This window comes from Mesocricetus auratus, unplaced genomic scaffold, assembly GCF_017639785.1.
Source record: "Mesocricetus auratus isolate SY011 unplaced genomic scaffold, BCM_Maur_2.0 Super-Scaffold_100010, whole genome shotgun sequence".
Classification (NCBI taxonomy): domain Eukaryota; kingdom Metazoa; phylum Chordata; class Mammalia; order Rodentia; family Cricetidae; genus Mesocricetus; species Mesocricetus auratus.
The window spans coordinates 72,408,656-72,480,744 of NW_024429194.1; positions in this window are offsets into that span (position 1 = coordinate 72,408,656).

Consider the following 72,089-nt stretch of genomic DNA (forward strand, 5'->3'; position numbering starts at 1 on the left):
TGCAGCCATGGTTAAATTTCGGGGAGAAATCAATACATTCTGAGTGAGTGCATTTCCTTCTGCTACTTATCAGTGCAGAACCAAATAACTTCCTAGTTCATTCTCAAGGGCTGAATTCACCATCCTGGAGGTTATTAAAAACCGCCATGGGCACTGAAAAGCCATTCTCCCAGAAGGTCCCTGAATGTTTGTAATCATAAGGGCTGCATCGGGGAAAGTGTCTCACTTTCTGGATGAGTACCTGAGAGGAAATGGGCTCATCTGATTTATTCGTGTATGTTTGATAAAAAAAATCAATTCCATTATTCATATTTACATTACACCCACGGAAAGGGCTTAAGAACTTTTGATGGAGTAAAGAAAGCAGTCTCGGAATTGTTTGTTCTTTACCTCTGCTCGCCTGGAGCGTGGGAGCTAGCTGGTAGTGGGCTCTGTTTCTTGTTTATTAAACTTGGTTTGCTCTCATTTTGCCTCATTCTGTTCACTTGCGTGAATTTTCAGAATCTTCACTTTTCCTTTGTTCATTGTTTCCATTAAAATAGCAGTGAGATTTTAGTAGCTTGGAATTGTAGAGAATACAATGCTATCATTTGTTTAATGTAATGAAATGCATTTCTTTCCTGCAAGCATTTCTGTTTTGACATGTGCTCCTTGTGAAACGAGCTTAGTGCATCAGTGCAAACTTTAGTGAGTGGCTACAAAACAATCCCATGTGACTACCACCTAAATCAAGAAAACAAACATGGGCAGGATTTAAGCCTTCCACTGAACACCCATTCCTGACAATGTCCCATCCTTCCCCTTACTCATGTCTAAGATCTTCCCTCTCTTTGCATAAATTACTTATTTTTCTTATGCTTCTCCCCCCTATAAACCGGTATAACTATTAACTCTATAGGTTAGTCTTACATGTTATTAAAATTTAGGTTTAAGGTATGTATGAGATGCTGTCAGTCATTGTGCAGGTGCTTGGCTATGGGTCTCTGCATCTGTTTCGAGGCCAGTCAAAGCAAGGGAGGAGGGATTATATGAGCAAGGTGGGGTGGTTTCAAGATCATGGTGGGGAAATCCACATAGACAGCTGAACCAAGCTCTTGGAAACTCATGAACTCTAGACTGACAGCTGGGGAACCTTCATGACACTGAACTAGGCCCTCTGCCTGTGGGTGACAGTTGTGTAGCTTGGTCTGTTTGAGGGGTCCCTGGCAGTGGGACCAGGATCTATCCCAGGTGCATGAGTTGGCTTTTTGGAGCTCATTACCTGTGGTGGGATGCCTTGCTCAGTCTTGACTCAGGGTGGGGAGGGACTTGGTTTGGCCTCAATGTAATGTGCCAGGCTTTGTTAATGTGCTATGAGAAGCCTTACCCTTTCAGAGGAGTGGGGGAGGTGAGTTGGGGGGGGAGGCAGGGGTGAAGGGTGAGGGAGGGGAACTGTGGTTGGTATGTAAAATGAATAAAAACTTTAAAATAAAAAATAAAGTACTATTCAACAACAACAAAAGACTTACAGGTGGCAGTCATCTTCATCATGTAGACTCTGCTGTATAAAGTCACCATAGTTTGCACTATAGATGGATATTTGAACTGTTTCCAGTTTGGGGGTTATCCTGACCCATCCAGCTCTGAACCATTTTCCACATGCCTGTTGCTGTGGGGGGGCATGCCTTGCTATGAGTATACAGTGGACAGTGGCCTTGGTGGCAGGCACACAGTTTTCAGTTTATAGTCCCCAGATTGGCATTGCCAGGAGCGGGCATTTTCAGTCTTCACTTACTTTGTTCCAGTGGCTTCACATGGCTCTTCCTTTTCTCAGCCGTTTCAGGACCCTCCACATTTCAGTATGCATTTTAAACTTTCTTTGTTGACTTGTGCTGGAATTTTGCATGGTAATGAACTGAATTTAAGTCCATCCTTGCCACGAGAGAGTTTTTCTTAAACATATGTTATAAACTCCACTATACACCGTTAGTGTTGTTTAATCTCTCAACAATCACATATTAATATTAATTATTTATATACCCCAATCTTCTCCACTTGAAAGGTATGCAAGTCCCTGATTTTTAGTTTGTAAGGGTGTACAGCCACCATCACGCCTAATTTTGTGGCGTTTCCATTTTCCTTTAGGAACTCTACTCCTGTGGGAGCTGATTTCCTTTAAAGAATACAATAACAAAATGCATCATTTCTGAATACCAGCACTGCTGACTGTGTGGATCCGCAGTCCCATCCTGGGTCCTTTACTGCAGGAAGGAGAGCCTGGTTCCTGGAATGTGAGTCTGTGTGTGATTTTATTCTCCTCTTTTGCTGTGACTTTTGAAAGCTATCATTGCTTACTGTGTAATTGTCGTTTGTATCAGTCTACTTAAAACCCCCAAAGTGTCCTGTGGTTTTCATGCTCACATTGTTTCCACTGGGAAATCTTTAGTCATTCTTATCACTGTACTTCATATGCGAATGTGTCTTAACAAAATTTGAGAGCTGGGGAGATGGCCCGGTGAATAGAGTACTCTGCAAGCCTAAGGACCAGAGTTTGACTCCACCAGAGACCACGTGACTAAGGCTGGATATGGTAGCATGCATGTGTAATCCCAGAATGTCTGTGGGGAGATGAAAGGCAGAGTCCGGAGAATGCGTGGAATCTCCAAGAGCAGCCATCCTGACCTAGGCAGTGAACAAAAGACCCTGTCTCAAACAGGAAGGCAAGGAGTAGACACCAGAGGTTGTTATTTGGCTAACACACACACACACACACACACACACACACACACACACACACACACACACACACACACCATGGCATATGAGTGTCCACACTCTCTCAAATACACACCAGTATGTGTATATATATAAAATACACACACACTAAGTACACATATACATCACCTACATGCATTAAAAAGAAAAAGGGAAATCTGGAAAGTTTGGGCTGGGGGCTGGGAAGATGGCCTGGTTGTCAAAGCATTTGCAGAAGTGTGAAGATCTGAGTTTGGACTACTGGACTCTATGTGAAGCTGAACATGGCAGCACAGCCCTGCACTCTCAACTCTTCTATTGGGGGGAAAGATGGGAGTAGAGACTGGTCAATCTCTGGAAGGCAGTGTGGGGGGGTGAAGGGAAGGTGAAGGACATGACACCTGGGGGCGTCCTCTGGCCTTCCCAGGTGTTAATGTGACATGGTATGCAAATGCACACACACACACACATACACACACATACACGCATGCACGCATGCACACACACACCGCAGAAAGATTAAAAGCTGAATATGTTAGTTAAGGTGTTTTTTTTTTCTAACTGATTTTAAGCAATTTGGTTATGAGTCTTCTTGGCAAAGTTTTCTGCATGTTTCCTTATCCTACTATTTTGAATTTCTGAGACCTGTTCTCTTATGATGTTTGTCAAGTTCAGAAAGTCTCTCTCTGTCTCTGTCTCTGTTTTTCTCTCTCTCTCATTAGCATTCTCTTAGAAACTCCAATTCAATTCATAAATTAGCTGCTTGGATTTATCCCACAGCATACAGATCTTTAATAATGCTGTCTCCCTGTGTGTTTTACTTTGTTCTATATCTGCTCAAGTCAACTATCTTATTTTCTGTCTCCTCTAATTGCCATTGATCTCATTTCATGTATTTTCCTCTGACATATTTTCATCCCTATATTTCAATTTGAGCCTTTTCAACATGTTCTGTGTGAACTTTTTCTTTTCAGCACTTGGAAAAGTTATAGTAACCACTTTAGCATCAATGTCAGACATTAATCCCAACAATTCAGTCCATTTTGTGTTGACTCTCCAGTGACTCCTTCTCCTGTCATGGTTTGCAACACATACCTGGTTATTCAGCAGTCACAGCTATTAAGATCTTTACTGCATTGAGTGTCTGTTAAGAGAAGCTTTCCTTGAGAGGAGCCTTCCTGCCAGCCTGGTTCCAGAGCCGCTTCAATCCCAAATAAACACACAAGAGGCTATATTCATTATGAAGCTGTTGGCCTTGCTTGTCTCTTACTGGCTAGCTCTGCTTTAAGTAATTACCCCATAATTGTTAATCTAAGTATGTCTCTTACCGGAGAATAGTTCTGGGCTCCTACCCCCATGGCGGTTACATGTTGACTCTCTTGTGTTTCTCCTCCCAGAATCCTCCTGGACTCCTAGCCCCACCTATCTAGATTCCTATTGGCCAGCAGTAATTTATTAACATATACACAGGACTTCCCCAACATCTCCTCTTTTCTGTTTAAACAAAAAGAAAGGTCTTAACTTTAACATAGTCAAATTGTATATGACAGAACAGTTATCAAGTAAGAACACAGTTACAACATTTTGTCTATTAACATTTAGCAAGATCTAAAGAAAATATCATCCATCCCATCCTTGTGAGTCTAAAGTTCTATATGTAGCTTATCTCTTATCATAACTAAGGAAAACTATAATTATAACTATCTGTCTTCAACTCCATCAAAGACCACAGAAGGATAATATATAAACACTAGGATTGACAGAGGTATCTTACTACCTGGACAGTCACCCGAAGTTCCTCTGTAATGTTGGGGCATCCATCTTCAGCCCATAGGCCACAATGTGTCTGGAACACTTCTCAGCAAAGCAGGAAATTTCAAACTGTCCATCTGCATTGGCAGTCTGTCAGTCATTTGTCTTTGTCCTGCAGAACGTCTCCTAGACTCTTCCATGAAGCAGGAACTCTGTAAGACTGAGTTCAGCAGTCACTTTTCTGTGGGTCCTGCATGTCCAGATTATACAACAACAGTTAAACAGTCTAGGCAAGAGCAGTTTCTTGCCCAAATGGCTAATATTGCCACGTTGAAAGCAAACTCCATAACGAGTTTCTTTGATGCCCATTTTCCTCTCAGACATAATTGGTGCTGCCAGGAGCAGACATTTCTCATTGTCAAGAAAAACCCTAAACCATTTAAAATGCCATTTTCTGATGGTCTTTGAGAGGTTTGAAGACTATCTGTCTCAAATACATCTCTATATATCTAGAAAACCTAACTTACCTAACTATAAGATCTGACTCTTATAAGTAACTATCTATAGCCTGTATTCAATTATGCATTATGCTTTAAAAGATCAGTATAAGCACAATACTTAATCAAGAGGAGAAATATACATATCACAAATTTGACCTTGAATTTGTATCAATAAATGAAAAACAATACCCATACCATAATTCCCCTTTTTACCATTAAAAGGAGATTGGTTGTGATCATTAACCAATTATAAACAATCCCATTTAATTGAAAACAAAGATTTATAAACAAGATGGGAATTGGGACGTCGCTCATTCCAAACTGCTTCCTGCTGGAAGGGGGTGCTGTTTATACCATGGGGATCATGACAAAACTCAGAAACCTGTATAAGTCCATATTTTCGGGGTCTGTAAGACTGCATGCATCATCTTCGCTGTTTCGATTGTTGGAACACCTGGTCCACTGCTTCCGGGGGTCTTGGTTCGTCAAACCACAAAAGCCTGGAAGGAATCCTTAGCTTTTCATTTTCTGTAGAAACATAAATAAAAACTCCTTTTCCAAGTAACATATCCTTACACTTAAATTTTGAAGTCAAGGCATTTTTAAAAGATAGAAGTTGGATTAATTCAGCAGCATTTATAATCAAGTGTACTTTAGCAGCAGTTCCTTCCTGAGCAAGCAAAAAACTGAAAAACACAATAGCGTACAGTATCCAGACTCTCTGTGTGTTTTCCATCTTTACGTGGCTTATTTATTTATCTATTATTACTTTATTTCTTTTACTTTTATTTCTTTTTCTCTGAGACAGGGTTTCTCTTTGGAAATCCGCCTGCCTCTGCCTCTGAAGTAAATCCTACCGGCGTGCGCCACCACAGCCGGCTTTTGTATTTATTTACCACTTTGTCGTTTTATTTTCTCTCTCAATCTCACGTATATTTTTAAACACACTGTAAACCTTTAGAGGTTTTTCTTCATTTAAGTCTGACTTTACTGTAAAGCTTTATGTTTTTCTGGCCACATGTCTTATCTGTAAAACTGCGGCTGTTTTAAACTGCCGTTTCAAGATGGCGGGTGTAAGCGTGATTTCAGCTTACCGCCTCAGTCCATGCTGACCTCCAGCAAAAGCTGCCACTTCCAGCTGTACGTACACACCTTTCAATCGTTAGCAGAGTCTCTTAAAACAACCTTGTTGGGTTTTTTTTTCCTTTTTTTTTTTCTTTTTATGCCGAGTCAGGAAGACTCCAGTAAGCGAGCCGCGTGAATCTCGGCTTGTGGCTAGCAAAACAGAGCATACCTGAGAAAAATGCTGCTACCAAAATCTGTGCTTCTCTCTGTTCTTCTGTTTCTAAAATTCCTTTAAAGCTTTTGTTGTTTTGCGTGGAAATTCAATCCCACTCCTGACAACCATTTTGTTAAGAGAAGCTTTTTCCTTGAGAAGAGCCTTCCTGCCAACCTGGTTCCAGAGCCACTTCAATCCCAAATAAACACACAAGAGGCTATATTCATTATGAAGCTGTTGGCCTTGCTTGTCTCTTACTGGCTAGCTCTGCTTTAAGTAATTACCCCATAATTGTTAATCTAAGTATGTCTCTTACCAGAGAATAGTTCTGGGCTCCTACCCCCATGGCGGTTACATGTTGACTCTCTTGTGTTTCTCCTCCCAGAATCCTCCTGGACTCCTAGCCCCACCTATCTAGATTCCTATTGGCCAGCAGTAATTTATTAACATATACACAGGACTTCCCCAACAAGTGTCATGTATTTTCATATTCTTACAAAAATTCTTAACCTTTGTTCTGAGATGCAATACAAATACTGGAAGCAGTTGACCCTTTTAAGCTCTTCAGATATTCTAGATAGGGACACACCAGTATTTGGGATAGGACCGGTAGTTTCCCATGGAGTCCCCATGAGTCCCCCACCCAATTCTCTGACTGTGGTTAGGATTTCGAGCTGGTGAGAACTGAGTGCTATCATGTGAGATTCTACCATGCAATTCAAAATAGCATATTGTTTAAAATTTATGAGCTTTATATTTTCTAGAAATTTCTGTTTGATAGTTTGAGATTGTGGGTGATGGTGTGTAGATGGAAGTTTTTGTCCCACCCAGTCAGTCCTGCAGCCATTCAGTCCCAAATAAACACACAGAGGCCTTATATTAATTATAAAATGTTCAGTCAATAGCTGAGGCTTCATATTGGCTAGCTCTCTCTTAATTATTAATCCATTTTTATTAATCTATGCATCTCCACATGGTCTTGGCTTACCTGGTGATGCCCGGACCTTCGGCTTTCTTGGCAGCTACATGGCTTCTTGCTGGCGGCTCACTCTCTGTGTTCCTCTTCTGAGACTTCTAGAATCAATGTAACAAAGAGTTGGTTCTTTGAGAAAATCAACAAGACAGACAAACCTTTATCCAAACTTGCTAAACATCAGAGTATGAACATGAAAATGAACAAAATCAGAAGTGAAAAGGGAGACATAATAATGGACAGTGAGGAAATCCAGAGAATCATCAGGTCATCAGCTGTACTCCACAAAATTTGAAAATTTAAAGTAAACAGACAATTTTCTGGATAAATATCACTTACCAAAATTAAATCAAGAACAGGTAAGCAATTTAAATAGTCCTATAACACCTAAGGAAATAGCAGTAGTCATCAAAAGTCTCCCAACCAAAAAAAGCCCAGGGCCAGATGGCCTCAATGCAGAATTTTACCAGAAATTCAAAAAACAGGTTATACCAATTCTCTTCAAAGTATTCCATGCAATAGAAGCAGAAGAGTCTTTGCCAAACTCTTTCTACGAGGCTTCAATAACACTGATACCCAAGCCACACAAAGGCACAACTAAGAAAGTGAACTTTAGACCAATATCCCTCATGAACATTGATGCAAAAATACTCAATAAAATACTGGCAAATTGGATCCAAGAACACATCAGAAAACTCATCTACCATGATCAAGTAGGCCTCATTCCAGGGATGCAGGGATGGTTCAACATACGAAAATCCATCAATGTAATCCACTATATAAACAAGCTGAGAAACAAAAATCACATGGTCATCTTACTAGATGCTGAAAAAGCCTTTAACAAAATCCAACACCCTTTCATGATACAGGTCTTGGAGAGATCCGGGAATAACAGGAACATACCTAAACATCATAAAAGCTATATAAGCAAACCAAGAGCAAACATCAAACTGAATGGATAGAAACTCAAGGCTATTCCTCTAAAATCAGGAACAAGGCAAGGTTGTCCCTTCTCCCCATACCTCGTCAATATTGTACTGGAAGTTCTAGCTAGAACAATAAGACATCAAAAGCAGATCAAGGGGATACAAATTGGAAAGGAAAGGTAAAACTTTCACTATTTGCAGATGATATGATAGTTTATATAAGTGACCCAAAAACTCTACCAGGGAACTCTTACAGCTGATAAACACCTTCAGCTAAGTGGCAGGATACAAGATAATCTCAAGAAAATCAGTAGCCCTACTATATACAGATGATAAAAGGGCTGAGAAAGAAATCAGAGAAACATTACCCTTTACAATTTCCTCCAGCATCATAAAATACCTTGGGGTAATGCTAACCAAACAAGTAAAAGACCTGTATCGCAATAACTTTGAGTCTTTAAAGAAAGAAACTAGTCCGGGCATTGGTGGTGCACACCTTTAATCCCAGCACTTGGGAAGCAGAGGCAGGCGGATCTCTATAGGCTAGCCTGGTCTATAGAGCGAGTTCCAGGATAGCCTCCAAAACAATACAGAGAAACCCTGTCTCAAAAGACCAAAAAAAAAATAAAAGAAAGAAAAATAAAAAGAAAGAAATTAAAGAAGACACCAGAAAATGGAAAGATCTCCCATGCTCTTGGATAGTTAGGATCAATGTAGTAAAAATGGCAATCCCGCCAAAAACAATCTACAGACTCAATGCAATCCCCATCAAAAATCCCAGCACAATTCTTTACAGACCTTGAATGAACAATTCTCAACTTTATATGGAAAAACAAAATGCCCAGGATAGCCAAGACAGCCCCGCTCAACAAAGCCACGTCTGGAGGCATTACCATCCCTGAATTCAAACTCTATTATAGAGCTACAGTCCTGAAAACAGCTTGGATTTGGCACAAAAATAGACAGGTAGACCAATGGAATTGAAAACCCTGAGATGAATCCACAAACCTATGAACAGCTGATTTTCGGCAAAGAAGCTAAAATTATACAATGGAAAAAAGATAGCATCTTCAACAAATGGTGCTGGCATAACTGGATATTGGCATGTAGAAGACTGCAGATAGATCCATGTCTATCACCATGCACAAAACTTAAGTCTAAATGGATTAAAGACCTCAATATAAATCCAGCCCTTGTCTGATAATGAGATTGACTACTACTTTATATGCCATCTGAGAGCCTTCATCCAGTGGCTGATGAAAGCAGAGGCACTGAACCCTTGGAAATGAGTGACAGAGAGGGAGGAGTGATGAGCATTGAGGTCAAGACCATGCTGGTGAAACCCACAAAGACAGTTGACTAGACAAGGGGGAACTCTTGAACCCCAGACTGATGGCTGAGAGGCCAACAGGAGAATGATCCAGACTCCATGAATGTAGTGTTAGTGTGGAGGCCTCAGAAATCTCTGGGGCCTTGGGTAGTAGATCAGTGTTTACCATGGCGGATGAATGAACTTTGGGAGCCCATTCCAAATAGAGGGATGCTCTCTCTCAGCCTGGACACATGGGGAAGGGCCTAGGTCCTGCCCTGGATGAAATGACAGACTCTGGAGAGCCCCCCCAAGAAGGGCCTCACCCTCCCTGGGGAATGATATGGGGATTGGGTGGGGGTCTGGAGGCGTGCTGGTAGAGCGACAAGAGAGGTGGGCGAGGGAGCTGGGATTAACATGTAAAACATTCATGTTTCTAATTTAAATAAAAACATATATTGAGGAAAAAGAAACAAAAAAATTTGCTTCCTAAAATGATTTCCTGTTGGCCAATATTAAAACTATATTTTTGGCAGGGGCCCATTAGAGTGAGAAAATTTAAATTTAGATTTCAGTAAAAAAGGTTTATAAAAAAAGATAATGCTTTGATTTTTTATCTTCTCATTCCAGTAATAACCAGTTAATTGTATTTTCTAGGTCTTCCTTATTTACTATGAAGCAGCTACCTGATTGGCTTGAAATTATGCTAACTTTCTTTGTAATATTAATAACCCTGTGTCATCTGTAGTGATGGATCTTTTTTAATCCTGATGTTTTTCTTTTTCTTTTGTGTGTGTGTGCCTTTAAAAAGAATGAACCAGTCTCATTGACTTTTGCTACTTCCTTAATGTTTTAAGAATGAATATTTTGATTTCGTGATCTTCCCAGTACATGACTTTTCTTCTTTTATTTATTACTTATTTTTTATTATCTTTGTTTTTTTTTTAAATTAGAAACAAGCTTGCTTCATATGTCATTCCCAGCTCCCTTTACCTCCCCACCTTCCCCACCTTCCTCAACCCCCCAGCCCCCTACACAATCCCCACTCTACTCCCCAGGGAGGGTGAGACCCTCCATGGGGGATCTCCAAAGTCTGTCATATAATCCAGGGCAGGGCCTAGCCTCTTCCCCAGGTGTCCAGGCTGGGAGAGCATCCCTTCATGTGGAATGGGCTCCTAAAGTTCATTCATCCGAAATGGTAAACACTGATCTACTACCTGAGGCCCAATAGATTCCTAGGCCTCCTCACTGACACCCATATTCAGGGGGTCTTGATCAGTCCTATGCTGACCTCTCAGCCATCAGTCTGGGGTCCATGAACTCCCCCTTGTTCAGGTCTGCTGTTTCTGTGGGTTTCACCAGCCTGGGCTTGAACCCTTTGTTCATCACTCCTCCCTCTCTGTCACTGGTTTCCAGGAGTTCAGTGTTTAGCTGTGGGTGTCTGCCTCTGCTTCCATCAACCACTGGATGAAGGCTCTCGGATGGCATATAAAGTAGTCGTCAATCTCATTATCAGACAAGGGCATTTAAAGTAGTCTTTCCACTATTGCTTAGTTTGCCAGCTGGTGTCATCTTTGTAGATCTCTGGAAATCTCACTAGTGCCCAGATTTCTCCTCAAACCTATAATGACTCCCTCTATTATGGTATCTCTCATCCTGCTCTCCTCTGTTGTTTCCCTGACTCAACCTTCCTGCTCCCCCATGTCTTCCTCTCTCCTCTTCTACCCCACTCTCATTTTCCCAGCTCCTTTTCCCCTCCCCCCCATGCTCCCAATATACTCAGGAAATCTTGCCTCGTTTCCCTTCTCTGGGGTACCATGCATATCTCTCTTAGGGTCCTCCATGTTTCTCAGACTCTCTGGCGATGGGATTGTAGGCTGGCATTCCCCTGATCCATGCCTAAAATCCATATATGTGTCAGTTTGTCTTTTTGTGTCTGGGTTTCCTCACTCAGGATGGTTTCTTCTAGTGCCATCCATTTGCCTGCGAATTTCAAGATTCCATTGTCTTTTTCCATTGAGTAGTCCTCCATTGTGTAAATGTACCACATTTTCTCTATCCATTCTTCAGTTGGGGGGCATCTAGGTTGCTTCCAGGTCTGGCTATTACATATAATGCTGCTATGAACATAGTTGAGCAGATGTCCTTGTTGTATGAATGTGCAGTTTTTGGGTATATGCCTAAGTAGAATTCCTGAATCTTGTTGTAGACTGAGTCCCATTTTCTGGAGGAATCCCCATACTGATTTCCAAAGTGGCTGTATGAGTTAACACTCCCAAGAGCAGTGGAGGAGTGTTCCCCTTTCTCCACATCCTCTCCAGCATAAACTGTCATTGGTGTGTTTTTTATTTTAGTTATTCTGACAGGAGTAAGATTGTATCTCAGAATTGTTTTGATTAGCATTTCCCTGATGGCTAAAGATGTTGAGTACTTTTTCAAGTGTCTCTGAGTCATTTTAGGTTCCTCTATTGAGGATTCTCTTTTTAGGTCAGTCCCCCACTTTTTAATTGGATCCTTTGATATTTTGGAGACTTGCTTCTTGAGTTCTTTTTAAATTTTCAAATGTGGGATTAGTGAATATCTTTTCCCATTCTGTGGACTGCCTTTTTGTCTTGTTGATATTGTCCTTTGTCTTACAGAAGCTTCTCAGTTGCAGGAGTTTTCATTTATTAATTGTTGATCTCAGTGTCTGTGCTACTGGTGTTATGTTCAGGAAGCTGTCTCCTATACCAGTTTTTTTCTAGGGTACCAACCACTTTCTCTTCTAAGAGGTTCAGTGTGGCTGAATTTATGTTGAGATCTTTGATCCATTTAGACTTAGGTTTTGTGCATGGCGATAGACACGGATCTATCTGCAGTCTTCTATGTGCCAGCATCCAGTTATGCCAGCACCATTTGTTGAAGATGCTTTCTTTTTTCCATTGTATAGTTTTAGCATCTTTGTAAAAAAACAAGTATTTGTAGGTGTGTAGGTTTATATCAGGGTTTTCAATTTGATTCCATTTGTCTACCTGTATATTTTTGTGTCAATGCCAAGCTGTTTTCAGGACAGTAGCTCTATAATAGAGCTTGAAAGTTAGGGATGGTGATGCCCCTGGAAGTTCCTTTATTGTACAGGTTTTTATTTATTTATTTTTTTGCTATCCTGTGTCTTTTGTTTTTCTATATGAAGTTGATTATTGTTCTTTCAAGGTCTGTGAAGAATTGTGCTGGTATTTTGATGGAGATTGCATTGAATCTGCAGATTGCTTTTGGTAAGATTGCCATTTTTACTATGTTGATCCTACCTATCTTAGAGCATGGGAGATCTTTCCATTTTCTGGTATCTTCTTAATTTCTTTCTTTAAAGACTCAAAGTTCTTGCTATACAGGTCTTTTACTTGTTTGGTTAGTGTTACCCCAAGATATTTTATGTTTTGTGTTGCTATTGTAAAGGGTGATGTTTGTCTGATTTCTTTCTCTGTCCGTTTATCATCTGTATATAGTAGGGCTACTGATTTTCTTTTAGTTAATCTTGTATCTTGACACTTTGCTGAAGGTGTTTATCAGCTGTAAGAGTTCCCTGGTAGAGTTTTTTGGGCCACTTATGTAAACTATCATATCATTTGCAAATAGTGAAAATTTGTCTTCCTTTTCAATTTGTGTCCCCTTGATCTCCTTTTGTTGTCTTATTTCTCTAGCTAGAATTTTAAGTACAATACTGAAGAGAGATGGAGATAGTGGACATCACCTTGTGTTTCTCTGCATTTAGTTTGATGTTGGCAGTCAGTTTACTTTATATTGCTTTTGTTATGTTTAGGTATGTTCCTGATATTCCTGATTTCTCCAAGACCTTTATTGTGAAGGGGGGCTGGATTTTGTTAAAGGCCTTTTTAGCATCTAGTGAGATGATCATGTAATTCTTTTTCAGGTTGTTTATATGGTAGACTACATGGATAGATTTTAGTATGTTGAACCATCCCTGCATCTCTGGGACGAAGCCTACTTGATCATGGTGAATGATTTTTTTTCTGATGTGTTCTTGGATTCGATTTCCTAGTATATTATTGAGTATTTTTCCATCAATGTTAATGAGTGATATTGGTCTGTAGTTCTCTTTCTTAGTTGTGTCTTTGTGTGACATGGGTATCAAAGTAATTGTAACCTCGTAAAAAGAGTTTGGAAATGAACCTTCTATTTCTATTGTGTGGAACACCTTTAGGAGTATTGGTGTTATCTCTTCTTTGAATTTCTGGTAGAATTCTGCACTGAAGCCATCTGGGCCTCAGCTTTTTTTTGATTGGGAGACTTTTTATGACTGCATCTATTTCATTAGTGGGTTATAGGTCTATTTAAATTGCTTATATGTTCTTAATTTAATTTTGGTGATATCTATCCATTTCTTTTAGATTATCAAATTTTGTGGAGTACAGGTTTTCATAGTATGACCCGAAGATTCTCTGGATTTCCTCAGTGTCTGTTATGTCCCCCTTTTCATTCCTGATTTTGTTGATTTGTGTGTTCTCTCTCTGCCTTTTAGTTAATTTGGATAGATGTTTGTCTATCTTGTTGATTTTCTCAAAGAACCAACTCTTTGTTACATTGATTCTTTGTATTGTTTCCTTTGTTTCTACTTTATTGATTTTAGCCCTCATTTTGATTATTTCCTGGCGCCTACTGGGTTAGTTTGCTTCTTTTTTTCTAGAGCTTTCAGTTGTGCTGTTAATTCTCTATTGTAACTATTCTCCAGTTTCTTCATGTGAGCACTTAGTGCTATGAACTTTCCTCTTAGTACTGCTTTAAAGTGATCCATAAATTTGGGTATGTTTTGCCTTCATTTTCATTGAATTCTAGAAAGTCTTTAATTTCTTTCCTTATTTATTGCTTGACCCAGGAATGGTACACTTGTGTGTTGTTCAATTTCCATGGGTTTATAGTGTTTCTGCAATTTGTGTTGTTGTTGAATTCTATCTTTAAGGCATAGTGGTCTGATAAGACACAGGGGGTTATTCCATTTTTTTTGTACCTATTGAAGTTTGCTACTTTGCCGAGTATGTGGTAGATTTTAGAGAAGGTTCTATGTGATGCTGAGAAGAAGGTATATTCTTTTGTGTTTGGATGGAGTGTTCTATAGATGTCTGTTAAACCCATTTGGGTCATCACTTCTTTTAGTTCCTTGTTTTATTTGTTAGTTTTCTGTCTGGTGGTCCTGTCTAGTGGTCAGAGTGGGGTGTTGAAGTTTCCCATTATAACTGTGTGAGGTCTTATGTGTGATTTGAGTTTTAGTAATGTTTCTTTTACGAATGTGGGCGCCTTTGTATTTGGGGCATAGATATTCAGAATTGAGACTTCATCTTGATGGATTAATTTTAGTTTGAAGTCTATTTTGTTAGATATTAGGATAGCTATACCTGCTTGCTTCTTACCTCCATTTGATTGGAAAATCTTTTCCCAACACTTAACCTTGAGGTAACATCTGTCTTTGAAATTGAGGTTTGTTTCTTGTATGCAGCAGAAGGATGGATTCTGTTTTTGAATCCATTCTGTTAGCCTGTGTCTTTTTATATTTGAGTTAAGACCATTGATAATCAGGGATATTAATGACCATCATTTGTTGATTCTTGTTTGCTTTGGATCTGTTTTTGGTGGTGGTATTGTGTGTGAGTTTTCCCCCCCTATTTCTGACTTCTGGTAAAGTAAGTTTATCTATTGCCCATGTTATTTAGAGTGTAGTTAACTTCCTTGGCTTGGAGTTTTCCTTCTAGAACTTTCTGTAGGGCTGGGTTAGTGGATATGTATTTTTTAAATCTGATTTTGCCATGGAACATCTTGTTTACTCCATCCATAGTGATTGAAAGCTTTTCTGGGTATAGTAGTCTGGGCTGGCATCCACGGCCTCAGTCTTGGTAGAATATCTATTCAGGACCTTCTGGCTTTCAGAGTTTCCATGGAGAAGTCGGGTGTAATTCTGATAGGTTTGCCTATACATGTTACTTGGTCTTTTTCCTTCACTGCTCTTAATATTCTTTGTTTATTTTGTATGTTTGGTGTTTTGACTATTATGTGTTGAGGGGACTGTTTTTGTTTTTTTGGTCCAGTATTTGGTGTTTGGTAAGCTTCTTATACTTTCATATGCATCTCATTCTTCAGGTTGTGAAAGTTTTCTTCTATGATTTTATTGAATATGTTTTCTGTACCATTGAGCTGGGCTTCTTCACCTTCTTCTATACTTATTATTCTTAGATTTGTTCTTTTCATGGTGTTTTTGTATTTCCTGGATATTTTGTGTTAAGGATTTGTTTGGATTTAAGGCTTTCTTTTGTCGATTTCCTCTAGTTTATTTTCAGCACCTGAGATTCTGTCTTCCATCTCTTGTATTCTGTTTGTTATGCTTGCATTTGTAGTTCCTGATTGTTTATTCAGCTTTTCTATTTCCAGCATTACCTCAGTGAGTATTTTTTAATTGTCTCCATTACAGTTTTCAGGTCTTGAACTGTTTGAGTTGTTTCCTTCATTCATTTTATTGTTTTTTTTCTTGGCTCTCCTTGCTTTCTTTAAGAGATTTCTTGCATTTTTTGGTTTGTTTTTCTTCCATTTCTTTAAGAGAGTTTTTCATATCCTTTTTGAGGGCCTCTATCATTTTCATGAGGTTGTTTTGAAGATCATTCTTTTCTGTTTCACCTGTGTTGGGATGTTCAGGTCTTGCTGGTATAGAGTCTCTAGATTCTGGTGGTGTCATACTGGTTCTTCTGTTACTGGCTGTGTTTTTATATTGCCATCTTCTCATCCCTTCTTTCAGCAGGAGCTTGTGGGGTCCCTTCTTCTCCTGGTGGGTTTGGGTCTAAGGATTTCTTCCAGTGCATTTAATCAGGTCCAATACTCTGATGTGTCTCAAGATGGGTGCAGGTGTGTCAGAGACACTCTCAAGCACAGGGCAGAGACTGGAGAGGATTGAAGAGTCAAGCTCAGGGAGGGTGCCAGAGGGGTCTGAAGACTTAGGCACAGGGCAGGGGCCAGAGGGGACTGAAGACTGTTGTGTGGCCAGACTCAGGGTGATCCTTTCTGGCAGGGCAGGTCCACTCTTGGTACAGGGCATGCCCTGGGAGATGGAAGCAGGGGGATGCCAGGAGTTGGAGTCCAGAGCAGAGTACCCACTTACCTCAGGCACAGGGCAGGGTCCAGAGGGGACTGAAGACTGAGGTGTGGCCAGCAGCTTTTTATTTTAAATAATACTTATACTCTTTTATTTTTTCCCTCTGTATATTCTTGAGAAATATACATGTATATCTATTTATTTATCATCTATCTTATCTATCTATCTATCTATCTATCTATCTATCTATCTATCTATCACCTACCGTGTGTTTTATTTTGTTTTAAAAAACCATAGGTCTCTGGGTGTCCTGGAGCTTACTAGGTTGACCACGCTTGCCTCAGACTTCAGAGAGATCCTCCTGCCTCTGCCTCTTAAGTGCTGGAATTAATGGTGTGTGCCACTACTCGGGGCAACATATCCTTTTAAAAATACTTAGTTTTGTTCTTTTAATTGTGTGTGTATATGTGTGTTCATGTGTGTGTGCACACTTGTGTGTGCAGGTACCTGTGGAAACTAGAAGAGTCTGTTAGATCTCTGGAACTAGAGTTCCAGGCAGGTGGGAACTATCTTATTTGGGTGCTAGAAACTGAACTGTGGCCCTCTTAATTACTGAGCCATCTCTCCAGGCCCATAGATACATCCTATAAATTAGTTAGACATTTTTAAGCATTAGAATCTTATGTGAATCTTGGGTTAGTTAATTTATGTTTCAGATGGTTGTAACAATAAGTATCTTTGGGTTACACTGTAGCATCTTAAGTGATGTGTTTGTCTATCCCATTGGCTCACCTTATCTGCATCCCCCTTTTTCTTTCCTTGTCTTCTTTTAAACGCATATTCTCCCTCTAGTTCGGAAGCTACATATTTTCTAATGCTTTTGGCATTGTCCATTACAGCCTAGAAACTCTGATTATAGAAGGATGCTGCTAAATCAGGAGGCAGCCTCACCTCCGACAATTCAGGTCACTGGGACTTGACTTTCCTCTCTCCTGTACTCAAGATTTTTGCTTATGCAGTCAACACCCTCTTAGATCTATGTATATTTACCCCCTTCCAATTTATTATCCTTTAAAAGTTTGAGACACCTGGATATCTGTGGCAAGCTGAGTCATCTATCATTTTCTTTAGGTTTTGCTGAGGAAAGCCTACCCACATCAGGTACAAAGACACCACTTCCATTTTCAGAAGCTGTGTTTTTAATCATGACCTCTATTTCATTCTCTCTTTTGTGGAGGGGAAGGAACTCTCCTTGTTTTCCACCAGATGGTCAGTACATTGTCTCACTCCTTAAATATTTAGTTTTGTTTTAATTAAAATACAGCTTTAATCCAGGTGTGATGGTGCATACCTTTAATCCCAACACTTGGGAGGCAGAGCAAGTGGATCTCTGTGAGTTGGAGGCCAGCTTGGTCTACATAGTACGTTGCAGAATAGCCGGGGCTATATAGTGTGACCCTGTCTCAAAAACAACAATAATAAAAAAAACAAGAAATAAATTACCCACCCCAAACAAACAAAGAACCTCAGTCTTGTTATATAATTCTTCCTCTTAGACTTAGGTCTCCTATCTTCTTTTCCTCAAATATGCAATAATTTATATGGAATTGCAATGTGACAAGTCATTAGCTTGCAATCTCTAATGACAGATCACTGTGATTTGATAGCAATCTGATGATTTCTGTTCCCTGGATAGTTTTGTTCCCCAGATATAAAGGAAGGAGGTGGCTTCTTTTTTTCTTCAGAATAGCCTTTCTGTATCTCATGAGTCCTTGTATGATGCTGGGATACACAGGGTAGCCTCAGACAAGCTTTCTTTGGGGGATGGGGATGGTAGGGGTGGGGGTGGTAATACCTGTTTCCCTAAATATACTTTCAACTATCTCCGCATAACTCAACTCTGTATAGTCTATACTTGAAGCATTGAGAAACTAATTTATACATATACCCTGATGAATGCTAAAATTTTAGTGTAGTCAAGGCAGGTGTGATTCACTACCAATACAGTTTCTTCTGCACCCAAAGTAAGTGGTCATGGAGTTGTTTTGCTGATCCTGGACCTGACTTGAGGACTCTGCCCCAGATGGTTCTCCAAGAGTCCCCTAAAACATCATCAGAATCATTGGGTTTACTTTCCTACCCATAGTTTCCTACCCTACCCTCTTTTCCAGGTGACTCGGGCACTGAAATAACAGAGTCAAGATGGTAGCTTTATGAGCTCTCCATGGATACCATTACAAAGTACTGATGATGGAGGATTAAAGCAGATTTTATTCTCTCACAGTCCAGAATCTGTGATTCCAAAATCATAGTGTTGGCAGGGCCACTTTCTGGAAGATCCAGGACAGAATGTCTCTTGTTCAGGCATCTGGCATCGATAGCAATCCTTGGCATTTCTTGTCTATTGTCTTGTCATTTCATCGTGTATGCCTTCCTTCCAGAGTGATCTCACCTCATATTCCCTCTCCACTAGGCTTTTCTGATCAGGTAGTTTAGGGCTCTTTAAAGACCTGATTTTAACTACATTATCTCTACTAAGACTCGTATGACCATATTCTTTAGTACTATTAATGTTAATACTTCAACACACCTCTGAGTTTGAGGTGGAGGGGAGAAAGGTTAAACAGTGACCCTCAGATAAGGTGTGTGTGAAAAGCACATTTGCACATGCATAAAGGCAATACTGTCATGGCTGATCAGCCCCCACTAAAAGCATGTAAGTAACACATGCTGGTAGGAAAGTATTGAAGACAGTCATTGTTATTTGTGTAGGATTTTTGGGCTGAGAATTACAATCTCAAATCAAACCTTTCACAGTTTTCTGTGGATTTAGTAGGATAACTCCACTTTTGTTCTCTTTCGTTCTCACTGACCTTGATTTAGAAGGATTCTGAAGCAGCCCATGCCTGATGAATTTTCCCTGGCCCCTTTTGCTACAGAAGACCTAGCAAGCAAACAAGATTTAGGTGTGTACACACTGACATATTTTTAGAACAGGTGTTTGTTTGCTTTTAGTGAGCCTGGCACATTTTTGAGCTTATAAAAGAAGAACATTGTTTGCTCCCCTGACCTTTATATATCACGAATTAGAGATCAACTGAAATTTATGAGCACAGGTTGAACATGCTTCCTGTGTGACTTCAGTTCATTTAATGAAAATAAGGCAGGAAATAAGTTCTGAGGTGAGGGACATGTTCCCTTAGTACCTTGGAAGACAGCTTTTTTTGGTCAGCCAATTAGTTGACCTGTGGTGATATATTATTTATGATTTATTAAAGCTTGCCTGAGGGTTCAGAATACAAAGCTAGCCACAAGCCATAGAGCCAGGCAGTGGTGATACCATTAATCCCAGCAGCCATTCTAGCAAGTCACAGAGTCAGGCAGTGGTGGCATACACCTTTAATCTCATGACTCAGGAGAGAGGCAGATGGATCTCTCTGAGTTCAAAGCCACCCTGGTCTACACAAGAGTGAAGAGTAACAGAGCTCATGCCTTTAATCTCAGCCCTTGGGATCACGTGCCTTTAATCCCAGCCCTAGGGAGGTGGAGACAGGAGTGATATGGCTGGGCAAAGAGAGGTATAAAAGGAGGAAGCAAAGGGTTTCATGTGGAGATTTAGTTTCCAGAGGGAGAGCAATTGTCTCTGAGGATTCATGGAACTAGCCTGAGATAGAGGTAAGAGCTAGTAGCTGGGTACTTTGCTTTCCTGATCTTTCAGCTTGAACCACGATATCTGACTCTGGGTCTTTTAGTATTCACGTTACATTGACCCATGGTTAAAGAAAGAATTTAACAGACTGAACTTTATGAGGAATTCATTTCTTATTGCTTTATGTAATAGACATAATCTGATTTTATTATTAGTTCAGAACAAATGTGCTATGTCTTGATAGGTGTGTTCATATAGGGATGGATGAGCACTGGTCTTGGGGTTGAGTATATTTGCTGCTGCTTGCAAAAATAGTTCAGATGATTAGCCAGACACCTAGTGACACTCTTCAGCTGCCTGTAGTGAAAAAGAAGTTCAGTGTTATTTCTAAGTAGAAACTCTACAAATAGAGTGGCATCTTCAGCTCATAGCATTATTCCTTCATTAAGGAAATTGTGCCAGAATAACTTCTTGGCACTATCTATGCTGCCATTTATGCATGGCAGCAGTGGCATGCTCTCACTGAGTTCTCACTAGACGCTTGCTTCCTTGGGGACTTCACATGCATTATCTTAATGAATCCTCTAAATAATACCTGACATTGGCAAAATTTATGTGATGCTGGTGTACTGATCCAGTTTGCAAATAAAACAAGAAATTTTACTGTGGTCACAGCCATAAGTGCATTGATGTGTCTTATTGTGTAGGTGGCTTGTAAATCCACGTAGAAGTTGTTTGGAAAAGACAGCAAGGATGCTGTCAAGGATGTGGAGAACAGGGAACCCTCATGTACTGTTGATGGAAATGAAAACTGCTGCAAACATTATTGAAATCAGTGTGGAAGTTCCTCACAAAAACAATAAAAACAAAAAAACCTAAACCCAGAAATAGATGAACAATCTAACTTGATTACTTCTGGGCATATACAAAATGAACTCTATTTCTTTCTACAGAGACAGTTACTCATTCACATTTATTGCTGCTGTAATCACAATACTTCCCAATGGGAAGCAACCTAGATTCCCATCAACTGATGAATGGGGATGTCCTTCTGTATATATGTTCTTCTTATTGGTTGATGAATAAAACACCAATTGGCCAGGAGTGAGGCAGGAAGCATAAGCGAGGTGACCAGACAAGGAGAATGCTGGGGAGAGGTGGCAGAGAGGAGCCACCAGAGAGATACTCCATGTAGACACAGAAGGAGTAACATGCCGGGGCATTACCAGGTAAGCCAAGAGCACACGGGAATAACTAGATTAGTAGAAATGGATTAATAATTAGAAGAGAGAAAGAGCTAGTCACTAAGAAACCCTAGCCATCGGACAATTTACAAATTAATATATATCTTTGTGTGCTTATTTGGGAATAATCGGCTGCAGGACCAGGAGGAACAGAAACTTCATCTTCAACATTACAAGTGGAAGTGTCAGTTTTCTTTTGAGGATGGTAGTTCTCATACTCTTTCCTGGATGGCCTCACACCAGAGAATACATGGACAGCACAAATTGGACTCCATAATTTATTAAAAAGGACACAAAATTGGGGAGTGATATGGAGAAAGAGGGTAGATTTTGGAGGGGCCAGGAAGAGGGGTAAACGATGAATATGACTAACATACATTATATGTATGTTTGAATTTTTCAAAGAACTAGTAAATTATATTTTAAAAACCTATTCAGTTGTAGCAAGCTATATTACAAAGAGGTTCACATGAAAATTGGTAGGATCAATCTTATGTCATTTCATATTCTTCTGAGAAAAATTAGTTTTTATTTATTATTATTGGATGGTATTGCGATTGAATCTGGGGCCTTTGTTCATCCTTGACAAGTGCTCTGCATCCCAGGCAGACCTTGAAATCATCTCTGTGCTATTTCAGCATCCCTATGCTACTAAACGGCTAGGATTACAGGCCTGTAGCTCCATGCCAGATTTTCAAATTCTTATTCCAGTTAACAAGCTCATGTTCCTTCGTTTAAAGTCAGGAGGGTAATGGCACCTCTCAAGCAATATTGTAATTTTAAAATAATAAAAAGAAATAATGTATTTTGTAGCAAAAGTTACTTTTCTATTCCTTTTCCTCAAATTCTCCCTCCCTTGGTTACATGATCATGGGGTTTTTATTTGCCCTATTTAAAATATAAACCCACTATGGAGATTTGAATGAGAGAAAAATATCCCCCATAGGTTCACATGTTGCAGTATTTGGTCCCTGGTTTTAGGTACTGCTCAGGGGAGATTATGGAACCTCTGGGAGGGGGAGTCTTGTGGGAGGAAGTAGTAACTGGAGGCGGGCTTTGAGATTTTATGGCCATACCCTACTTCCACTTCCTACTCCGTTTCTTATGCGTGGTTTGGGATATTACCTCTCAACTTTCCAATCCAACCTCTCTTCCTCCTTTGACATCATGGACTCTCACTCTGGAACTGTAACCCAGAGCAAACCCTTTCCTAAGCTGCTTCGATCCTAGCTCTTTATCACAGCAACAGAGAAGTGACTGACACTTCTAGTGCCCATAGAAAGAAAAGCTGGTGAGGTAATCCCCTTTTCTATGACGCTGTAGGAGATGGAACTATCAAAATCATTTAGGTGAACATCTTATATAAAGACACCTCCTTGTAGGAGAGACCCAGTGTGTAAGAAGACAGGTCACATGTACTAAAAGCATACACTCAGCTGTGGAGTTGTTGGCAACTGCAAGTGTCATATCTGTAGCGAGGCAGGCTCTAGTGTTGTCTCCCCTCTCTCTTTTACATTAACCTCTGTGTATTTCAGAGCCACCAGTAATTGCCTGCTCTGGCCAGTTCTTAACTATGTTAGACAAATTAATCCTGACTCTGTTACTCAAGCTTAGGACAGCCAGGACTGCAGGAAAAATGAGCCTAGCAGTCTTTGCTTTAATTTAAAAAATTTCCATTTTTTCTTTGCTAAAACAATTAAATCAACAATAGAGAAGGTTTCAAATAACTTTAGAAAAGATTAGTTTATTTTTACATTTTACGTGAATGGGTGAATTTTGCCTGAATATGTATGCTCATGTATTGTGTGCTTGCATTGCTTGTGGAGGCCAGAGGAGGGCGTCAGATCCACGGGAACTGGAGTTAGTCGCTTGTGAGCTGCTATGTAAGGTCTGGGAATCAAATCCAAGTCCTCTGGAAGAGCAGCCTGTTTTTGAATCATTGAGCTCTCTCTCCAGCCCCTGAAGCCATCATTTTTTTTATGTGTGAGACAAATAAGCCATTTCTTGCCCCACATACTTAGCTTAAGAAGTGCATTTTAGAACCTAGGCCCTTCCCGGGATGCTGTGACAGACTCTGAAAATCCCTCGTGGAAGCCCTTGCCCTCCCTGGGGAGCTGAGGGGGGATGGAGTGGGGGTGAGGGGTTGGAAGGATTGGGGGGTTGGGGAGGAGGGGAAGGAGAGGGAACTGAGAGTGACATGTGTAAAAAGTTAAATGAAAAATATGGAAAAATTAAAAAAATAGTGCATTTTAAGGGATAGTGTGGTGCAGACTGACACCTTGGTGTAGACATGTAAAAATGATAAGTGTAGAAGAATCAAAGCTTTCTTTGTTTAATGTGTCACAATTTTCAGTAAGGTTACCTTTAGTAATTAGCCTATGATGTCTCTTAAGAAGGTGTCTGCTAATGTGGTTATAGTTATGGGCGTGCCCTGGAGATTCGGGCTGTTTGAGACCCTGAGGGTCACCCTCTTCTTAGAGGCTTTCCTGAAGAGGGCCTGGCTTTCTAATTGCCAGCTAGGCTGCTCTAAGAACAACATCTCACACTCAGGAGGCCCCCTTCTCCTTTCAAGACACTTTACACATATCAATTAATTGCTCTGAATGGGAAGCTCTGCAGCTGCAGGGAGAGAAAGCTCACAGTGATTGGCCCATTATCACTTACAGCTGTTCTTCAAAGGGTAATTGCAGATCTTCATATATATTTAAAGAAGAAAGGAGCAGGAGGAAGGCCAGTGAGGGTCTTCTGGAACAAATGACTCTCATCTTCCATCCTGTTTGGAAAGCAGCAGCCACATACAACAATTATCCTCCCTGGACAGAGAGAAGGAAAGCATTACGCTAGCCCCATCTCCTAGCAAGAAGATGGCCAAGTCCCTTGGAGAAGTCAGTCTCAGTCCCACACATTCTAGTTTGGATCTGTTTAGGGTTAAAAAATTGTTATCAGCAGTGAGGTGGCTGCTGGACTTTGCTGGATGCAGCTTTATTTGATGTTTGAGCTAATGTTAAATTTGTTCTCTCTTGCTATCTGTCCCTGTCTCCCTCCCTCCCCCATCTCCCCTTCTCCTTCTCTCTTCCCCATCTCCCTCTCCTCCTTCTATCTCCCTCATATGTGAATCTCCCTGACAAATACATTGCTAATTCTATTAATTTTCTTATCAACTCCAGCAAGGTAACCAAAATTTCCAATTTAGTGATTTATTATCCAGAGTAAGCTGTGCAGAGTGCACCTTCCATTCCATGTAATTGCACCAGAGGAGAAGAGGCTTTCAGGGTGTGTGCACTCACTAACCACTTCCATTTCAGTTGAATATTGAGCAGACAAATGGAGTGTCCTTTGATCGGCTTAAGTCATTTAAAGCGATAAGGCTAGCAATTCTGCATTTGAATATATACCAATGATATAGGGGGGATTCTGACCCTGAAGATATTAAAATATGAGTATAATTACATCCCTATTTAAGACTTGCTCTCAATAAAACATCAGAGTGCAATATGTTAATCAGTGTGCAAAAGGCCAGCATTGATCACATGTGTAATGTGACCCTTATTGTCGTACCATCATGGAGACGAACAGCTTCCCTTTTTCAACCAAGACCTGGATTCTTTGTGGATTAAAGTTGCCCACGTAAGTGGTGGAGTCAGATATGGAAACATTAAAAAGAATTTAGTACCAAAGGCAGGGGCATGAATACATTCCTTTTACATCATTTCCTCCCTTCTCCTTCTCACTCTAACTTCTCTCATGTGCCCTATTGGAATCCATGACCTCTTCTATAATTATTGTCTTAATACATGCATGTATAAACTAGAGTCCAGTTAGTTTTGGCTATATGTTGGTTGATTGCTGGAACTGGATAACCTATTAGGATGCTTGTCCCTGGAGAGGATTGATCTCCCTTTCTCAGCAGCTGTTGACTGCCTGCAGCTCTTATTTAGGAGTTGGGCCTTGTGACATTTTCCCCCCATCTGTGTTAACTGGTATAATCACTGCGCAGGTGCAGGCAAACATACTGTTGAGGCAGGTGGGGATGGGAGCAGGAGAAACAGGTAGAGACAGAGAGGAGAGATAGGGCGGAGAGGAGGTGGGGGGAGTGCTGGAATTATGGGGCACATTTGAGAGACGATGGGGAAACCTAGTGAACACTTCCTAGAATCTATGATGGTGACCCTAATGAGGATCAAGAAAACACAGTACATTTGCACAACAAAGACAACATCAGATCAAACATCAAGTGAAGCCACATCCAGCCAAGTCCAGTGCCAACTACACAGAACGAAGGTTCACCTGCACAGCTTGCTTTGGTGTGCCATGGGTGCAGCTTCCCTGTCACCACTTGAGGACACATCTCCCAGCAGACGTCCTGGTCCTCTGGCTCTTGAAATCCTTCTGTCTCCTCTCCTGTGATGTCCCATGATTCATTTTTAAAGGCTCAGTGTATATGACCTTCAGTGTACCTTGAATTTTTCCCCCAGAGATAAACCTACAATTTTCTGACAATCTCACAAATAAGACTAAATTTTGCTTACAGTAAAAGCATTATTTCTCAACCTTCATGTAATCTAGTATGTTATTCAGGCATTAGAGACTACTCCTTTGGGATTCTGGTGTATACTGAAGACTAGTTGAGATATCAAAAAGCCAAATTAAAAATGGGACACATATCTAAACAGAGAATTCTTGAGAGACGAAACTCAAATGGCTGAGAAACTCTTAAAGAAATGTTCAGGATCCTTAGCCATCAGGGAAATGCAGGTCAAAATGACTGACATTCTTTCTTATACTTGTCAGTCTGGTTAAGATCAATAACACAGGTGACAGCTCATGCTGGCAAGGATGAGAAACAAGGGGAACACTTCTCCATTGCTGGTGGAGTGCAAACTTTTATAGCCACTTTGAAAATCAATATGGTGGTTCTTCAGAAAACTGGGAGTCAATCTACCTCAAGAATCAGCTACATCACTTTTAGGCATACCCAAAGGACACTCCATTCTACCACAAGGGCATTTGCTCAACCATGGTCATTGCAGCTTTATTCACAATAGCCTCAAACTGGAAGCAACCTTGATGTCCCTCAACAGAAGAATGGATGAAGAAAATGGGGTATACTTACACAATGGAGTATTGCTTAGTTGTTAAAGATGACAACATGAAATTTTCAGGCAGATGAATGGAAGTAGAAAAAAATCATCCTGAGCAGGGCAATTCAGACACAGAAAGAGAAATGTGATATATATTCACTTGTAAGTGGATATTAACTGCTATGCAAAAATGATAACCAAACTACAATCTGTAGGTCCAGAGAGGTAAGTGATGGGGGATGTCCTCCTGTATGCTGTGAATATATGTTTCTATTGTTGGTTGATGAATAAATGCTGATTGGCCAGTAGCCAGGAAAGAAGTATAGGCAGGGCTACAAGACTAGGAGAATTCTGGGAAGAGGAAGGCAGAGAGGAGCCACCAGGGAGATGTCATGTAGCTGCCAAAGGAGCAGCATGCTAGACAATTACAGGTAAGCCATAGCCTCATGGCAATGCACAGTTTAATAAAAATGGGTTAATAATTGAGAGAGAGAGCTAGCCAATAAGAAGCCTAAGCAATCAGCCAAACAGTTTATAATTAATATAAGCTTCTGTGTGTTTATTTGGGCCTAAAAGGCTGCAGGACCAGGATGAACAGAAACTCCATCTTCAAAGAAGGATCACAGAAGGGACACATGGATCTCCCTTAGAGGGGAAAATAGATTTTTATGGGCAGACTGGGGCTGGGTGGAGATGGGAGACAGAGAATCAGGTGGAGATGGAGAGGAGAGATAGGGTAGAGAGAAGATAGGGTAGAGAGAATGTGAGTGGAAAGACAGCTGGAGTTGAGGGATGTCACGCCCACCTCGACCAGCAAGGAAGACACAACACTTGGACTCTTTTCCAAGCAGTTTATTCAGGAACCTTGAAACAGTCTTCTTCTCTTTTTCAGGGAAAGCCAGCCCACAGCTTATATGGCCTAGGCATAGCCAACCCCAGCACGCCACTTGGCGACAGCAGATAGGTCCGCATACAAGGAAGCAAGCCAGATATCCAGCCTTGACCAAATAAGGAGTTGTTTATCACAGAGAGCACTCACCGTCGGGAGGGTGGTAGGCGAAAGCCCGCACCATCTTTAATGTGCGGCATGTCGCAGCTCTCTACAGAGGGACATTTGAGGGATGATATGGAAGCTTAGTGAAGTGAGAACTTTCTAAAATGTATGATGATCCTAATGTGGATTTCTAATAATGGGGGGCACAGAGTCCTCACTGTCTATCTCTTGTCACCAAACAAGTCTTCCAGTAACAGGATTGGGTTGCATTCAATTGAATTGTTGGCCAAGGGTATTCCCATGGGAACCCCCAAACAACCCAGGCTGTTGCTCTTTGCAAACTGACAGCAGGACCCTATTGCTGAGGACAACACCCACATAACTCATTGAACATGATGAAGTCAAGCTGATGCCAATGGAACCTTCACCTCTATGTTCTCGTATCTTTGGAATGGGAAGGTACTCTGTAGGCTACCAAAAGAGAAATGTAAACACCAAGCCAGCCAGAAAACCTTTGACCAACAATCTGTCCTGCCTGTAGAATATGCTAAGATAATGGTGGTTCGGAACCTGTGGGAGTAGCCAACCAATATTTGACTTGACTTAGGGCCTACTCCATGAGATACAAGCCATTCTTGATACTGCTTGGGTAACCAAGAACCAGAGACTAGGCATCACAGAGACCTAGTGTAAAACCAAACACTACTTGCCTAAAAGGAATAAAAGTATCAAGAAAATGACTTGATACTCATAGATCAGAGCCTTATTCAGTCATCATCAGGGAAGCTCCCTCTGGCAGCAGATTGGGACAGATGCAGAGATCCACAGTCAGACATTATGTGGAGAGTGAGTCTAAATATGAGGTCTCCATCCAATACCTCCCCTTAGAGCTTAGGGAACCCCCAGGAAGAGGAGGTAGGAAGAACGTAAGAACCAGAGGGTATGGAGGGCACCAGGAGAACAAGGCCCTCTGAATCAACTAAGCAAGGCACATATGAGCTCATAGAGACTGAAGCATCAAGCACAGGGCCTGCACATGTCTGGATCAGACCCCCTGCATCTGTGTTATACGTTTTAGCTTAGTATTTTTATGGGGATCCTTAGTACGAGAACACATTGAGGTTCCCTTTTCCAAGGTGGCTGTAGGCACTTAAGGTTGACTGTCTTGAAAAGCCTCTCTGCAAGTGTGTGTTATCCTTTTCCTAAACACCAAACTTACTCTCCTCCACTCTCTCCTATGATATCTGTGCTGCACTCAAAACATTTTCTCAATCAAGAAACCCATGTTTGCTTTGTGTTGATTTGTTTTGAGATCCTTCTCTGTGGTGATCCAGAACTACAGTTCCACGCCGAAAGAATTCTTCAGGTTGCTGCAGGCAGCATGGGCCTTCCAAGCTCACATCTGTTGGAAGGCGTGCATGTATTGTCAAATGGGTGCCACGCTACTCTCGGTCTTGCTCTGGTTAACTCTAAGAGCAATGCACTTGTAATCCCATGCCAAACAATGCTTATGGAGATTAAGCATCCTTCACCATGCTAGGATACCGGACGGTGAGTTAACCTTCCTGCCTGCTTTGGTTGGGAAGTGTTCAAGTTAGGTTTTAAATTCAGAGCCGGGAGATCAGACACAGTTTTCTAATCGGTGGGTTATTTTTCCTCTAGACTTTTTTTTTGAAGAAAAGATACCTTACACCCTTAAATGTTAAATATAAATCATGCCTTGAATTATACCATGCCCAAACCCTTGAATTAGTTTTTGGTACTTAAAACTTCAAAGAAAACTCCATTAAAAACGAAATCACTTTTCTCATGATATATTTCTCAGGAATGGCAATATTTTGACAATTTAGTACTTCCCTTCTGATTCCTGTCTCCCCCCACCTCCCACTTACAGTTCCTCTCAGGAACCAGTAAAAGAGCTGTCCCTGTGGAGTGCTGTCCACAGAGCCAGCGCTGTGAAACCTAGTGAGGAGTGTGCAAAATGATTTAGACATTTGTTTGGGCTTTTCATCTTTGCTCATATACACGCACCACCCAAAAATAAAACCCAGTGAAGTATGTGTCCTATAAATCTGCTCATTCTCTCTCTCCTCCAGAATATTTCAGATAGCACTTGACACTTGTAATCAGAACTGGGCTTAGGCGTTGCCTCCTCCTGAGCTAGTCATCCCACTGCCCACTTCCCCTTCCAATTTCAATGGCATAAAAGTGGCAGAGGCCAGAGGGCATTGACTGGGGGAGGGGGATAACATTGCTGTCACAAGGATGCAAAGTCTCCTTAGGGTTAGATGGACCCATCCTCCCAACTGCAGTGTGCAGACATGAGTTAAGAGAAGGACAAGTTGGGAAGGCACTTATGGAAGCTTGCAAGCCTTGTAAATTAGGTGGTGAACTCCCATCCACATAGAAATAGAAAAAGCTATGTGAGTGTGATGGTAGTGTCATAGCACAAATGTTGTTTGAGGATATATTTGCAAAGACCTTTGGAACTTGTATGCAAACACATGGGTCTTAGAACAAAATTAGGAAAACATTCAGCTTAAAGAAAGACTATTTGGGAACTCGAGAAAATGGGAAAGCCAGGCAATTATTATGGGGTAACTGTTTGTGATGCTGCTGGTGGGCCAGTCTGTCTAGTCTCCTTGGTGAATTCCTGACAAGTGAGAGACCCTTAGAATGGATGGCTCCTAAGAATTAGATCTGGTTTTCCTCTCATCTCCATGCACATGGATACACATGCATGTGTTTGTTGCTCTCATATGCACACCTGTACACAAATATGCACTCCCCAGGAGTCCAATTTTGAGAAGGTAAATAAGGAAACAATGAGCCAAAGAATAAAAAGAGGACACTGTCTGCCATTTTTGTTTATTGTCGTAGCTTCCGGGTCTTCTCTGTGCTCTATACTCTGTGCTGTTATTTGGATTTGGTGCATGGGAAAATACTCATGACAGTGGTTAGAATAATAAACTAATAACCAGTTTTTGGCTGCTGATTGGTCCAATTTCAATTAACCCATAAGATCGTCCAGGTTCAGTCTAACATGGAACCAAAATACCTACTACATGTTAACAATAAACTATTTCAGAAGTAAATCAAAATAGGCATTATTAGGCAAGCCTTGTGGAGAAGAAAGACATTCGTAAAAGCAAGTTCTGTGGGATTTCCAAGTGGCCATCCATGTGCTTTTCAAGGGTGAGTGACACCTTGAGAAGCTAACTGGGATCTAGCTAGAAGAATGCTCTCTCTCTCCTTCCAAGTTTTCATCTGTGTCTTTGGAGTCTCAAGGTGACCCTGACTTCAAAGGGCAATAGGAATTGGATCTGGTGAGAAAATGGGAGTGGAAAATATATGGGCCTTCAGGAAAAGGTCACTCCACACTGTACAGGAGCTCAACTTGTATTTTGATTAAATTCTTTTCAGTGGGACTGACTAGTTAATTGCTTCTTCAGTTTCTCCGTTCAGCAATGCTTACTGACATAGAATGCCTACTGAGGGCATAGATGCCTCAAGGTGTATATGCTTATATGGAAAATTATTAATATTAATAATAATTAGCCATAAATGGTAACCAGGGTTGGCCAGATGGCCTTCCCTTCTTTCAGAAACTTCTTTAGGTACTTAGTTATTCAAGAGGTAGAGGCAATACCATAGGCATAAGTGACATTTGAAACTAAATTACTGATCTTGGAGTGAAGTTTAAATAATTTACTCAACAAGGGCACTGTCTTTCACTTGTATCAGATTAGAAGCTTTAAATAGCATTTGTTATGTCAAGGAAAACTTTTTGTCTGTTTATAGTCATGCTGAGTTCAGGATCTTCTTGGCCCTAACTCTTAAGACCCTCGTCCATTAATCATGGGGGCTCACTGCTATCACCGGTAATTAGTCTTTTAAGTTGCATCCAGATGGAAAGTATAAATTACTAGAAGTTTCCTGCCAGGCACAAGAGTAGATGATTCATGAGCCCATGGCATTTCCCTGTGCTCTGTCCCTCGCAAGCAGATCCGAGGAACATGTGGTTCCCAAGACGAGTTTCACACAGCTGGAACAACCGTTCACTCCAACTTCCAGTGTCTGGAAAAACAGCAGGCCGAATTCCTGAATAACTGGTAGACTTATTGTTTAAATGTTTGTGTTCCACCTTCCAAATCCATGTTGAAATCCTAAACTTCAAAATGGTAAGGTGTAGGGTAGTTTGAGAGGATAGTAAGTGATGAAGGGAGAGCCTCCATTGATCTTAATTAAACAGCTATGTAATGATAGGATTAATACTTTCCTAAAGGAGGTGTGGAAGTGGGCTTGGTGGTGTTGGCCTCAGTACCAGCTCCTGGGAGACTGATGTGGAAGGGTCACTTGAGTTTGTAGTTTTGAGACCAACCTGGATAACATAGCAAGACCCCATATCAATAATGATAATAATAGCAAGACCCCTTGTCAATAACAGCAACAATAATAATAGCAATACCCCATGTCAATAACAACAACAATAATAGCAAGACCCTATGTCAGTGATGGTGATGATGATGATGATAGTGATAATAGGCAATAATAACAACTCCTTTCGTGAGTAAGGATGAACAGCAAAGTCCTCATCTGTGAAGCCTTACTGTTCACCAAACCCAGTGCTGGTTGGTCTTAGACTTTCCGGCCTCTCACACTGTGACATATGACTTCCTTTTGTTGGTTAGCCACCTAGTTTATGACATTTTGTTGCAAAAGCACAAAAACAGGCAATGTAATTAAGGTGTTGCTAGGTGTATTGAAAGCCCCACATTGGTGTTGTATGCTACAAGGGAAATTAGAATTCGCTCTCAGAGTGCTAGAGTGCTTAGTTTCCTACTGAGAGACGATTCAGAAGAAAGTCATGGACATTTTATCAGCATTTTAAAGAAGAACCCAGGGCAGGTAAGCTGTAAATCTCAGCAGCTGTCAAGAGGAGGAAGATGGAGAAGAAGAGGGAAAGCCAGGTCTTTTTGAGACAGGCATAGAAGTTCAGCAAGGAGCCTCTTGAAAAGGGGAAGCTTCAGAGAAAGGATAAAATTACTTGGCAAGAAAGCAGGGAAGGGCTTTGACCATAATGCCATAGAAAGAGACAGAAAGGAAGAAAAAGGAAAAGTTGGAACTCAAAGATAAGTAGATCTAATGGAACCTCATGCTGGATGAGCCGTACAGGAATTCCAAGAGCAGCTGTGCCCAGAGTCCTTGGCTATAACCTCGAGGGCCTCCTGATAAACTGCTTCATATTTATGTAATGCCACACTGTTCCAGTGAAGGCCAGGATTGCTGGAAGCTATCCTGTCAAGCTTTTCTACTTAGACACAAGCATGGGGAGCTGCTGGACCACTGGCCAGTACTGAAGAGGGAAGTGTGCATGTCTCGGGATATTCCAGGAGCACTCACCACAGACACCATTGGCGTTGCTGCTTCAACCTGTTGGAGGCTATCCATGCTGTGGCAGAAGTGTCCCTTCAGTGTTGGTCTATAGTTGGTGGAGCATCATTGTCAGGGCTTGAGACGAGACCGAGTTCCTGTCCTGTGAATGGGCACGCCCTCTTCCAGGCCGGCTCACCCATCTCCTTTCAGGCTCCCACCAGCTCAACTTCCAGATTCTCAGCGTTGACATAAGCACCCCAGCCTCAGGACTGTAGCCAGGAGTCATACTCAGAGCTTTCTTCACTCATATCAAGATCTGAGCCTTGCCCTGAACAGAACTGGCTGCCCCTGCCATCTGCTGCGGGTTCTTCTCCTACACATCCTGCTGCCTCCTCCCCAGCACGCTCAGCACTATGTGTCGGAAATACCAACATTGAAATGCACACAGTGGATTCCCAAATTTCTGCAAGATTCGCTCCACTTCTTCTTGTCACCAGCCATCACTCAGCAGCCACCATAATTAGTTAATTGATTTATTAATTAATATGTAATCTGCTAAGTACTGTGGTTAGAAATAGATTTCCTATAAAGTTAAATGAAGCTTCAGCTTTAGAACTTCCACTCTCTGGACCTGTTCCAGAGCCCTAGCTGAGTGTTTTTGAAAAATGTGTAAAAGTTAGCTATTATCCACACTTGGATAGAATGGACTCTTTTCTCCTGACTTCTCAGATGTGTGTTTCTTTTAGTGTTATGCAGCAGATAAAGAGATAAAGAGAAGTCATGCGGAGAATACATTTTGTTTAGGACAGATGAACTTACATGGTTTTTCAGTCATTTCTATGAGTATTTAAGACATTTGCTTCTCATCCTGGCTTATAGTGGATTTGAGTCCTGCTATGTTGGACCCTGTGTGAAGTGTCTGGACATTGTGACATGAAGGCACAGGAATAGAGCTTGTAAGATGATGTGACCTTGTTCTACAGTTTTCTCTCTCTCACACACACACACAAAAGAATGTGGGCAGAGTCAAAACAATTCAAAAAGTATAGAGAAGAACTAATCTGTAGAACATATTTGTACACCATGTGAAGGTGTATCACAGTGATTGGTATAATAAGAAGCTGAGCCACCAGTAGCCAGGCAGGCACAGGCAGGGTTCCTGGGGAAAGAAAGGAAGTGGAGGAGGAGGAATCTAGGTGTGCAGGAGATGCCAGGAGGTTCAGGGAGGAAACAGAAGGCAGAAGAGGGAAGAGAGGTAATGACACATAATAGAATGTAGTTAATATAAATGAGTTGGGAACAAGCCTAAGCTACAGGGTCAAGCTTTTATAGTTAATAAGAAGTGTCTGTCATTATTTGGGAGCTGACTAGCAGGACAGAAAAAGACTTGTTATAATACCCCATTCAATATACAAAATTGTAGACAAAGATTTTGTTTCTCATTGTTGTCTATTTTAAATGGACTGCCTTTTATAATAATTATGAACAACTTTGTGTTGTATTTTTTATGGGAATAATACAAAGTAGGATTTGTCAGGAATTTTGTGCAGCCATATGGTGTTTGTCTATAGATAATGTAGAATGTTCTTTGAAAGGCATTTGGTTGTTATTGTGTGTGTATTGCAAGGGCAAGCTGATGTCAAAGAACCTGCTGTAGTCAGTTCTCTCCTTCTACTATGTGAGTCCTGGGGACGGAACTCAGGTTGCCAGGGTTGGTAGCAATTGCCTTTGGCTTCTGAGCCCATCTCACCAGCCCCCATCTCTTAGTAATAGAAACACGTCTTGCTCTATTGCAGCAGAGGGATGACTGGATTTGAGTTTTTCTTCTGCCTGTAGAAAACATTGCAACATCATTTTTATGTGAAGAGATGATAAAGAGTGGGAAAACAGTGAGGACAGGATCTGAAAGGAACAGGGCTTCAATTAGCTAAGTGTAATATTATTATTATTTATTTATTTTTCTTGCTTTCTGATAGACACTAATTTGTACCTCAAGTGTTTTCTTTTGTAAGCAACGCCACTTTTATCTTTTGAAGCCTTTGTTTAAAGAGGGATGTGTGAACAGTGCTAGCTTCCATACCCTACCCTGGAACTTGCACCTGGACTTCATGGCTGTGGGTGCTGTACTCAAAGAAAGGCCCTGGTGATTGCCGTAAGAGGAAGTACTTTGTCTGAGGTCTGGAAATCCAGGGGTTTTCCAGATCATCTTCATGTTGTAGTGTGACTTGCCTAAATTATGGAGTTTCTTCTTAGTCTTTCACTCATTATCAGGGCGCACCGCTTCCTGGGTATTTATTGCTATGCATGGACGTCTTTGTGTTAAAACTCGCTTTGTAGAGAGGAGATTGGGTATGCAGTCAACAGTGCCCTGTGCATTGAATTCCTATGCATTGGGGCATAGTCAAGCTTAGGGGGCATCTCTGAACATCTGTGAGGATCCCAGTTTCTTTTGAGGCCCCTCTCCTTAGAGTGTACAACAGTGTAACCTAGATGGTGGGTGAGAGATATCCAGGAGGTTTTTCTGTGTAATTTGCAGAGGGCAGCAAGTGAGAACCAGAGCCCAAGGGAAAGACCGGGAGGCCATCTAGCTTTGTGGAGACTTTGCCTGGGAGATTGATTTTGATTTCAGTAACCGTTTAATGTATAACTGCTATGTGCTAGATCATATTCTAAGAGTATAGAAGAACATAAAGAATTAAAAAAAGCCCCACAAAAACAAAATAACAAAATTCAGCTTCTATGGAAAAGGCAGCTGTCTCGAGAATAAGTACAAAAGGAACTTTGTGAGAAAAGGAGAATGGAGGGAGATGGGTTGAAATAGTTCCCATGGGTATGTAGGTTCCCTGATAATGAACTTGGAGTTCCCAAGTATCACAGTGAAGCTCAATGCAGACTTTGCATTGCAGTCTTGTGTGTAACAGGGCTTGCTCTCATCTAACTATGGAGTTTTCCCTATGGAACATGGGAGAAATGTAAGGTACATTTGTACACTGTACAATGTGAGCTTTACTGTTAATTGGAGAGAAACTCTTGAGGTTTTCAAAGGAGAAAATGGCAGAATCAGGCTTGTAAATTGATATGGGTCACTAACTCCTCCGTGGCCCTAAAGGAGGGATACCAGGAGTTGAGTTAGGAGACTGGAGAATCAGAAGAGAAGAGAAGAGAAGAGAAGAGAAGAGAAGAAGTTTCAATGTTGCCCAATATCTGCCGATCTTGGAACCTGCACAGACAGAGGGTTATTGTGGAATAATCGTTTTGTACACTGTAAAGATGTGTCTTTGCTAAGGCACCTTCTTATTGGTTTAGTAAAAAGCTAAATGGTCATTAGCTAGGCAGAGGTAGGAGGTATAGGCAGGACAGCTAGACACAGAGGATGCTGGGAAGAAGAAGGGTGGAGTCACCAGGAGATGAAGAGGGAGCAAGACATGCTGGAGGGCAGATAAAGCCATGAACCATGTGGCAATATGTAGATTAATAGAAATGAGTTAATAAGTCATAAGAGCTAGTTACTAACAAGCCTAAGCTATTGGCTGAGCTTTCATAATTAGTAAGAAGTCTCTGTGTGTTTATTGGGAGCTTGTTGACGGGACAGAAATATCTGCCTACAGAGGGCAAGGGATGGAGGAACCAGGACAGACACTGCCAGGTCACCAGAGAAGTAGGATGTAAATGTTGGGAGCAACCTTTGTTATTTAGAACCTCTTGTAAATATTGTCAGTCTTTTTTAAGAATAGTCCATCCCCTCCCCAGCTTCCCAATGAATAGAATCTGGGCTCACAGGAATAGCTGATAGCAATCTACAGTTAGGTTACTTACCTCTCCTTCCTGCAATTAGGTTACTTACACCTACTAACACCTCTTATCTTCATTACTGCTGCTCAGTCTGGTCTGTGACTATCAATACCCCTGGGTACATGACCAAGAACACTCCTTGGCCCGATTATGAGGCAACAGCCCCTCCTTTATTGTCCTGCATCCCCCTATGTAGAGTGAAGCCTTTTCCTCCGCCAGCTGCTTGGGCTCTGTCACAGTTGCAGTCCCCAAATAACACACAAGACATTGTATTAATTATGAACCTGTTGTGTGTTTGTTTGGTTTCTTACTAGCTATCTCTGATTTAAGTATTTAACCCATCTAAGTATTTCTCTTACCGGAGAAAGGGGTCCGGACATCTTACTTCTCTGGCTGGCTACATCATGACTCTCTGTGCTTCTCTCTCCCAGAATCCTCCTCGACTCCTAGTCCCACCTATCTTGCTTCCCTATCGGCCAACAGTGCTTTATTCAACAACCAATAAGAGACAGATTTACAGAATGGCATCTCCCATCACCCCTTCTTCATTTCCCCTATTTAAGCCTGTACAGAACTTTCATTAAACACAGCTTGATCGGAAGGTCTGTCTTGCTGTCATCTTCTCTTGTCTCTTGTTCCGTTCAACCAGGTTCCTGTGGGCTTGAACCCATGTGCCCTGCTGATCAGGGCATATAAAGATGGAAGGAGCCCCAGGATGCTTTAAAAATTAACTTTGCCTGTGTGGAGTTTCAGGTGACATGGTTATATATGATAGAAAATGACCTTTGGGACCTCTGAGTTCTGCTGAGGAAGTTCTGCGGTTGGAAATCTTCGCAGTTACCAGATAAAGGTGTTTCTGGACATAGGACATGTGTGAGCTTGCTGCAGAGGGTGGGTAGACTTAGGAGAGTAGCAACCCAGGGATGGACACCAGTCATCATGCATCAATCTGGGACATGGACAGAGAAAACAGGACCCTCAAAGGAAACCCAAGAAGGCTAGTAGAAAAGTGAACCAAGTTGCTCCATAAATCTCCAGGAGGGAGGCAAATGTGGAACTTCTGAGTCTGCTTTGTTAATATAAGAAATGTTTATTAAATACCCTTGACTGTGTTGCCACTTTCCCACTAATAACTCGATGACTGGACTTAGATGCCCAGATGGTTGCACTGCTGAAAACACATATGGTTAGCTCCACAATGGGAAGAAATGGCTCAGAGTAAGGTCCCCTGCCCCTCAGCAGGAAGGCACAAGACACTGCTCATATAGCGGGCTAAGCTGGGCTGGAGACCACCAGATGGGGACCCAGCAGAGACGTGCGGCAAGCAGGTGGCTTGGGGACCTGAGCTGGAGGCCGGGTGCACGGCTTCCATCCACAGCCACCCGTGTGGCTGCGGCTTGGTTGCCAAGCACAGCCTCCTGTAGGAGCCTCAAAATCCTTCCTTAAGCCGCAAGGCTGTGCGTTACCACTTTCTTCCCCAAAGGAGCATGTGCAATCTGTTCTGATGCCACTGAGCCGGGGAGGAGGCACTAGGGCTGTGCAGCACCAGCTGTGTGGGGGCGGGGTTGGTGGGGAAGGGGTGTCCTACCTTTGGAACACTGCAGAGAGACAAAATCCTCCCCGTGATACAGACAAGAGTTAAACAGTTGCTGGAGAAGAGGACATCACAGCTCTGGCCACAAACCTCTAGCTTCATCCATAAAATGCCTTCCCAGAGATCTGTGGTAGAAAACATTGCCACACACAGGGGTAAAAGAGTAAGAAAAACCACAGTGACCTGAGCTATATAGAAGTGTTTCAAAGGATGGAGACTATCGCAGGGAAGGGATGGATACTTTTGTTATGGAGAAACTCCTAAGACAGACAAGCTTTTGTTTCTGCTTTTCTTCTTGACCCCAAGCGCACAGGAGCAGTGGCTCACCTCAGGGTATGCGCCATCCCATCTCTTGATTTTTATTCTGGATTCTTCTTAAATGCTTTGTACCACTTGTCAGATGTTGTAAAATACTTTGCTCGATCTTCAAACACTTGTGATACAGGCTATTTGTGGTATGTCTGTTTTGCAGGGAGAAGAAACAGCCTCCTAGTGTGTGAGGAATTTTGCCATCAGAGCTGTTCAATAGCAGGACTGGGGAGTCAGCCAACATAGCGCCCCCCCCCTCGCGCGCTCAGTTTTCTGAGCTACACTATGCCACTTAATGATTTTGGATTCTGCATATCCTACCTCCCAGGAAGTTCTGCATCTGAATCCAGAACGGGGCGGTGGTGAACTCACAAGGTTAGGTTTTCAGAACATTGCCTCTGCACTCAGGGTTGGAAGGCAAGAGGATTTGTAGTGTGTGTGTCTCAGCTGCTGTTCTGTTTTTGTCACCATCAGTAAAGATCTGTCTTTAGCTGTGGATTCTGGGAGAGGGGCCAAGGGAAACAGGTTCCGCAGAGGCGGGTCCAGCTACTACTGTGGAGGAGCATGAATGCAGAATCAGATGACAGATGCCGAGTGTGGGTTATTTATGTCCCTTAGGATTTTGCAGGTGGATTGGGGGCTGGCTTCAGGATGTAGAGAAAGCATGCTGATGTCAGCAGTCTGGGCTTTCCCTTGGGGATAGCTCTGCTAACAGCTGACATCTTGTTGTTATCTAGAGGTTGCCCCCTGCCTTGGCTGTTCCTGATACTTTTGGAGTGGAGTAACAGCATGGCCAGATTTCTTTTTTTTCTTCATTTAAATTAGAAACAAGCTTGTTTTACATGTCAATCCCAGTTCCCTCTCCCTCCCCTCCTCCCCTGCCCCCCCACCAACTCCCTATCCCATTCCCTTTCTGCTCCCCAGGGAGGGTGAAGCTTTCCATGGGGGAATCTTCAAAATCTGTCATATCATTTGGAACAGGGCCTAGGCCCTCCCCATGTATCTAGGCTGAGAGAGTATCCCTCTATTTGGAATGGGCTCCCAAAGTCCGTTTGTATCCTAGGGATAAAAACTGATCCGCTACCAGAGGCCCCATAGATCCCAGGTCTCCTAACTGACACCCATGTTCAGGGGGTCTGGATCAGTCCCATGCTGGCCTCTCAGCTGTCAGTCTGGGGTCCATGAGTTCTTCCTTATTCATGTCAGTTGTTTCTATGGGTTTCTCTAGCCTGGTCTTGACCCTTTTGCTCATCACTCCTCCCTCTTTGCAACTGGATTCCAGGAGTTCGGCTCAGTGTTTAGCTGTGGGTGTCTGCTTCTGCTTTCATCATCTACTAGATGAAGACTCTAGGATGGCATGTAAGGTAGTCATCAATCTCATTATTGGGGAAGGGCATTTAAGGTAGCTTCTCCACTATTGCTTAGATTGTTAGCTGGGGTCATCCTTGTAGATCTCTGGATATTTCTCTAGTGCCAAATTTCTTTTTAAATCTATAGTGATTCCTCTATTTTAGGTATCTCTTTTCTAGCTCTCCTCTATTCTTCCCCTGACTCAACCTTCCTGCTCCCTAATGTCCTTGTCTCCCCTCTTCTTCTCCCCTTCTCTTTCTCTTAGCTCCCTCTCTCCTCTCCCATGCTCCCAATTAGCTCAGGAGATCTTGCCCCTTTCCCCTTCTTTGGGAGATCATGTATGTTTCTCTTAAGGTCCTCCTTGTTTCCTAGCTTCTCTGGTGGTGTGGATTGTAGGCTGGTAATCCTTTGCTCTGTGTCTACAATCCATGTATGAGTGAGTACATACCATATTTGTCTTTTTGTAACTGGGTTACCTCACTCAGGATGGTTTCTTCTAGTTCCATTCATTTGCTTTTGAATTTTAAGATTCCATTGTCTTTTTCCACTGAGTGTAATTTCCATTGTGTAAATGTACCACATTTTCTTTATCCATTTTTCAGTTGAGGGACATGTAGGTTGCTTCCAGATTCTGGCTATTACAAATAATGCTGCTATGGAAATAGTTGAGCAGATGTCCTTATTGTGTGAATGTGCATCTTTTGGGTATATGCCTAAGAGTGGAATTGCTGGTTCTTGTGGTAGACTGATTCCCATTTTCCTGAGGAACCAATGGTCAGATTTCTTTGTACTGATTAATGATTGCGTTTATTTTGTCATGACCCTTGTTTTGCTTCGTGAGCACTGGTTCTCAACCTTCCCAGTGCCATGACACCTTAGTATAGTTCCTCGTGTTGTAGTGAGCCCCCCACAACCATAAAGTTGTTTTCATTGCTACATCATAATTGTAACTTTGCTACTGCTATGCATCATAATGTGAATCTCTGTGTTTTTTTTTGATGATGTTAGGCAACCCTGGTGAAAAAGCCATTGAATTCCAAGGGGTCATGGCCCACAGGTTGAGAAACGCTGCCAGAGTACTGTTACAAAAGGGAAGTTGATAAGTTAGTTCTTGATAAGAGTATATTAAAAAGCACAAGTAAATTTGTCAGCTTAAAAAAGATTTACTTTTAAGGCCCCATCGTTGGCATGTCACAATCCCAGAGCAGCCGCTCCTGTGAAGGCTCTGTGCAAGCCTCCTCAGCTGTTGAAAGAGGTCCTGTGCCCTCAGTTTTCAACCTCACACCCTTTGAGGAAAAGGATTTGGGGGGGTTGTTCTTTTTGAGGGCTTTTTTTTTTTTGCTTTTATTTTATTTTGGCCTTTCCTCTGTCTTTTCACTTAGACCGGATATTTGAAAGGGCAGACGATGCTAAAGGTGTACTGTGCAGCTTGTTTAGACGTGATTTGGGGAACCTCTTACCTCGGATGGGAAATGGAATCGTGACCCTCACCCTCCCTTCCCTCCGGTTCAGTCCCTGTTGTTTCTCCTTTCAAATATGTGATTGTATTAGCTCTTTCCATATGAAAGAACTCTCCTTATTTAAATAAAAAGTATAAAAAATAAAGCCAAACATGCTTTCAAAAAAAAAGATTTACTTTTTCTTTGATTTTTTAAAAATTTAAATTAAAAACAATCTTATTTTACATACCGATCCCAGTTCCCTCTCCCTTCCGTCCTCCCATGCCCCCCACCAACTCTCCATCCCACCCCCCATCCACTCCCCAGAGGGTGAGGCCTTCCATTGGAGATCATCAAAGTGTGTCACATCATTTGGGGCAGGGCCTAGGCGATCCCCATGTATCTAGGCTGAGAGAGTTTCCCTCCATAGGGAGTGTGCTTCCAAAGTCCATTTGTGCACTAGGGATAAATACTGGTTCCATCGTCAGAGGTCCCATAGACTGCCCTGGTTTTCCCAACTAACACCCATGTTTAGGGGGCCTGGTTCGGACCTATGCTGGTTCCCCATCTGTCAGACTGATGTCTGTGTGCTCCTGTTGCTAGTGAACTATCCATTTAGGAATGCTGCCTCTTCAGATACACAGTATTTGCTTTCCTGGTTGACTTCATGGTATAGAATCTGTATCCTGATTGAAATTATCTTCCAAGTGGTTACTTGATTTAATTGAATCAGGATACTTTTTCTTTGTTGTGTGGAAAATGTCTTACTTTACACTCCTCCCTGCCTTTGAAACCTTACAGGGCCTTAACAAATATGATCTGGTAATTTTTTTCTTTTGCTTAAATTTGCAACTGAATGTATAATGTCATTTTGCAGATCTAATGGCTACAGATTGGCCAGCTTCCATACTCATTTAAAAACACCATTGGTACCTCTGCTGGAGGGGGTGTTCAATTCCATCTCTAAATCTGCCCTTCTGAAAGATTTAGTGACCAGATGTCCAGGATCAGTGAGGAAGATCTTGCCTGCCAGAGTCAATATTTTTTCCCTATCATCCTGCTGGCCCAGGGATTTGAAAATCCCCATTAAGTCTTGTGTGTCTGGTAGAATATTCCTAGCCAAATTCTGGTTCCTAGGCCTTTCCTGCCAAAATATTTGACTTTCTTTGCCTTTAGTATGTCTTCTTTTAAAAATTAGATTTAAAAAATTATCTCTTTTATTTTTCCAGTTCAAGCCCATTTATCTTTTTTCTTGTTGCTGGATTTGTTTCTTCCCAACACAGAACTACTTCTACTGGACTCTATCCTGTTACCACTTCATTGTCTGCACTGACCTGTGCCCTCCTTTCCCGTGTTTCCCATCAAGCAAGGAAGCTCGATGTGTTTCAACTGATAAAAACCAAGTGTCACTATAGTGGTTTGAATGACAGACCCCCATTGTCTAGGATATTTGAATACCTAGTCCCAGATGGTGGCGCTGTTTGGGGAGCCTTAGGAGGTGTGAGTAGTATATCCCTGGGGTGGGCTTTGAGAAGTTAAAGACTCATGCAGTTTCTAGTTCACTCTCTCTGCTTCTTGCTTGTGGTTCAAGATGTGAGCCCTCAGCTTCCAGCTCCTGTCACCATGCCGCCACTGTACCATCATGGACTCTGATCCGTCTGCAAGCACAAGCCAACTAAACCCTCCTTCCTGTAGTTTACTTGTTTGGTAATGGCGTTTGATCACAGCGACAGAAAATTAATGAATACAGTCACTTTGATAGTGAGCGGGGGTCAAAGGAATGGTGGGGAGACAAGCAGCTGTCAGGATTTCAACTGTGTATGCCAAGTGACCTATTTTACCAGGCAACCAGATGTCCCCGTTTCATCCACGTAACAGTCACCACCCTGAGATGGGGAGCCTGGTGAGCAAGCATCCAGGCTGTGTGATTGGCAAGGACCTCAAAATGACAACCACCCCCAGAGGAAGTAAGGGGTTCCCACTGGGGTTCCAAGTTAGCATAGCACTTCTGATGGTTGTACTTTTATTCTCACAGACACAGGAGAGTCAGTAGGAAGTCAACCGTGACCATCCACCAAGAAGTTTAGAGGCAGACAGGTTTCCAGGAGGTGACCCAGTAGACTGTGAGGCTTGTATTTTTTAAAGGGCTCCCAGGTGACAAGGACAGTGCACTTTCAGTAACAAAGAATGGTGGCCAGCTCTCATTTCCTCTTCCCCAAAGTGGAGTTTTAAACTGAGAAACAATTAGCATTTTCAAATGCTTGCCACCAGGTCTACTTTGCTATTTCAGAATGAGCTAGGAGAATTTAAGATGCAGGAGAGGAATTGTGCCTTTTCTTTCTTAAAAGCAAACAACATATCTCATGGTGCACTCCATCCATCTAGAACAAGAAAGACAGAATACATAAGCCTTCAATCCCTTTTGCCGCCCATTCATCCAGCCACTGTCACCAACATAATCTCCCTGAAACACTGCTTTACTGTGTCATTTCTCTGCTTGAGAATTTACTGCCAGTCCCTATTTCCTATTGGGTCAAGTCTAAATTTATCTGCTGGGCTTTCAAGGACTCTCATAACTTGGCTCACTGTGTTTATTCAATTTTCTTTCTTCCACTTCTCAGGCAGAGCTCTCCCTGTCAGTCAAGCCTGCCTCCAAGCCTCTCCACTCGTCCCAGGACACCTGAATCTTCTAGGTTCACTCTCCTGTCATGTTGCCTCTGACTTATGGCCAGTTTCCTGGATTCCCTTGCCCAAGCAACTTGGCACTACATTTAAATTTAAAATTCCTTTATATAGGAGGATGAATTGCATGTGAAGCAGATCTCCATCTTTGTATGAAATACCCACAGTATTTTGACTTGAAAGAAAAAAAAGGCTTATTTTGGTTCATGATTTCAGAGGTGTCAGTCCATGGTTGCTAGCTCTGTTACTTTGGTCTTGTGGTATCACAGTAGTCATGATGGGAGTGTGTGACAGAGTCCTGCTTAACCTCATAGTGGCAGGACAGCAAGGAGAGAGAAAGGAAGGGGTTGCGGGTTTCAAACATACCCTCAAAGTCATGCCCCCCATGATTTAACTTTGTTCTACTAGGCTCTACTTCTAAGTGACCCATCTCTTCCCAGGGTGCCACAGGTTGGTGACTAGGCTTTTAATTCATTGGCCTCTTGGGATATTATAAAGCCAAATGGTAGCAAATATTATCCCCTCTAGAGTTATATGTACCTGGAATCTTGGAATGCGATCTAATTGGTAGTCTTAGTGGATATAAGTGGCATGGGGTGGGGCTTCATGATAAGAGGACTACTTTAGGAGGTTTTACACCCTATGACATTTATCTCCCTGTATTCTCTAATCCCCAAAATGGAACCTTGCTTATAATATGCATGAAAACATCACAAAATAATATCAAGACTTAATATGTCATCATGCATATTTTATATGATGTCATTATGTACATACCCTATTTTTATTGTCCATTAATCTAATGGGGATGTAGGCTGATTCTATGACTTGGCAATTGTGGATAGGTTGATTTAAGCCTTTGTATGCAGGAGTTCCCTTTCTTCTGCATCCTTGGTAGTGTCTGCCATTTCCCATTTTCTGATAGTAATTCTGTCATGTGTGAGGAAATACTTCACTGTGATTTCAATTTACATTTTCCTAATGATTAGCCATGTTAGACATTCCCCCTCATATCTATGTTGGCTGATGGCAAACCTTGAAGATTATCAATTCATGTCCCTGGCCTACTTTGAAAAATTGTTTTTTCTCTTGACATTGAGGGTTTTCTTTTTTTGGCTTCTTTGTGTAATTCTGGTATTAATGATTCAGTTGCTATATGAGCTCAGTCTGGGATATTTCAGCATTCCCAATATAGTGCCAAAGTCTTGAAGGATTCATGGAGAAATATTGATTTTCAGTCTACATTGGAAGGCCAAAGAAGCTGGCTTCCGATGTCTACAATGGCAGCAGCACCAGACTAGATGAGTCCACCAGCAAGGCATACAGGCAATCAGGCCTTTCCCCATGGGCTTCTTTATATCTGTGTGCCTGTGAGAAGCTTCATCTGTCCAGGAAATCCTCTAAGAGATCCTTCCAGAGGCAAATCTCTGAGTTGGTTCCAGATCCAGTGAAGCTGTTAACCAAGATTAACTACCATAGTAGTGAATTACACAGATTACCAAACCAAGATTAATTACCATAGTAGTGAATTACATAGATTACCAAACCAAGATTAACTACCATAGTAGTGAATTACATAGATTACCAAACTGACTGTGCACTATTGGGATCTACTCCAGTGATCTTACCCTATTTTAATTTCTCAATACTAGGAACGGAATCTGGGATTTGCACATGCTAGGCAAGTACCCTGTCACTGGTCTGTATCCCCACTTTTAATTTTGAGACAGGGTTTATTTAGCTGCCCCACTCTGTTCTTGAGCTTACTCAGCAGCACAGGTAGGCACTGATCCTTTCTTCCCGACTAAGCTTCCAGATTAGCTGGGGTTAATAGACCTGTATCACCACATCACCACCTTGTTTAGGTTAATGATATTATTATAATGCCTTTTCTAATTTTGGTACTGGCATTATATTGAGCTCGTAAAATATACAGGAAGAGTTCAGAGTATATCTTAGTAGTTAAGAACTTTCTTGGTATATAAAGGCCTCCATTTGACGCTTAGCAGTGGAAGGAAGAAAGAAAGGAAGAGAAAGAAGGCAAGAAAGGATTGATAATGTTCATTCCTGGCTTGTTTCTGAAATATAAATTTCAAGTTAGCTGAATATCATTAAGTAAAATGTTTGGTAGATTTTTACCACTGAAGTTGCATATGTTTAAAGGTATTATTTTTATAAACAAACAAATAAATGAATAGACAAACAAACTCTCAGACCAGAGAGGGTGTCACAATGCCCACCATGAGTTGAGTGACTACGGCCAACTGATGACTACTCTGAGAGGCATAGTCATTTTTTTTGTGGGTGTGACTGCTGTAGGTTATGTTCCAGTAGATGCTCCACACCCGTGCACATAGATGCTACACTAATGCAACTCAATGGGTTATAAAAGAAGAGCATATAACACATGAAGAAACAGGAGAACAGTTATACCAGAGAATTAACATCACAGCTGAAAGCTCTAGAACACAAAGAAGCACACTCCCCCAGGAGGAGTAGACGCCAGGAAATAATCAAATTGAGGGCTGAAATCAATAAAGTAGAAACCAGGAAAACAATACAAAGAATCAACGCAACGAAGAGTTGGTTCTTTGAGAAAATCAACAAGATAGACAAACCTTTGTCCAAACTTACCAAACAGCAGAGAGTGAACACGCAAATTAACAAAATTAGAAATGAAAAGGGGGACATAACAACAGACTCTGAGGAAATCCAGAGAATCATTAGGTCATACTTTGAAAACCTGTACTCCACAAAATTCGAAAATTTAAAGGAAATGGATGACTTCCTGGACAGCTATCAATTGCCAAAACTAAATCAAGAACAGATAAGCAATTTAAATAGACCTATAACCCCTATGGAAATAGAAGCTGTCATCAAAAGTCTCCCAACCAAAAAAAGCCCAGGTCCAGATGGCCTCAGTGCAGAATTCTACCAGAAATTCAAAGAACAGCTTATACCAATTCTTCTCAAACTGTTCCACACAATAGAAGCAGAAGGGTCTTTGCCAAACTCTTTCTATGAGGCTTCAATAACCTTGATCCCCAATCCACACAAAGATACAACTAAGAAAGAGAACTTCAGACCAATATCCCTCATGAACATTGATGCAAAAATACTCAATAAAATACTGGCAAATCGGATCCAAGAACACATCAAAACAATCATTCACCACGATCAAGTAGGTTTCATCCCAGGAATGCAGGGATGGTTCAACATACGAAAATCCATCAACGTAATCCACCATATAAACAAGCTGAAAAACAAAAATCACATGATCATCTCACTAGATGCTGAAAAAGCCTTTGACAAAATCCAACACCCCTTCATGATAAAGGTCTTGGAGAGATCTGGGATAACAGGGACATACTTAAACATAATAAAAGCTATATACAGTAAACCAACAGCCAACATCAAACTAAATGGACAGAAACTCAATGCAATTCCTCTAAAATCAGGAACAAAACAAGGCTGTCCACTCTCTCCATACCTTTTCAACATGGTACTTGAAGTCCTAGCTATTGCCATACGACAACAAAGGGGGATCAAGGGGATACAAATTGGGAAGGAAGAGGTCAAACTTTCACTGTTTGCAGACGATATGATAGTTTACATCAATGACCCAAAGAACTCTACCAGGGAACTCTTACAGCTGATTAACACCTTCAGCAAAGTGGCAGGCTACAAGATCAACTCAAGAAAATCAATAGCCCTACTATATACAGATGATAAAAGGGCTGAAAGAGAAATCAGAGAAACATCACCCTTTACAATTGCCACAAACAACATAAAATACCTTGGGGTAACGCTAACCAAACAAGTGAAAGACCTGTATCGTAAGAACTATGAATCTTTAAAGAAAGAAATTAAAGAAGCCCTCAGAAAATGGAAAGATCTCCCATGCTCTTGGATAGGTAGGATCAATGTAGTAAAAATGGCAATCCTGCCAAAAGCAATCTACAGATTCAATGCAATTCCCATTAAAATCCCAGCACAGTTCTTCACAGACCTTGAAAGAACAATAATCAATTTTGTATGGAAAAACAAAAGACCCAGGATAGCCAAAACAACCCTGTTCAACAAGGCAACGTCGGGAGGCATCACCATCCCTGACCTCAAGCTCTATTATAGAGCTATAGTCCTGAAAACAGCTTGGTATTGGCACAAAAATAGACAGGTAGACCAATGGAATCGAATTGAAAACCCGGGTATTAACCCACACACGTACGAACATCTGATCTTTGACAAAGAAGCTAAAAATATACAATGGAATAAAGAAAGCATCTTCAACAAATGGTGCTGGCATAATTGGAGACTGGCATGTAGAAGAATGCAGATCGATCCATGTCTATCGCCATGCACAAAACTTAAGTCCAAATGGATCAAAGACCTCAACATAAATCCAGCCACACTGAACCTCTTAGAAGAGAAAGTGGGTGGTACCCTTGAACGAATTGGTACAGGAGACAGCTTCCTGAACATAACACCAGTAGCACAGGCAGTAAGATCAACAATTAATAAATGGGACCTACTGAAACTGAGAAGCTTCTGTAAGGCAAAGGACACAGTCAGCAAGACAAAAAGGCAGCCCACAGAATGGGAAAAAATATTCACTAATCCCACATCTGACAGAGGGTTGATCTCCAAAATTTACAAAGAACTCAAGAAACAAGTCTCCGAAACACCAAAGGACCCTATTAAAAAGTGGGCTGCAGAACTAAATAGAGAGTTTTCAATAGAGGAGTCTAAAATGGCTGAGAGGCACTTGAGAAAGTGCTCAACATCCTTAGCCATCCGGGAAATGCAAATCAAAACAACTCTCAGATACCATCTCACCCCTGTCAGAATGGCTAAAATCAAAAACACCAATGACAATTTATGCTGGAGAGGATGTGGTGAAAGGGGGACACTCCTCCATTGCTGGTGGGAGTGCCAACTGGTTCAGCCACTTTGGAAATCAGTGTGGAGATTCCTCAGAAAAATGGGAATAAACCTACCACAAGACCCAGCAACTCCACTCTTAGGCATATATCCAAAAGATGCCCATTCATACAACAAAGAGGTCTGTTCCACTATGTTCATAGCAGCTTTATCTGTAATTGCCAGAACGTGGAAACAACCTAGATGTCCCTCACCTGAAGAGTGGATAGAGAAATTGTGGTACATCTACACAATGGAGTACTATTCAGCAGAAAAAAATAATGGAATCATGAGATTCGCAGGCAAATGGATGACACTAGAAGAAACCATCCTGAGTGAGGTTACCCAGTCACAAAAAGAGAAACATGGCATGTACTCTCTCATATATGGATTTTAGACATAGATCTGGGGAGTGCCAGCCTACAATCCTATGGCCAGAGAGTCTGGCAAACAGAAACTTCATTTAGTGGCTGATCGAAGAAGAGGCAGACTCCCTTGGTTAAGTACTGAGCTGAACTCAAGAAAGCCAGTAACAGAGAGGGAGGACTGATGATCAAAGGGATTAAGACTGGGCTGGTTTAACCCCCAGAAACAGCTGACCAGACAAAGGTTAACTCTTGAATCCCAGGCATTAGCCTGGGAAGCCAGCATGGGACTGATCAAGACCCCCCTGAATCTGGGTGTCAGTGAAGAGGCCTAGGGAATCTATTGAGCCTTGGGCAGCAGATCAGTACCCATCCTAAGTATACACACGGACTTTGGACTCCAATAGAACAATGTGAGGTGCACTCTCACCCAGAACTCTTGGGAAAGGGTTTAGGCCCTGCCCTATATGAAATGACACACTATGGACACCCCCATGGAGGGCCTCACCCTCCCTGGAGAAATGAGAGGATAACGGGGGGGGGGGTAGGGGAGGGCACGGGAGGAAGGGAGGGAATGGGAGAGGGAAGCAACCTTGATTCTTATCTAAATTTAAACTGGAAAATAAAATTTAAAAAAAAAAAGAAGAGCATATAAAGAAAGAGGGCATGGTGTTGTGAAGGAGACTTATGGGGGTATCTAGCAGGAGCTGTGTGGGGGAAGTAGATGTGATCACAACACATTGTGTACATGTATGAAATTCCCAGATAACAAACAAAATATTATTAAATGTAAAAAATTAAGTTACTTTTAATTATTAAGGAAATAAAAATATAATTAAACTTATAGACAGGGTTTTACCATGTGACCTGCCCTGGACTTGAACTCATGATATAATCCAGGCTGGCATTGAACTCAAAGATTACAAGTTCCTTGGTTTGCAGGAAGGTTTTAAGTAGCAATTTTAATTTTTTTAAACAATTATCATGCTAACTAGACTTTTTATTTCTTCTGGGCTTATTTTAGGAGGTGTTATTCCTTAGAGAATTTGTACATCATTTGCTGTTGTTGCATTTTTAAAGACAGCCCTTATTACCATAGTGTCATTGAAGCATAACAGGATCTTACTGTCTGCAAGATGGTTGGGAGGGTCTACTTTCATTTCTGGTATTGGTAGTTTTTAGTCTCCAACTTTGTCGGCGTTCTTGTCCTCTCTTTACTGTGAATCATTTTCATTCAACCTACAATACAAAAAGTGGTAAGAAATTTTAGTAGTGTTTTAAAAACTCCAAAACATGCAACAAACGAAAATTTTAGGATAACAAATACAATCAAAGGAAAATTGCTGCATTGAATTCCTAGTAGGATGGGTACCACAGAAGGGGGGGATGAATTTGGAAACAGATAAGTAGACAGATCAAATTATTCAAAGCTAAGCTCTTGTACAGTAAAACACTGAAAGACTTAACAGTGTTCATGAACTTGGGGGGGTGTTATCACATTATTTTATGTATAATCAAAGTATTCAAATTAAGAGAAAAGTGGTTAGAAAATATTTTTCAAAATGCCGAATACCACATTTTCTAAATTTTATAGAAAACTCAGCTGATATGTCTTGGAAATTCAACAATCTCAAAGCAATTATGTTTGAAAATAACATACTTAAGTATATAATAATCAAACTACTGACAAGGAGAGATACAGAAAAAAAAATCTGAAGAGAAGCCAGAAAGAAAGGCCACTTTACACAGAGAACATAATTTAAAAAGGCTGATTGCTTACTGGAAACAATGCAAGCAGACAGAAATGGAGACGGCAATGGGGGCAGACACAGATAGATGGGGGTGTGGGGACAGACACAAATGGAGGGGAGGCTGGGAATAGACATAAGGGGAGGGCATGGTAGGAACAGACACAAATGGAGTTGACAATGGGAACAGGCACAAATGGACAGAATGGTGGAAACAGACACAGGAGGGGGGGGTTGATGGGAACAGACACAAATGGAGAAAATAGTGGGAAAGACACAGCTGGAGGGCATGGTGGGAACAGACACAGGTGGAAGCAATGGTGGGAACAGTAAAGTGGAATCTTCAAAGTGTTACAGGGAAACAGTTGTCAGCCTTAGGACACTATTCAGTGGGTGCATATTTAAAATCAAAAGGATAAATACAAACTTAATAAATTAGAGTGGGGAGACTTGTCACCTCATGAGATTATTAAGAGAAAGCCTTTAGGCTGAGAGGAAGTTACCATACCTTGGGAATTCAGACCTACAAGAAGGAACAGAACCCCAGTGTCCTGATGGTAAGGGCACAGGGTTGGCAGTCCAGCAGAGATATTTTAAATGTCTAGTGGTAACTCTTCCAGCGATGGGATCCTCAGGTATTTTTTCCCCTATGGCTTAATCTCAGTAATATTTTTTTTTGGTTTTTCGTTTTGGAGGCTATTGGTCCAGCCCAGCCTCGAACTCACAGAGATCTGCCTGCCTCTGCCTCCCGAGTGCTGGGATTAATCTCAGTGCCCTGCCAATCTCAGTAATATGTGTTGCTTATTTTCTGTGTCCATATTGTCTGCTTTTACATTCATTCTTTAGGCTTTCTTAGCAACACCCAATAAATTATTTTGCAGTTATATATAACCATGTACTGAAGTTAATGTCAACTGTGCTTTTCAGAAAGAGAGAATGCATTATAGAGACTGAAGCTGATCGTGCATCTGAAGTTTATTTAATATAGCAATCATTATCATTTATGGAGTAAAACTGTATCATACTGTTTCACCTTCACCAACAAAAGGCATCATGACTTCTGTCTTTTTAATGTTTATTCTAATAGAGGACACAACAGTAAAAAGTAAGCATAATATACAAAATAACTATTTGATACATTAGAGGGTGTCTCAGTGTATAATTGAAGAGAAAGCATAGCAGAGTGAGATGGGACAGAAGTGTGTCATAGGTTGGTGCATTGAAACATCACATAATGGGGTCAAGGTAGGCTCCAGTGAGAAACCATTTGAACAAAGATGTGATGGAAATGATTGAGTAGCACAATGGTAGTGTTTGCCCAGTGCTTGTAAGGCCATAAGTTTGATACCTAACACCCCATTGCCTCCAAAATGAATATGTTCTCCCTGTAGGCATTAGGAGAAAATAATTCAGGTTCGAGAAATAGTGGATGCAAATTCTTTAAAATAGGAATAGTGAGGTGGAGAGGGAATGGGGTGGGATGAGGGGGTGTTTGCCTCATAGAATGTTGTGTCCTCCCAATTCATAGTTCACATGTAAGCAAAACCTTTGGAGGTGATTCAGGATAGGTCTGCTCACATAGGTGAGTGAGTCAGTGCCCTTCTGAAGGAAGTCTACATAGTTAGCTTCTTGTACATATACTTTGTGCCTTTCCAATAGAAGGAACAGGTCTAAACTGGACACTAACTGTTAGTCCATTGATACTGGATTTCCCAGCAGCCATGAGCTCTGAGCAAGAGATTTCAAAAAGTTCCTGAATTATCGTCTAAGATATTTTGTTTTTAGCGCACATATGGGCAGGTAGAATGTGGTGAAAATAAGGCCATTGTTATCCCATGCTTGTACTGTGTCCCTAGATGTTTTATACATGTCGCTCTGTAAGAATTGTTTCCTGGGCTCATTGAATGGATATTTCCTCTTTCTGTATCCTGGAAGTTATAGGAAAAATACTGCATTTTCCTTATATTACCCTACTAATTTTGGTAAATTAACACTACATATGAAGCAAATGATACTCTCTGTATAAAGAAATGTGTAAGCAGATACTCCTGTGTGAGATCTCCTTATGAATTTTCATACCCTTTAGTTTTGTCTAACTTTTTCTTTCCCCTTCTTTCTTAAATCCCAGCACCACCTTCCTACTTAAACCTTCCACCCCTAACATTCTTTCTTTTTCATATTGTGCATTTAGATAAAGGAAGGGATGTGTTTTGTAGTCTCATTGCTCAGTAGTCAGTCTAGCCTTTCAGTTGAGTGACTTTTGAGTTGATTATAGCGGTTAGCATGTGAAAACATACAATAAACATGTATGGAAGTAATGGCTGAAGCTGTAGCTCTCAACCAAAGAATTATTGATCTCTCTCTCTCTCTCTCTCTCATACACACACACACACACACACACACACACACACATACTTATGCACTCATGCATGCACACACAGTTTTGAAAAGTTAATTTTAGAAGTTAAATAGACTTGCTATTCTATTAGCTAAAAGCATGTTAGCAGAATCATGTCCTACTCTCTTCAGGACCTCAGGCATTTACTCCTTCTACAAATATAAATCGACTCTCTTAGAAACCATCTTTAGAGGGCAGTATGTGGATTAACAGCTATATAGAGATGCCCCCACCTTGTGTGCCTGAAGACACATGGATTAAAAACAAATGATGTAGTTATTTCAATGTAGCATACAATTTATGCTTATTGCTACACATACATCTTTGCCCCAGGAAGCAGTATTAGTGCCTAGAGTCTGCTGACTTCCTTGCTTTGTACACTGCTTGTAGTTTCTAACATAGCACATTTACAAACACTGGATAATACATTGGAAATTGTATTTTTCACTTACCTTGTGAATATTGTCATAATATTGTCTCATTTCTTGATAATATTGCCATAAATCTCAAATTTGGGCATCTGAAACATGTGAAAAGTAATATATGGTATTCACATTGAACTAGATATATTTTACAGTGGCAATGAATTAGCCAATAGATGTTGGAAAGTTTTCTTGGGGTAATTCACCCATTCAGTTGATCAATAGCAGAAGAGGGAGGTGTTTCTAGTCACATTAACCTACATAATAATGATTTAACAGTAAATAATTACAGTTTCCATCACTGCTTAAGATAGCTTGTTAGGCACAAAATACATAGGTAGTTATGCATCATGAATTAGGAATCACTGGAGACATTCCGCGATGAGGGTAACTTCTTAAGTCAGAAGGTGAAGGTGGCAGAAGTAATGTTCAATTCTGAAGATGCTGTTGCTGCTATTGCTACCCAGAAGAAAAGTTTCTTTTATGGACTGTGGGGAAGCAGTGGTCACAGAATTATGTGTTTGGAACAAAGAAGGATTATTTTGAGACTTTGTAAGATGATTTAAAACATTATTAGAGAAGCCACTCTTGAAAGACCAGACACAAGGTATGGAGGCAAAAGGACTCTAAGCAGCTAGGGAACATGTAGAGAATTCCTGTGGGTCCTGAGACTTGCACCTGAGCTAGAAGGAGTGTGTAGAATGAGAAGGGCCTCCAGGGTACACACTGGCAGGCAAAACTCCTATTTGCTCAGCCTCATTAGGGGTGTGCAACTCCATGATCCTACATTCTAAATTACAGTCTTGAATATGTTTCTAGTTGAAACAACTTGTGTGGTTTGGGTTGAGCAGTCACTGCTACTTTTAAGACAGGTGTTCTAGTTTTCATTGCTCTCTTTTCTACCAGCCTTCTTCTCTATTTTTATGTATTGCATCTGCATATTTACATTGGATGCATACTCCCATATGGACTGCTTAGCATGGGCCTGACCCTATTTTACACTGTCTGCCTCATTCCAGTCTGTGGCTTTGGATGGCACACTTGCTTGCTTTTAAACACAGTTGCAGTTCACTTCCTAAGAGCAATGCCAAATTTCCAACTGCCTGTCTGGGTTTCTTTTCTTGTGTTTTTATTCATCCCATGCAGCCTTTCACCTCAATCAGTATTTCAAAATAATTTCCCCAAAACTCCCTCTGGTGCCCTCTACTGTTAATCCATTCACTGAGTCTCTTCCATCATTCTGCTTCAATGTGTCAATTCTCACAGCCACTTTGCTAATTTGTATCTAATTCACAGCCCAGTGAAATGTTTAAAGAGCTTCAATAGTACCCTCAGTCATTGGCTCAGTAGATCTTTATCCAATACCTGCAGTACCATGGGACTATCCTAAGCTATGAGTAAAGCAAAAGAAAATCTCTCATTAAAGAGCTGGTACTATTGTGGGCAAGAAATAGCAATGAAACACAAGCAAATTCCATAGGGTGTTAGAAATAACACAGCAGGTAAGGAGAGAAGAGTCTAAAGTGAGAACTAGAAAATGGGTGAGAAGGCTGGGAAATAATCATGAATGCACCTGAGTCTTCTGTGCTGTAGTAATGAGTTAGGTCTTGAGCATACTCTAGACACATTAAGATGCGTGCTGAAATCTAAAAATAGAATTATCATGTGACTTTGTACTACTCCTGTCTATACACCCAGAGGTGTTCAAGTCATCATACTAAAACATGCTTGCATACCCACGTTTTCATATCATGTTTTGTGGCACTGGTGACAGTACCAGAGATATAGAATCAGCAAAGACACCTACATCTACATTAGAGATGGAGAAGTGATAAAGATATGATACATGAATGCAACAGGGAGTATTATTCAGTCATAAATAAGAATGAAACTATGACATTTGCAGAAAAGTGGGTGAAACTGGAGGTCATCACATGAGGAAAATCTGGTAAGACAAAGACAAATATCATACGTTTGGAATGTAGACAAATATATATTATAAGAAAGCAGAAGGAGGATGATTTGGGAGAATAAACGGGACTGGATGGGGAGTCAATAAAAATAGGAGGGCCTGAATATGAGCAGACATATTGATGTATGATGATGTCATAATGAGACCCATTATTTGTATGCTAATTAAGAAACAACAAAAGGGCAAACAGTGCAGTAGACTGTAGTGGGAATAAATGCAGTAGAAAGCAGAACAGATTTACGTAGCATCTGTGTGAGCAGAGGCTATTATGAAAGTAGATTTCAAACTTATGGGAAAGTGTAACTAGGCAGTAAAATGCTAAGAAATTACATTTTTATCCAGACAAAGAAAGAGCAGACTGTTGCTTTCTATCAGTCATACAAATAAACTTCAGATGAGTGGCTGAATATAAAAGGAACTTAGGAGCGCTCAGGAAACTATAATGCAGCATGAGTTTACAAAACTAAAAGTGGAAACGGCTTCCTTACTAGGATATAAGTGCCAGGAGCCATACAGGAAAATGATTGACATATAGAGCCCTGTAAAAATTAAAAATTGTCTCTGTGCAATAAAAAAACACAATAAAGTTAAAAGACGTGTAACATGCTGAGAAAACTGTTCACAGCATATTTAATGGTTGATTGAGTATTTGTGTAGAGTATATATGGGGGCTTCTATAAATCATTCAAAAATATGAGTAGAGGCTATAAATAGGCAATTTACAGGAGAGATACCAAAGGCCAATAAACACAAGAGGAGACAGTTATAAACATCAAATTTGATAACTGTGAATAAAATAGAAACATTAGAAAATATTGGTGGGGATATTGAGCAACATCCTCTTTCACACATGGTTGGTAGTGGCATAAATTAGGCAGCTTTTCTAGAAGGTAATTTGATGTTGATGTATTGAAATGAATAATGCTCTTTGGTGGACACTCATATCAACCAGATGTTATTTCTGTTTGGCAATCAAAATTATTCTGGGTAGGGGGCCTCCATTACAGCACCACAGGACTGCATTTGCCTGAAGTCAGTGAAGAAACTATCCCTCTGTGCATGATACTGATGATGCAGAAGGGACACATAGTCCGAACTAATCTAATCAAAGAGAGGCTGGGACACTGGCTTAGCAATCAGCGTGTATTCCTGGTTGGGTGAAGGAGCAGGAGTCCCTGGGACCCCTTGGTTGTGATGGGAGGAGGAAGTCTGTTAGGGAAGGCTGAAGGAAAAGGGGGATGAAATGGGGTCCATTGAACTACAGTTCCAGCATTGTTCAACCTTTGACATTGTAGCAGGACAATTCCATCTACAAATGTGTTGGGCCACATCCATAGCTATCCTCTGATGCGTGTGGCCCATGGGTACAATTTTAAGTATTCACAACTCTCTTCAACCCAAAGTTCTTCTCTGAGTTTGCATGAAATTTCCTCAGCTCCCCAAATGCTTATTGTCCTATTGTTTACAGAAAGTGAGAAACTGGCCATAAATATCTACTAATTAAAGAGACATTCAATAAGCAATCATAAATCGACACTCATAATTGGAACACACATTAAATAGAACTAGGTGAACTTTCTTTTTAGCATATGGGCATTGCTAACTGACATAGATACATATATACTTAAATAAAAAGGGTGCCTACCAAATATTGATATTAGCTATTCACAGGGAGAGGAATGAAAGCTGGAGAACTACATAAGGGAACGTTTACTGTTACTGTGTTTATTTTATATTACAACCACCCAAGTAATTAATATTACCTAAATAGTTATAACTGTGTTTTCTTTCAAAAATGCAATGCTATACAGCATGTGGTAGGTGCTAATCTTTCATTCTGCCAGTTAGTTAGTGCATTTACAATTTGAGTCTGCACAAAGACCTCCCTTGGCTTTTCCTTAAAAAATCGAAGTTTCTTGCATTCCGTGAATCTGAAGCTATATTACCTGAATAACATGGCTTGATGTTTGTTTTCAAAGAGTGCCTCCACTGTTTGGTCATGGTGCATGGAGATTTGAGTCAGACAAAGCCAAGTTGGGGAATTAATTTAGAGGAATTATAGCAGTTTAGGGAAAATATGAGTGGTTAAATCTATGTGATACTAGTGGAATGATGAGACACTCCAGCCAAGGACATACCCTATTTTCTGGCACGGAGTGGGCAATGAATAAATGTCCATCTTTAGCAGTAGCAGCATCAATGGCGGCAGTGGTGGCAGCATCAGCACCAGTACTAACAGCAGCAGCAGCAGCAGCAGCAGCACTACCACATTGCCTGTGGAGTGCTCTATAGACACTTGAAAATAAAAATTAGGCAGTAAGAATACAGGAGACTTTAATGAGCTGTTAAGTGGGCCAAATTGCTGTATACATATTAATGTCAGTGCCAATGAATTAGTGTTTTAATCCTCACATATTTGTGTAAGAATCTGTGTCACATAAATAAACAACATTTTATTTTCAACTGTCCATGTACCAGTGTCAAAAATTGACAAAAACGATCATGATAAACTAAACAAATGAAAAAAGGATTGAATAACTGTGTGTGCATGTGTGTGTGTGTGTGTGTGCGTGTGTGTGTGTGCGCGCGCGTGCACGGGAATACATGTGTGCACATGTGCATGTGTGTGAAATGCAAAACAACCTTTTCCTGTTACAAATTACAATATTATTTTCTAAATAACTCTTGTGTCAAAGAAAATACATCAGTTAAAATTGTAGTATGTCTAAAACACCAATGAAAACTTTGTGTATTAACATATGTAAGGTTTAGGTCGGCAGTATTCATGGAGACATTGCCCTAAATATGTGTATAAAAATAGGGTGAAACAAATTGAGCTGAGCATTTAACTCAAGAAGTTTGTTTATTTTGCAGCCTTCCAGTTTCCCCTCCCTCATCATCTCCCAGTCCTGTCCCAGACTTCACCTTTGTTCCCCTCTCCCTTTCTACTCCTGTTCAGGAAAGGGCAGGTCTCCCATGGATATCCACAAAATGTGGCATATCAAGTTGCAGTAAGACTAAGCACCTCCCCATGTTTTAATGCTGGACATGGTGACCCAGTATGATGAGTAGGGTCCCAAAAGCCAATAAAAGAGTCAGACACAGCCTTTGTTACCATCGTTGGGAGTCCCTCAAGAGGACTAAGCTATGCAACTGTCACACATATGCAGAGGGCCTAGGTTAGTCCCATGCAGGCTCCCTGGTTGTCAGTTCAGTCTCTGTGGATCTCTGTAAGACCAGGTTAGTTGATTCTTTGGGTTTTCTTGTGGTATCCTTGACCCCTCTGGCTCCTGCAATTCTTTCTCCCCATCTTTCTTCTCCTCTTCTCCTCCTCCTCCTCCTCCTCCTCCTCCTCTTCCTCCTTCTTTTTGTTTTTCGAGACAGGGTTTCTCTGTATTGTTTTGGAGGCTGTCCTGGAACTTGCTCTGTAGATCAGGCTGGCCCCGAACTCACAGAGGTCTGCCTGTCTCTGCCTCCTGAGTGCTGGGATTAAAAATGTGCTCCACCAATGCCTGGCCTCTCCCCATCTTCTGCAGAGTTCCCTGAACTCTGCCTAATGTTTGGCTGTGGTTCTGTATCTGTTTCCATCAGTTGTTGGATTAAGCTCCTCTGATGACAATTGAGCTAAGCACCAATCTATGAGTATAGGAGAGTATCATGAGGCATCATTACATTGACATTTTATTTCCTCCAGTCATGTTTTGTTCTATCTTAGGTCTCTGGGTCATCCAGCCTGTGGATCCTGGTGTCCCAGGCAGTGTCAGAGGTTGGCTTACTCTCCTGGCATGGATTTTAGGCTAGACCATGTTGGCCCATTCAATCGCTAGACCACCCTTACCCCAGCACATCCTACAGGCAGGACAGACTCTAGGTCGAAGGTTTTATGGCTGGGTTGGTTTCCCACTCCTTCCACTTGAAGTCTTGTCTAGTCATAGGAGATGGCCAGTTGGGGCCACATATCTGCTATTGCTAGGAGTCTTAGGTGGGGTCGTCCTTATAGATCCTTGGGAGATTTCCTTGTGCCAGGTTTTTATTTAACTCTGAAATGCAACCCCGTTCCAGTAGTTTCTTTCAGTTCTCTCCCACTCTGCCCCCCCCCACTTGGAAAGTTGGGCATTCCTCCCTTGAACTGTCCATGTCACTTAATCTCTCTGGGTCTGTGGTTTATAGCACAGCTATACTTTATTTTATAGCTAATATTCTAATATGAGTACATGTTGGGAGCTTTGCAACCTAGTTTTGAACCAATATATGTGTGCTTGTCCAATAGGTCTCCACCATGAGGCAAAAGCCCATTGGGACAGTCTCACTCAGCCAGGAACAGTGGACTTTAGGACAGTGCAGAATACTACTGGGACCACAGGGCCTGCACACTGTCTTATCTCTCATAATATTGATGCGTCTCTTGGCGGTTTTAGTGTCATTTTGTCAATCTTATGGGACAGATGTGATCAGTCCTTGAAAACCCATTTTTTCTCAACCATCTTTCCCTAAAGTTCTTTAGGAGCTGATGCTTCTCAGGTTTCTTGTGTGGAGATACCAGCTGTCACTTTAGACCCCAGGAGCTGTTCTAATTCAGTGCTGACAGGATCTAAGGCAGATCACTTCTATTTCTGTAAATATATTTAGTACGGGATTGTGGTTCTTGAAAATGTGTGCCTGTGTTTATCACCTTTAGTTTTGTAAAGACAGGATGTACCTGGCTTGGTATTTGGCCAAGCTAGCAAAATGGTAAGTGTTGTTTTGGATTTAAAGAGGTTTTGATGTAAAAGTTGGGAAAAACATAGTTTACATATTTGTTTTTCCCAGAGCTTAAAATTGGAGGATGGGGAAAACTTGTTTGTTAATTATGGAAAAACACGCTTGTTTTTGATGTGTAAATAAAGATGGCTGGAACTATTTGGCCCCTGCCGCTTGTGTGAAACTCATCTGGTGGTCAGACAGTTCATTTCTCTCTGCCCTTCCTTGTCTCAGGACCTGGACTCAGGCTGTGGCTGAACCATGGCAAGTTCATACAATTGTTGTATTCCTGGACCTGGGTTACTTCACTCAGGATGATTTTTTTTCTAGTTCCATACATTTGCTTTCCAGTTTCCTGGTGTCCTTGTTTTAAATGGCTGAGCAATAAATACTCCATTGTGTAAATGTATTATATTATCTTTATCCAATGCATAATTGAGGGACATCTAGGTTGTTTACAGGTTTTGGCTATTATGAATAAAGCTGCTATGAACTTAGTTGAGCAAGTGCCGTTGTGGTATGATTGAGCATCTTTAGTTGGAATTTTCTTTGGGCCACCAACCAGCTCCCAAATAAAGACACAGAGACTTATAATTAATTAAGAATGCTCAGCCTTAGCTTAGGCTTGTCCCACTAGCTCTTTTAACTTAATTTAACCTGTTTCTATTCATCTACATCTTGCCTCAGGGCTCTTCACTTTCTCTCATTCTGGATGTCCTACTCTCCTCCTTTTTCCATATTTATCTAGCTGGGCCCTGGCATCTTCCTGTTGTATCCTTCCTTTCTTCTTTGAGCCTAAATTCTTCCTCTTATTTACTCTCTCTGCAAATTTAGGTAATTCTAAAGCCATTTTAAACTGGACCAGGATAATGAAAAACCACAGTCCTGTCAATATTGTATCAACCCTCAAACTTTGGCAGGGAGAGGTCCTTAGCATATTAAAATATTGAGACAACATAATATTGTATAGCTACTTCATCAGAATTGAAACATTCCCTTCTAGAGAAGGAAGGAATGCCTAAGGCTCTGGGAAGTATGCAAAACTTATGAGACTTACAGGACCCTCCCCAATTTGTATCAGTGAGTACCAATTGCTGGGAGAGAAGAATCTCTGATTGGTTGACTGCTGACAGTGATGCAACTTTCTTCACTCTACTCATGCCAAAGTATACTTTTCAGTGATGTGACTGCCTTTGTATCACTCCATGCTCCTGGAAGTAACTCTAGTACATTGATTGGTCTACTTAGCTCGATGTTGGTGGAACTCTTCCTTTGACCTGTCATCTGTGCCCTATCCTTGGTGAATAGATGATTGTGCATGTCTCTCTAGGACAAGTCACACAAATCACAAAGAAACTGAGTTTGTTCTACGGCTATGGTTCACATAAGGAGAAAATCATATGGTCATTTTTACCTATAATGTTACGACAGTTGAAGAAATTCAACATTCACTTTGGGAAAGTGCAGACATTATTTGTAGTGTGCAGTAAAAGTAAAAATAGCTCATGCTAAGGGTGGAACCTCAAATCAGATTATTTGTATTGAGAACATTCATGCTGTATTATTTTATGTTTCTTATGTAGTATTCCATTCTCTAAAGTATCTTAATAAAACACAATGTTATATCAGGTTAAGGGGACTTTTAGCCATTACTATCATCCCTCTACTTTTGAATATGTGAGCTTATTTTCTAATGTATAAACAGCTACAATCACTAAGAGAAAAGCCCCAGAATCTAATAGGAAAATAGGCACAAAGGCAATTCATAGAAAGGGAAGATGTGAATGGCTATTAATTATACTGAAATAATCCACAAGAGAAAGTAACAGGCCACCAAGCTAATTAAGCCAATTAATAGTATAAAAGTCCTTTATTTTTGGCCGGTGACCAAGAGAGGGCTAGTGTCTCAGAAAGTCTCTTGGTATTGAAGCTCAGGGGTACAATGTTTTTCAAAGCAGAAGACCACACAGATCATAACTACATCAATCTTAGTCAAGGTTCAGAATAACCTTGCAGCATCCATTTTGGCAGACCGTAGTAGTCATTTTAGATATAACATGACAATTTTTATTTATATTTTATCAGTTATTTTAGTTTCTGTTTAGTTTGTACCAATATTGATTATTTTGGTTAATATATGTGGACCATGGCCAGAGGTGTGGATGATTCCAAGGCAGTGTGGCTGTTGTGTGGAGTCAGGACAAGGTGGTTTACCTTAGTCACTTAGATACAAAGATATGCATTCTCAACATTAATGATACTAATTGAAACCACAGTGGAATGCTAGTGAGAGAACTGATTCTCCTCTGCCTCCCCTCCCTTCCTCCAAGAGTGGGGTGGGCAGATAGCTAAAGGAAACATCAGGAAACATCACTTACCATGCGGGAATATCAATTTAAATAGGAAAGTGAAAACTTAAATAGCAAAGTAGAGACTCATACCTTTGGGTTTTCTAGCACTGTTCTGTTGGCGGGCTTTGGCATACAGGCTTGGACACTACTGGCAAGTGTTACAGATGGAAATCTCTCCAAGGGCTTTGGGGTGCCAGCCTTGTAGGAGCAGTTGACTGTAGAGAAACTCTGAAGAAGGCAGGTCATAACTGGAGCAGCAGGGATGGTGGTTCTGTTGTCTCTGGCGATCCCGAAGCCAGAGACAACTGCAGAGACATATTCTCATCTGCAGCAAAGGAATCAAGTCACGGAGGCTAAGGCAGGATGGACCCAGCTATCTGTGCTTGTGGATCAACTCCTGAAGGTTAGAGCACTGGGAGCCTGAGCAGGAACCTCTGGAGTGATGAGCCTTTAACAGGCCAGTCTTGAATACAATCTTTCTTCTCCAAAGAGCATATGAAGCATAGCTCACCAGAGCAAGGAGCTGACCAAGAGTCAGACTCTGGCATCTTCTTTTCCTTCTTCAAGGAGCAATGTAGTAAGACTCAGAAGCCTGGCTCTCCATTAAAACCAAGGTGCACCCTGACTGGCTGACCATGATTGCATATAAACAAGGTACAAACGTGAGTGCATATAAATAAGGTACGGACTAGGACCAATCCGGTGACAGCGTTTGAACTGAGTGTTGGAGAAGTTACACTGGCCTGCCAGAAGTTCCAGGTTAGGTCAATGGGCCTTGCTCTGCCATGCTGGTGGTAGGGAGGCAGTCTGTGGCACTTCATTGTTGTTATGGTAATGCTCTGATGACCTTTACATCCAGCATTGCCCTTGGAGCCTCTACCAGGGGCTGTCAAGGTGCTCACATTAGGGTACCAAACAGTCCCATCTCCTATTACTGCAGCTTGCAGCCTGTTCCCTCCCACCCCCAACTGGTTTGGGTCTTATCCAGTTTGCCCAGGATTTCACAGGCAGCTGGGCCTGTCATCAACCTAGACTGCCAGTGGCTCCTTGCCCTCAAAGCTTGAGATCCTGGCTGCAAGCAAGGTCAGAATTGGGATAGCAGGTCCTCCTCCCCCATCACTGCCTTCCTTGAGTGTTTGGCAAAATTCAGGAAGTTTAAAAAAACTAAGTAATGGAAGGAAGGAGGTAGGGGGGAGAGAAGGAAGGAAGGAGGGAAGGAAGGAAGGAAGGAAAGAAGGAAGGAAGGAAGGAAGGAAGGAAGGAAGGAAGGAAGGAAGGAAGGAAGAGGTTTCCTGAGGCCAGGGACTCTGTCAGCTTGCTCTCCTCTGACTCTCCAGGACACAGATCTGTGGAATCCTGTGTAATTTTTCCCTGTGAAAGCCAGTTTGTTCATACCTGTGACCTTGGTGATCCTTTCTATGCTTATTTGGATACTGGACACGTGACTTCATGGATTTGTAGTGTCATTGCTCTGGGGCTTATCTACTTTTGTTACACTTTGGATTCCATGACTACATGTGGAAAGACCAGGTTAGCCTCTTAATGATGAGAGGCATAGTGAGTCAGAGATAAGCTGTCACACTGAAGGCCACAGGGATGTAGAGAGAGAGAGAGAGAGAGAGAGAGAGAGAGAGAGAGAGAGAGAGAGAGAGAGAGAGAGAGAGAGAGAGAGAGAGAGTTAGTTCCCTCAACTCACAGAAGCTGGTGAAAGCCATAGGTTATCAAGATTAGCAGCAGGCTAGTTATCTCAGCTCGGATTAAAGAAATGGCTTTCATAGTTTGGAGTTATATAAACAATCATATAAAAATTAATTTTTATTAAAGTTTTTTCATACAATGTACTTTGATAATATTCTTTCCCTTTCTTCAACTCCCATCCTCTCCATTTTACTACCCATCCAACTTCATGTTTTCTCCCTCTCCTTCCCTGTCTGTTTTTCTCTTTCAAAAAATGAAAATCAAAACAAATAAGCTATGAAAAAAACACAAAAATACCCGCATGAAACAAAAAGTGCACAAAATGACAGAGTTCATTCTGTGTTGGACAGCTACTCCATGGGACCCATCTTGGAGTGTGGTTGATATACACAGTGACACTTGATTAGAGCAAACTGATTTTCCTCTTTCCTAGAATGTACCAATTACAAATGACTTCTTCGTTATAGGTGGGTCTTTTTTTCTACTTCCCCTTCTTCGTGGTAGGATTTTGTCTGGTTTGCATCTGTACAGGCCTTGAACATGCTATCCCTATCTCTTTGGATTTATGTGTATCAGCCCTATTGTGTCTGGAAGACACTACTTCCTTGGAGTCATTCACCAACCACTTCTGGTTCTTACAATCTTTCTACTTCTTCTTCTCTAAGGATCTCTAAGCATTTCAGGGAGGCATTTGATAAAGACATTCCATTTAGTTGCTCACTCTCTCTATTGCCTAGTTCAGGATCTCTGTGTTAATTTCTATTCACTCCAAGAAGAAGCTTATTTGATGAGGTGCTCTATAGATGCTCCAATCTGTGGATGTAATAGTATGTCATCAGGAGTCATTTAGCAATATATTTTCCTCTAGGCCTATCTATTCTCAGGTTCTTAGCCACATTAGCAGTGTCAGGTATGGGTTCTATCTCTAATAAATCCAATCAAAAGGTAGTTGGTTATTCCCATAATATCTGTTCCACTATTACTCCAGTATATCTTGGGGGGCAGGTTGCTGTTACAGTCTACAGGGTGATATTAATGACTAAATTTCTCCTCTGGTCATATGCAAAGTACCCTTCAGGACCATGAATGTTAGTCATTTTGAGATGACATTTCCAGTTTGGCTCCAACTCTCTTTCACCATGTTTTCTGACATAAGAAATAAGTTGTATCTTCAGCAAATGGGACCCTACCAGCAGGTTATGGAGAGCATCCAATAACTTTGGCAACAGCCTGCAGTGTTTTGGGGGAGTCTATGGAACCCCTTTGGCCAATAATTCACTAAGACATAGGCCATTCTTAGTACTGGTTTTATTTGGTGTCATAAGATGTCTAGTTGGGCATTGTCTCCCCCACTACATGGTGACTCCATTTAGATTCATTTTATGTATGCATATGTTTTAGGATGCTTCTACAGTATCAGGTCTCCATATGATTTTTCAAAAGGCCTTTAGTACTTGCATCCCTCCCCAATTCCATCTTTTTACCGTTACCTCCCAGTACCCTCCCCATTCAATCCTCCTATTCTAGATTCCCCTTTATCTCTTCATAACACTATGCTTTATTTTCCCTTATCCTTTCTTTTCCCCCTGATCTTTGACCAGCTGCCTACCTATGTGGTTATTCAAATTGAAACACATATAACTAAAGCTTAAAAGCTGGCATCCATATATAAGAGAAAACATGCAATATTTGCCTCTTTGGTTCTGGGTCAAATTACTCAAGATTATTTTTATAGGCCATAAATCTACCTGCAAATTTCATAATTTTTGACAGCTGAGTAATAGTCTACTATATAAGTGTCACATTTTCACTATTCTTACATCGGTTTTTTGCATCTGGGCTGTTTCCAATTTCAAGCTACTATGAATAGAGCTGCAATGAACATGTGCAAGCAAGTGTCTTTGTGGTAGGATGTTGAGTCCTTTGGGTATATGCGGAGTTCGGTATAGTTGAATCTTGTGGATTTTATCATGGATTTTATTTGATAAAATCCATGAATGCATTCTTCAAGAGTGTATACATATCTGCACCTTACATTGTATTGATGGCTTTGTGAGCTGCTGGTCCTGGGTTCTGTAAGAAAGCAGCCTGAGCAAGCTCTGGGAATCAAGCCAGTAAGCAGCATTCCTCCATGACTTCTGCTTCAGCTCCTGCTTCCAGGTTCCTGCCTTACTTCCCTCGGTGGTGGACCATGACCTGAGAATTGTAAGATGAAATAAACTTTTCCTCCCCAAATTGCTTTTATTTTATTATAGAAATTGAAACCCCAACTAAGACAATTTCTTACCACCTGGAAAATTCCATTAAGCAATACTGTGCTCAAGTTCATATGGTTTAGTTACAACTATGGATGTCCACTCTTGTGGACAAGGTCTGAGAACATTGAGGAAAATTCAATGATCTTCCTGTATATTGGGAAGTGTCACCCGTTGGTTTATGTGCCAGTCACTGACTAACTCACCTTTGATCACTGGGAATGAGACTAAGTAATCATTAAATCCTGATACAGTTTAGCTAACACAGACTGACAAATTACAGATCCTTAAAAAGAACATTGGTTTGAAATGATAGTAGATCTGTGGCTTGGAGTTTTTCAGGCTTTCAAAGTTTCACTTAAAATGGGGTCCACCAGAAGCTGGAGACATAGGTCAGTAGTTAAGACCACTGGCTGTTCTTCCAGAGAACCTGGGTTCAATGACCAGCACCTACATGGAGGTTCAGAACTCTCATTCCAGGAGATCTAATGCCTTTTATGGCCTCTTGTGACACTGCATGTGCATGGGTCACAGACACATGTACAGGCAAAGCAACTATACACACAAAAAGTAAAGGGGAAAATTAAAAATAAGCGGGGACAACAATATTTTCCTCAACAAGTCACAGGTTTGTTCTGAGGAAACAAAGGAGTAGGGTTTGTGGAACCAGGGACCACACCCGTTGAAGGAGGGGCTGATGTGCTGAAGGTTTCACTGCGGCCATTTGTTATATATTATGCCTAATGAACGGTCACTACAGCTTCTACAGCAAAGGGTCAAACGTGGGCTTTTCGTGTAATTGTCCCCTAAGCCAGCTGGATTTACAGAGACACCCTGGACATCTGGGAAAGCTTCTCCTTTCATTCACTGTAACAGACAGACACAGCCATGTACAGCCATGTAGACCCATGTAGACTAACCATGTGATGGGCTGTCTTCTCGTTGGGTGAGGGGTATCAGTGATGTGAAGGGCAGGATCATGCATCCAGTAGCTGTTGAGTAAAACTAAATGTCTCACCAGGTGGATGCTTGGCTGCAGTCACCAAGTTCCCAATGAAAGGGTTAAAGGAAAACTAAAGAAGACATTGTAATTCATAAAAAGAAGGCATTGTAATGAATTTTCCCAGGACTGCACTCTCTTTGTGTAGACATACGCTCTTAGGTGCCCTTGGTGACAATGTTTGCAAGGTCAGCTCTTTTCATAATTATACATTTCCAGTGCCCTTGAGGGCTGGGCAATGGCTCAGTGGGTGAAGCACTTGCCATGTAAACATGAGAACTGGAGCTTGGCTCCTCAGGATCCATTAAAAACAAAGAGGCCAGGTGTAGCAGCATTCATCTGTAATCTTAGTGTTGGGAGGTGGAGACACATTCTTTTACATGGGGGAGGGGGAGAGAGAAGGGGAGAGGGAGAGAAAGATATATATACACAGAAAGAGGGGGAGAGGGAGAGAGGGAGAGAGAGGGAGGGGAAGAGGGAGAAAAGGAAAGGGAGGGAAAGGGACACACACACACACACACAGAGCCTGAAGAATTAAAGCAACTAACATTACCCACAAACACCCTCTTATATTGAAGTTACTTTGCATGTGTTATTAGTTGATTTAATTGTTCAGGTACTTCTACCCAGATTTTTTACTATTGAGAATGCAGGTCATGCTGTCTTTCTTTTGGCTCAGAGTAGAGGTCCTTGTCACATGTCTCTGCTGGGCCTCCTCTTGCCTCAGTTTAACGATCCCACAATGGACTGCCCCACTTGAGGCAGCTCTTCTGAATGCCCTCTGCTTTGTTAGTTGTTCCGATAGAACACCTGTGTGTGTTTATTTTCTAGTTCTCTTCTGGATCATGGCGGCCTAGCTATGCTTTTTTACCCTGTTCAAATGTAGAGTTTAGAGATGAACAAGCAGATATCATCAGAGATTTTGTTCCTTTTCTGTCCCCACAATCACATCAGTGTGGTTTCACCATATTTCTACTTCTGAGTCCCTGCATCCCTAACAATGCTCTCTTTAGCTGTCTGTGCTCACTCTCTGAACCTGAAGAAGGATGATGTTTGTAACCTAATATTTAAATGCTCATTTATCCTTCCCCCAGATTTCTTGGCAGCCTTCAAACCTTGGCCAATGTGTTTACTGAATAGATGAGAATGCCTGTTTGCTGAGTAGATACCTACTGAATGTAGTCTAGGTTTTTCTTGTGTTTTAAGATTTGCTTCCATTTTCATTTTGTGTCTGTGTGTGGCTATGAGGGCATGTGCTTATGGAGACCTGAAGAGAGCATTGCATTAGATACCCTAGAGTTGGAGTTACAGAAGGTTGTGAGCCACCTGCCATGGGTGTTAGGAGCTGAACTCTGGTCCTCTGGGAGAGCATCAAGAGCTCCTAAGTGCTGAACCATCTCTCCAAGCTCTAGTCTGAAGTTTTCTAAAGTGATCTATTTAAAATATTTATATATTTTTATTGTTCAAACTGATAACATATTATTATTGTTATTAATTTATTCAAAGGTTTCAGTGCAACAAAATAAAACCAGTTCCTGGATATTTAGAAGCCCTTTGTGAACAGGGAATTTGTATTCTAATGCTCCCCTACCCCCAGCATAGTGTTCAATTAATATTGAGACAATAATTAAGAAATTAACCAAGAAAAATTGCTACACATGTGTATTTCTATTCGTGGACTTAGAACCACCTTGCATCTCCTGAGCATGAGTGACATGCTGGGATGACTGGTTGGTGTCTTCCAGGAAGAAGTCTGGATGAGGTGAGCCCAGGGTGGCCTTGAACTCACAGAGATCGCTTGCCTCTGCCTCCTGAGTGCTGGTATTAAATCTGTTTGCCACCACTGCCTGTGGCTAATTAGTGACTAGCTCTTCTCTCTGATCTTCAGGAAAGCGTTATTTGCGAATGCACAAACAAAATATCACCACATCATACATATTCCTCAGCTCTTCAAATACTTGCAAATCCCTACTAGCTCAGTGGCCAGCTGACCAGTCACGTTCCCTATCCAAGTAAAGACTCAAGAGCCCCCAAAATCTGGCTCTGGGACCACCTCACTCAGATGGAGCCTTCCCACTCAGCATTGAAGTAGTTGGCTGGTTTCTAGTTACTATCCTGTGCCAAAAATTCTGTTTCAGTCAAGTGAGAAGTAATATTTCCATAAAGCTGAATTTAAACTGTTTTAAAAATTGGTGTTTGCTGACATAATTATGTCTTACATTAACATTTTGGCTCAAAAATAGTTCTAATTCCTTACGAAATAATGATGAACAAAGACAGTTATCTGAACAGGATTCTCATATAATTACTTGACAAAGTAACTTGTTGGAAACTATAGGCTTTCCTAGTTGGAGAAATCCTCAAGACTTGAGGTAACATAATGACAACAATTAAAAGCCCTGGTTGCAAAGAATCAGAGATGGCTAAAGGAGAGAGGTGAGGAACTAACAATGCCCAGAAATAAAATGTTGCTCTCCTGGAGAAATACTCCCAAAACAGTCTCTGCCCAGTAGCATTCCAGCCTTTGATGCTGCTGCTGCTGCTCCTCCTCCTCCTCTTCTTCCACTTCCTTCCTCATCTTCCTTCCTTCCTCCTCTTCCCCATCCTCTTCCTCCTCTTTCCTCATCATCCTTCCTCCTCCTTCCTTTTCCTCCTCCTTCCTCTTCCTCTTCTTCCTCTTCCTCTTCCTCTTCTTCTTCTTCTTCTTCTTCTCCTCCTCCTCCTCCTCCTCTTCCTCCTCCTTCTTCCTTCTCCTCCTCCTCCTCCTCTTCCTCTTCCTTCTCTTCCTCCTCTTCCTCTTCCTTCTCCTCCTCCTCTTCTTCTTCCTCTTCCTCCTCCTTCTCCTCCTCCTCCTCCTCCTCTTCTTCTTCTTCTTCTTCTTCTTCTTCTTCTTCTTCTTCTTCTTCTTCTTCTTCTCCTCCTCCTCCTCCTCTTCCTCCTCCTTCTTCTTCTCCTCCTCCTCCTTCTTTCTCCTCTTCTTCTTCTTCTCCTCCTCCTTCCTCCTCCTCTTCCTCTTCCTTCTCCTCCTCTTCTTCTTCTTCCTCTTCCTCCTCCTCCTCCTCCTCTTCTTCTTCTTCTTCTTCTCCTCCTCTTCCTCCTCCTCCTCCTTCTCCTCCTCCTTCTTCTTCTCCTCCTCCTCCTTTTCTTCTTCTTCCTCTTCCTCTTCCTCTTCCTCTTCTTCTTTCTTCTTCTTCTTCTTCTTCTTCTTCTTCTTCTTCTTCTTCTTCTTCTTCTTCCTCCTTCTCCTCCTCCTCCTTCTCCTCCTCATTCATGTACTAGGAATAAATATTGATCTACTACCAGAGGCCCAATAGATTGCGCAGGCCTCCTAACTGACACCCACGTTCACGGGGTCTGGATCAGTCCTATGCTGGTTTCCCAGCTATCAGTCTGGGGTCCATGAGCTCCCCCTTGTTTAGGTCAGCTGGATGGGCTGTTCTGCAGTACAGGTTCCCTGTGCACAGGCACCAACCATGGCACCACGCTGGGTTAGTTTTATTCCTATGTATTTTCTTTTTTGTTTTGAGGCTATTGTGAATAGATCTGTGTCCATAGTCTCCTCTGTATAATTGTTGCTGTGTAGAAAGGCTATTGATTTGTGCAAGCTAATTCTGTATGATGCCATATTACTGAATTTATTATTTCTGTGAGTGTTTGGTAGAATTCTTGGGATTCCTAATATATAGTATCATGCCATTTGCAAATAGGAATAGTTGGATTTCTTCTTTCCCTATTGTAACCCTTTAAATTCCTTTCTTAACTCATTACTCCAGCAAATATTTCAAGCACAATATTGAAAAGGAATAGGGATAGTGGATGTCCCTGTCTCATTCCTGACTTCAGTTGTATTGCTTCAAGCTTCTACCCATTTAGCATGATGTTGGTAATAGTTTTCTCATATATAGCTTTTATTATGTTGAGGTACACTCCATTTAGCTCTACATTCTCTAAGACTTTTATCATGAAATCATGTAGGATTTGGGCAAATACTTTTCATGCATCTATTGAAGATAATCATGTGACTTTTGTCTTTAAGTTCATTTATGTGGTTTTATTTGCATTTATTGACTTGAATATGTTGAATCATTCCTAGGTTTCATTAATAATGCCAACTTGAACATGGTATATAGTATTTCTGATGTATATCTGTATTCTGTTTGCAAGCA